The sequence below is a fragment of the Benincasa hispida genome, chromosome 1, assembly GCF_027475165.1.
Source record: "Benincasa hispida cultivar pf3 chromosome 1, pf3_genome.v1.1, whole genome shotgun sequence".
Lineage (NCBI taxonomy): Eukaryota > Viridiplantae > Streptophyta > Magnoliopsida > Cucurbitales > Cucurbitaceae > Benincasa > Benincasa hispida.
The window spans coordinates 44,144,193-44,199,459 of record NC_143478.1 but is presented as its reverse complement, the minus strand read 5'-3'; the positions used below and the strand labels follow the sequence as shown (position 1 = coordinate 44,199,459).

The following is a 55,267-nucleotide window of genomic DNA, read 5'->3' as shown; positions in this document are numbered from 1 at the left end:
TTCCATTCCAGTCTTAGTTTACGTTGATCTTAAATTTCTGTGAATAAATATTAAAAAAAAAAAAAGAACACCGCAATGTCTTATCAATTTGGTTTTAGGATAAGCATTGCAATGTTGATGAAACCATAAATAACATCCAGTATGCATTGCGATAGCGGGTGTATCTTGCGCTGATCGATACACTTTACGCCCGTCTTCCGAAAATGCATTGCATTGATGGATGAGTTGCGCGCGTATGTATACTGCACCCGTCCTCAGCAAAAACGCACTATGTCGATGGTAGTGTTGCGCTGGTAGAAATACTGTGCACCCATCCTCCAGAAATGTATTGCATTGAGGGGTGTGTTGTGCTAATGCATACGTTGTGCCCGTCCTCCGCAAATATGCATTTGCGGTAACGGATGCATTGCGTTAAACACTTAACATTGCACCGGTCCGATTAAATTAAATAAATAAATAAATGATAAAATATTCGCAGAGAGAGTAGTCGAATCGCGTTAGCTTCCGAGGGAACTATGACTTAGCAGACGAAAGGACGTCCTTCCTGCTAAATCATAATATGAGGGGCGCGGCGGCAGGCTTTTTGGAATACCGAAGCCTGCCATGCAGCGATTGCGTTTGGCCCATCAAGGCCCAACCTATAAATCACACCTTCTTCAACCGAAGAGCTCATTTTCATCTCTCGGGAAAGAAAAAGAAATCTCTTTACATAAATCCCTTCCGAGTTTCTTCCTAAAACCAAAAAATTTCCAACTTCTTTCACTTCACCAACAAAAATGGCAGGAAAATCTTCCCACTCATCTTCCCAACCATCGTCCCCTTCCTAAACCCCCATCACCGCACAGGAGGTGGCTTTCCTTGCTGCCAATCGCTGCTTTGCCGTCCAGCCTAAGCCTTCCCCAAGAATCGTCAGAAAACCTCGGCGAAAGACCTCTGTAGCCGAAAAACCACCCACCAACCGAGAGGGGTCGAGCACGGAGAGTGCCCCTGCCACCAGATCTGAGGTGGCACTCCCAGTACCTTTGACTGAAAGCGAACTGAAGCGAAGGGACGAAAATGAGGTATTTGGGAGTATTTTAAGTAATTTAGAAAGAGAGGGGGGTTTACCGGAAGCGGGAGTTGTGAACTAGCCCCTGCTGTCAGAGGAGGAGTTGGCGGAAGCTTCAAAGAGAATGGCCCTGGCCATTGCGGATCCTAAGAAGACTATTCCAACAGACTCTAATGAGGGACATCAGGGCTATTTTGGAGGTCGTAGAGGCGAAGAAGCAGTCGGGGACGGCCGAAGAGAATGAGAAGAGAAAAAGTAAAGAAAAACGGGTGGAAGGAGATGAAGCAGCCTGGCTAAAAAATGAGAAGAAAGAAAAGAAGAAGAGTGAAAGAAAACAACGCAGGCGAAAAGACAAGCGCCTGAAGATGGAGGAGAAAAGGAAGAGGGCGGAAAGTCCAGCTTTTGATGGAGAATCAACCACCATAAGGGTGGAAAAGGGGATGTCAACGCAAGTTAGAGCATCAGCGCAATCGCAAGTTTCATCACCACATACCAGATTGGTTGCGTCTGAAGATAGAAAATACCCTGACATCACCCCTCTTATGTGGCATCGCAAGGAGAATATGCCGCAAGGGTCCAAAAGTGACCCAAATTTCTTTCAACATATAGCAGAAGAGGAGGAGAAAAGAAAAAGAGAATTAGAGGAGAAGCAAGAAAATATGTCACGTGTGCGCCAGAAAATTCACGATGAGGAGGTCCGTCGTGACAACGCAAGAGCGGAGGAAGAAGAAAGAAGAAGACTCGAGGATGAGCAACGCATTTTGCTTGCCTCGGAGCAATTTGAAAGAGAAATGAAAGAAGAAGAAGAAGCAGAAAAGAAGAAGGAGGAGGGGAAGGAAAGATGCCTCAAAGAAAATGTGCAGCGCGTCAGAGAAAGTAAGAGAAAAGAAGTGGAGGAATGGAAAAGGGCAAAAGAAGAGCAACGCAAGGTAAGAAAATGCAAACAAAAACAAAAATCCCGTCTTGCATCTGCTCAAGAAAAGGGCAAAGCTAAAGTTGAGAGCATCGAACTTGCATCAACCAAGAGGCGCCCAGAAACCAAGAAAGAAAACGATGATCTAATGATGGAAATGGGCTTCTTCCCTGCGTCAACGCCACTACCAGATCTGATCACCAGTGTTGTGGTGGGACATGGGTGGGAAACTTTTTGTCAATGTCCATCCATCGTCATTCCCACGGTAGTGAGGGCCATCTATCACAGCCAGCTCCATGACATCGAAGATGCGGTGATCATTGAAGGGAGGGTAGTGTCGTTCAGTGCAAGGGACATCAATGAACTCTATAAGTTGAAGAACATCCCGGAAGCACCAGGTAACAAGTTCATTGATGATTCTGACAAAGAGCATATGGAAGATATGCTGAAGGTATTAACGCAACCGGGCACCCAGTGGTCAGTGTCATTAAAAGGCAAAAGAACCCTCGCCTCCAACAGGCTGCTCCCAGAAGCGCGACTTTAGGTTTATTTGGTGAAACGGCGACTCATCCCAATAACGCATGACAAAACAATTTCAAGGGATCGAGTTATGGCCACATACTGCATAGCGCGTGGCATTCCGATCGATGTAGGCCAGCTCATTGCGAAGCAAATTTAAGGTTTTGTTGGCCATGTGAGAGGTCAATACTTCTTCCCGTGGACAATTTCGAGCCTGTGCCTCTCTATAGGCAAAGGCATTGACGAAAAGCCCATGCCAAAAGTTCATGGCATCATCCACACGAAGATCCTGAGAATACTTCTCAAGGATTCACTGCATTGCCCCGAGCTTCCAACAAAAAGACCCCTCATTGATTTAAATGCGCCGCAACAACCAAAACCAAAGTAGCAGCGCCGTAATGATAAAGGAAAGGAAATCTTCCAAGACAGTTCGCTGCAGAAGCAAACCCCATTACCCTTAGACCCTTTGCTTTTAATCATTCGCCCACCAAGCCCTCCAAACGAATTGCTTTCCCCTCTTCTCGAATAATTCACAAACCTCCTCCTAGCTCCTAATTCCAACCCCGCATCTCCAGCAGCATCCCCCCACCATCCATCTCCACCTCACTTTTCACCCCCATCGTTGCATGTTGATGACCCACACGGTTTGGGAGTAGGCACTTTCGCTCAACCTCAAACCGATGCTGGTGAAACATCAACGACACAACCCACCACCGTATCCCTTGCTGCTGCCTTAGCCGATATGCGGGTCTTCTTATCTCAACAACTCAACATCTTCCGCCATGCATTAATGGAGTTGTAGGAGAGCAATGCAGAGTTGTAAGATAGCAATACAATGCTGTGACAGGCGATGGTCAATATTCAACGCAACATCTTTACCATTCGCTTGAACAAAAGACAGATGGAAGAGCACAACCATGAGTACTTCAATTTCTTAACGGCATATCTACATGGACTCATAGTGCCTCCACATCTACAGCAACCTCTACAATTTCAAGAAGCATCATAACGAGCTCCTCTGCAACATCCTCCTCATCAAGAGCCCCCGCCGCAACTCTAAATTTAGGGGTGTATCACCTTCTCCACAATTTTGCATTTTTTTTCTTTGCGGCCATTCAATTTTTTTTTTATAGAAAGTTATACCTTGTATTCTTTTGTACATACTTACAATTTTGTGTTGCGATATTTATAATTCTTTGTGTACTTAGACAAATTTTATACAACTGAGTAATCATTCTTTCCTTATGCGTTGGCCTCTTTATTTTTATCATCCTTTGTCAATTTATTGTAGTAATTCTTGTCTTTTCTTTTGCATTGTTTATTTGCACTGCCATGATTAGTAATATGCATACCCTTAGCAAAATTTCTTTATATATTGCAATTCATCGCAATAGCTCTACTTTATCTTCTCTATTACAAGACTCTGCTCAAACCTTCTTTTCAAAATTTTGACCAAGTGTTTTGTCTTTTCTGTCCAAAACAACACAATGAGGACCTTGCGCATCTCTAAATTTGGGGGTGGAAAAGGTCTGAGCAGATGCGATCATGCGGATGCGGTAATATTAGGTAAATGCATTCATCATCGTAAAAAAATAAATAAATAAATAAATAATTTAATAAAAAAAAAAAAAAAAACTTCGCTGTCAGCACAAGGGAAAATCCCAATCTGATAATAGTTAAGTCGTGAAAGGAACTTTCTCGTAGTTGGATGTTTGCATGACACCCATGGGAGCAAGCCAAAACGAAGGTAGGTTCCCAGGATCGACGCAATAAAAAAACAAAGAGGGAGAAAATAAGGATAAAAGAGACAACTCCTATGACCAGCAAAAGTAAAACTTGGCTGAGAATCAAGAGTTGAAGTTAAGATGACACCCGTGGGAGCAAGCCAAAACGAAAGGTGTAACCATGATCAACATTCTCTATACGATGACGCAAACCAGGCCACTGCATTAAAGGACACACTTCGTTGTTTTCGCAAGAAGGGTAAAACATTCTTCTCAAAACTAGAAGGGAACTTTGGGTAGAGGTTTGTCTTAGATAAGAATAAAGTAGAGCATGTGAAGAAATGTTAGAGGATGGAAGGAACTTGCGATGTTGAGAAAGTATGTAGAGGTGGAGCATGCGGAGTAGCCGATCGACACAAAGTTAGGATAGAAGTTGAGCTGAATTGCCTTAGTTGAGGATATGCTTGAGGACAAGCATATATCTAAATTTGGAAGTGTGATAACTTGTAGAAATACAAGTTATTTATTCCGTTTTATTAAGATTATGTGGCAAAATGAAATAAAAGTTACATCAATAGTATAAAAATTGGCTTAGAAATACGAAAATTACAAAGTATCGTGAACACACCCGCTAACCCCATTGCAATGGCAAAATGGAATGTCCAACTCTTTGTTTTGTGGGAAATAGGTCACCACATGCGATAATCTCTCGAGGAAAAAAATGTACAACGCATCCACATTGCATGCGGCAATCATTCAAGAACAAAAAGAACAGCACAATTGCAACGCATGTGACGATCGGTCATGGATTCAAGCGATCAACGCATTTCCACCGCATGCGGAAATCGATAGAAGATTAAAACAATTACACCGCATGCAATGATCGATCAAAGATGTGAAGAGTAACACATTCGCAGGGACTTCTGACAAGTGTACAGCTTTTCTATTCTGAAAAATTGATTGTGGAGCAGAGCAGACATTTCCACTATGCCATAGCAGAAATTATCAGATTTTCAAAGTGGGACCACTAATATAGAAGGAGCCAAGGTCTATAAATAGCTTCATCGAATTCAATGTTGAAGAGGTTGGTCTGAAGAGACAATCCAGAGAAAATCTGGAAGAATGACGAGACAAGACTGAAAGGTAAGTCTCCGAGCAAGAAATTATTTCCATTCTCGAAGAAGAAGCTCTGTGCGAGAGGTCACTTATACCTGGAAAGAAAGCCTAAGAGGGAAGCTTTCCACTCCATTTCTTCCACACATCGGCAAGCACAACGTCTTCGATCAGGATCTGTGTCAAAACATTGACACTCTTTCCGTATTTGTTCTTATTTTCCAATTCATCTACTGTGTTCATCTATCTTTAATCTTTCATTCACGATCTGTATCAACGCTGATCTTTATATTTAAATATCATTATTGTAATCATTGTCATTTCTCTATTCTTTTCCATATATTCATCATCCATTTTCTCCATCATGTGTAACTAATCCCCTGGGTAAAGGTGAAGGATTAAGCAAGTGAGTTAATCCTTGCTAAGGAAATCGGCTGAGTTTAGCTAAAGCATGCTCGACGACATCTTCACCTGTGAGAGCAGAAGTGAAGATGTTATTCCGCCTACCGAAAGAAGGTTGGAAGAATGAGTTAACTAAAGCGAGAAGTATTTCCAGAGATGGAAACAACCTTGCGTTCATCACGTTCATCCCTGTTTCACCATAGACATATGGGAACGCGGCCGATCACTGAAAGGTGTAAGCCAAGGGAATTAATTGTGTTCTCAACAAGAATTGACAAACTTGCGATGTCCTTTCCCTCAACCCATTTTCTTTCTGATTCATTCACAAGACTTGCCACCGCATTCATTAGATTCTTTTGCACAACTTCACAGCCAGTCCTCAACTTGTATCATTAATAGTTTAGTCATTTATTTGATCACCGCAATTTACTTTATCACACTTTATTGACCATCGCATTTTATTCTTTATCGCAATTTACTTTTCATCATAATTTACTTTTCTGCAAGCACCATTCATTATTCTTTATGTTAAACTGATCGAATATACCACATTAGTATCGCATTTAAACATAACAATCCCCGTGTTCGACCTCAGTTCACTTTGAGAAACTTGTGTTGGAATTATACTTGGTTCCAACGTAAGAAAACTTGTGACATGCACTACACGAATGCATACTATGAAGCATATCATCATCATCGCATACATTTAGAATGTAGTATCGCATATCTTTATCGCAAAGCAACTTGAGCGCATAAAGCCATCAACATCATTCATCGATGCATTTAAATTTTGTCTATCAAGTTTTTGGCGATAGATATAGATAAAGATACAAAACTTTTATTAACATTGCCTATTTGGGGTTGACATCTTATCTGTACAAATAAAAAAAAGACAAAACAATATTAAATCAATATTAAATATGTGTAAACAGAGAAAGAGAATGGGTAGATGCATAATTACTCATCATCGTCATCTAAATTAAATTATTCATCAGCACTTGAACTGTTATTGGGAGATAATTATTCTTCATCATCGTTTATGATGTCATCATCGCCATGTCGAATAATTGGTCATTCCACAACTGTAGGATCAACGTCAACTCTGCATGAAGTAACCTCCTCAATGGTTTCATCCACTCGAACTCCACCAACAATTTCTAGTAAATCTAGTTGTTCATTTTCAACATCATCCACTTCTGGTACATCCCATATTCGCTTATTTTGAAATTTTTGAACAACTTTCCAATTATTATCATATTTTTATTCATTAAGGTAAAATACTTGTTGTGCTTAGATAGCAAAGATGAAAGGCTCATCAGCATACCAAAAGCACGATGTATTGATCGATTTGTATCCTAAATCCACATGTGTCTTATTACTTTTATTGTTATCTGTGTCAACCCATTTACACTTGAACATAAAAACACATTTTATGTTCACATATTGAAAATCTAATATTTCGTCTACGACACCGTAGAAATTGTTATCCACACTTTCGTTCCCACTGATCTCCCCAACCCCCAAGACTCCACTATTTTGTGTAGGTCGAAGATTATCAAACTCTACAGTGTGAAATCATACCCTATTAACAATGCATCCATTATAAGAGCGCACCTCAGATGAAGGTCCCATTGCAAGTGAAAAGAAATCATCAGATAGATCTTCTCTCTCACGTCGTTGTAGAACCTGATAATTAATTATATGTTATATCAAGACTATAAAAAATGAATCACCCCTCAACACCAATACTATGTATACCTGAGATCTGAACCGATCGAAAAATTTGTGTTGATGTCTTATACATAAGTCAAAGGCGCTTTGAGCTTCACGATGAATTAACCTCAAGTGTTACCTAGAATTGATCATTAGAAAGTTAAATGAAAGAATTTTTCTTAGAACTTAGAAATTTATAAAGTTTGAAACGTACTTGCGATAATCTGTTATTTCTTTACAATTTTTGAGAATGTACCAATGTGCGATACGCTTTTCATCTGTCGATGGTGTCCATAAAGTTAATGCCCCTAATGGTCGTACCCTCTGCCTAAATAATTCAAATTCACCAAATATCTCATGATCGAGAATGTTATCATCATTTCGTTCATCTTTATTGAATCTCATTTCAATTCAACTTAGATATTGCAAACAAAAATTCCATGATTCATTCATTACATATTCCGCTATAGACCTCTCAGACATGCTTGTTCCGTACAAATTGTTTTAATGTTCGTAAATTTCTTTCAATAGGATACATCTAACTGTAACCAATAGGACCCATCACTTTGGTTTTATATGGTAGATGAATAGCAAGATGTACCATTACATCGAAGAAGGCAGGCGAGAATATTTTCTCGAACTTACAAAGTATGATTATGATGTCTGCTTGTAGTCTGTTCAAATCACTTACATGTATTGTTTTTGCACATAAGTCACGAAAGAATGCACACAATTCAACAATAGCAGTAAACACGTTCTTCTGTAGGTATGCTCGAATACCAATAGGGAGTAGTCTATGAAGCAACATATGACAGTCGTGTGTTTTCAGTCTTGATATATTTCCATCTTTGTCATTCATACATCGTGATATACTAGACATGAATCCATCAGCGAAATCCATTCATTATTAGTTAATGTGTACGCTACATGTGGTTTTACAAATCTGTTATCGAACTGTATCAAGTGTAAGTCCTTTCTTATCTTTAAATCTTGTAGGTCTAACCAAGTATTTCCTATATCCTTTATTTTTCCTTCATTATTTAACAATGTGCCTACCAAGTTGTCGCATATGTTTTTTTTTAATATGTATTAAATCCAATTTATGTCATAACAATGGTCTAGACCAATATGGAAGTTGGAAAAAAAATACTTTTCTTAGTCCAGTTTAGAATTCGTTTTCTTTTTTTTATCTTTCTTCGATAGATGTTTTCTAAGTAAAGGAAAGTTCAACATATTTATTTGTTGTAAGATATCTTCTCCAATCATTACGACTGAAGGAGGTCTACGTTCAACTTTTCCATCGTGTTGCCTACTACAACACCAACTATGATTCTCTAGAAGATAACATCGATGTCCCATAAATGATATTTTCCCTCTTTTACCGAAAGACGAATTATCTTCTTTGCATATGGGACAAGCTTGATAACCTTTTGTACTCCACCCAGATAAGTCACCGTACGTAGGGAAGTCATTAATAGTCCATAATAAGGTCGCATATAGTTGAAAAAACTCACTAGTAATAGAATCATAAGTTCGCACACCAATAGTTCACAATTCTTTCAAATCTTCAATCAACGGCTGCAAGTAAACATCAATTTCTTTTCCAGGAAATTTTGGACCAGGTATGAACAAAGACATGAAGAAATTTGTTTCCTTCATGCATTTCCAAGGGGCAAATTATAAGGAATTATCACCACAAGCCACATACTATACGAAGTACTCATATTTCCAAACGGGTTGAACCTATCGAAAGCTAATCCCAAACGAGCATATCAGGGATCTAAAATGAAATGAGGAAATTCACGATCAAAATGTTTCCACCCCTCTACATCAGTTGGATGTCGTAACACATCTTCCGTTTGAACTCGATTATTTTTATGTCATCTCATGTCGGAAGCACCTTCTTTTGATGCAAACAATCTCTTTAATATCAGTATCAATGGAAAATGACGCAATACCTTATGTGGAATTTTTTTACCCTTGTCATCATTAACTTTGTATTGAGACTCACCACGAACAGGGCATTGTTGCAAATCTACAAATTCTTTTCGGTACAATATACAATCATATTTTCATGCATGAAGAGACTCATAACCTAGGCCTAAATCATGCAATTTTCACTTAGCTTCATAAAAGGAAGTAGGTATAGCAGTGCCGGCTGGAAACGTTGCTTTTAACAATTCTGGCAACATGTCAAACAATTTGTTACTCCAGCCGTTGAGAACTTTGATATGCATCAACTTCACTAAAAAAGTTCAAGAACAAAAAATTTGAACAACCAGGGTTTAGTTCATTACGTGCTTCGGTCATTAAATCCTCGAATAAGTTCGTGGTATCTCTTTCTTAACCATTAGAGGATATTTCATTCTCAATCCCTTCTTCCTTTGTATCTTCGTTTTCAATTGGAATTAGTAGATCCTCTATAAGATTTAATATCTTATTTTCTTCAACAACATTACCCTCTATACTATTTACTTCAACATTGGGTATTGAATGAGTTGTATCACTTTCAAAACCTCTAAATAAGTCAACTGGCTCTCCATGATATACCCATTCACAGTATGAGGGAGATATTCCATATGTTAATAGATGTCGCTCCACAACATCTAATTTTTCCCACATTGAATTCATACAATTCTTGCATGGACATCTTATTTGTCCTGAATCATTAACAAGAAACTTCGCCACATCTAAAAATTGGGATACTTCTTCTCTATACTCCACTGATAACTTATTTCTAAGTTTGATCCATTCTTTATTAATCCTTAAAAATAAACATTTTCTGACCAACTTATAATCAAAAACAATAACCTATATTAAGATAATGAACAGTAAAAGATCAAATTGGGCTAGGTTTAATAGATGGTGGTTCATGAATAAAGAGAATGGGGAATAAAATCTGATCACATCATCTTTCCATTGAAGGTAAAATGTAGCCAAGCTTTACTTTTTTTTAAACAAACCTATGTCTTATAAAAAAAAATAATAAATAAATAAACTAAAAATTACATATTTATCAGTCTAAATTGAAATGTCCTTTTCATTAATAGTTAATAAATTTCAACAACCAAACTAAACAAAACTCATTAATTGACATCGAAACAAATCTCAAAAGATGCAATAAAGGTATTGTCCTTAGTCCTCAGTAACCTAAATCATAGATATAGCTCCAATCTAAAACAATAAACTCCAAATATTAAAAAAAAAAAAAAAAAAAACTCTAGATTTACATATCTGTTCATCATACATTTGAAAAAAAAAAACACTAGATCTGTGGATATTAGCCACAATATTATATATCAAAAAAAAAAAGAAAAAAAGCAAGAACACATTACCTATAGTCGACGACGTGAATGCAGATGAAAACGTGGACGATGACCGGACAAAAGATTGAAGGATGAAGGGCTGCTGGACGATTTTCACGCTACTGTGCTAGGGTTTAGAAGGGAAAAAAGGAAGAATTCGAAAGCAAATTTGAGGAAGAAGACGAAGGGTTGGGGATTTAAATGGAACTCCCGATGGGCATGGTGAGGCGTCGAGAGTTTTATTGAACTCTCGACTCCTACTTTTGAGGCGTCGGGAGTATGTCGAACTCCTGACGCCTACTTTTGAGATGTCAAGAGTTCTTATGAACTCCTGACGAGCCACATACCCCGTCCGGAGTTATTCCGCACTCCCAATGGCCTTCTTACTTCGTCAGGAGATGGTCTCTCTCCCGACGACCTATGTTCCGTCGATTGTTTTAGGCATCGGGAGAGTCCCTTTTTCTTGTAGTGTCATAACTAACAAACTTTTGTCATCTTTTACTAAGCACTTATCTTTAGAGAAACTTACTTGATATCCCTAATCACACAGTTGACTTGTGCTAATTAGGTTAGTAGTTGAGCCTTTAAGATGCATAACATCACAGAGAGTAGGAATACCAGATCTTAACAAATCTCCTTTACCCAACACTTTTCCTTTAGCTCCATCACCAAAGGTTACATGTCCAAAGCCACATGTCTTTAGATCAGACATGAAGGATTTTTCACCTGCCATGTGCCTCGAGCATCCACTGTCGAAGTACCAATCTTCTTGGTTTGAGATGTGTGATCAAGTAAAAGCCACATTGCAGGACATCCTCTCTTAAGATTTTTCATCTTTGAAACGCCACACAAATCTTCTAGAAGTAACTTTTATGTTATCATGACTCAAAGTCCCTGGACTTAAGGAAGAAAAATGTCTTAATGTCTTATATTCTTTTCTGCCAATATGATAAAAACAAAAGGGGTGAATGTGACCTGCCTTCCCACAATAATGACACACTCGTTTCTTCCGAGGCTTACTAATTTCAGCATGAGCCATAAATACAGTATCATCTAATTTTAGCTCAAACATGTGAGGATTTTGAGCAAGAACAAAGACAATCTTAGATGACAATCCTGTTCTATAACCAGACTTCCCATGTCTACTAAACCAACCCCTTTTCTGTCAGCAGCTTGCTTCCCTGTGTTGAGAATCTTGTTTAGATCATTGTACTCGAATTTAACATGCAAACAGATTTAGACATTGAATCCAGATGTTGTTGAGACAATTACAGTTCCTTCTTTAATTATGATATAGTGCTCAAAAGACGATGATTGTCTTCTAATAACTTTTGAATACAATCTTTTTACTGTTCCAGCGCAAGCAGATCTTCTTCCCATTTTTCATACACTTCGTCCATGGTAAAATTTCTTAGCTGAGGAACATTCTGACTCAATCCACAACACATTTTGTTTGCTTCTTCAATATCAGCACTAACTATCATGGACTCATCAATCAGGGTGCGAACCTCATACTCTCACTCATTATTAGTTTCGGATCATCATCTGACAAGGTTGATGAGTGATATTCTTGTAAAGAGCTATCTTATTAGTATTAATTCCCTCAATTATTCTTCAACTATTTGCTTAAAATGTCTATTTTGATAGGTAAATTTCAATCTCGACACAAACGAAGTTATTTTGAAGGATTTGGAGCTAATTCAAGCCAAACGACACCAAGGAATCACTTAAGAAGAAGATCCAAGACAAATTACCACTTTTCTCTTCAAGAGGAACAGTTCAACATACTTCAGCAATACTTGGAGCGTCACAGCACTGATCATAACACTAAGCCTAACCTAGCTCGACGCTTGAAGACAGAATGCACCCATTTGCTGCAAAATAGGCAACATCACAACGCTTCACCCGGAGTCGCAATGCTCTGGAGATTGACAGAATCGTTCGCGCACGCCTTGCGCAATCAAGCGCCAGCATAGCGTTAAGACGCTAGCCCAACGCTTCTTGAATTTTACGATTTAGCGTTGCAACACTAGCCTTGGCGTCGCGACGCTACACCTGCATATAGAAATTCGATCGTTTCATTTTCAACAAGGAGAAGCGAGAGAAAAATCATTTTTTGTTGATAGAGAAAGCTTAAATCAAAATTAGAGAGAAGATTTACTCAATTTTATGTTTGTGTAAGGTTTCTTGAAACTTTTACAATTCCCTGGTGAATTGCTTCATGGAATTCATCATGCTTTCAAGGATTCCTTCAAGACTTCTCATCTTTATGGCTAGGTAATTCTATTTCTTGGGAATTTTTAATTCTAGGTTTAATTCTTGAGTTTTTTTGTATATTTTCTTGAATTGTCTTCATTCTTGAATCTTCTTGGGCTGAATTTGAATAGAAATTAATAGAGGATAATTGACGCTTTGATTCTATTGAATTCTTGTATGTGATTCTTGCTTGGCACTATTGCATAATGGTGAGATAGGTTACAAAATAAGTTTTCTTGTGTTAATTAGGACTTTTTTCGAATTTAACTCTTAAAATTCTTAATTGGAACATTCATTCAATCATTCTTGAAACTTGCTCTAATGTGTTTCTTGAATGTCGTAATCATGATAACCCATGTCTTTAAAGCAATCTAAGAAAAAGAATATGATAAATGCTATATGAAAGTGTTTTTTACTTAGATTAGGGCTTATTGATGTGATTCATGTTAATTAGCTATATGGGTCTTTAGGGGTTTTTTCTTATTAAATTAAAGGGATGTTGAGTTTTCAAAATGGCCCAAGAACAATGATAGGATTAAACCTAGTACCAAGAATTCCCAAGAATCTTTTTCTATCACCTCTCTTCTAACAAAAAATAGTAAGTTTGTTTTACAATTTGCCTTTGTCTTCATTTTAGTTAGCTTTAGTTTTCTTTACACCCCCCCCCCCCCCTAATTACTATCTTTTTGAATTTAAAGTTTTTTTTTTTTGGCCAATTAATAGAGGTTTCCTTGGAATCGACCTCTTACTTCCACGTTAGCTACATGTTAGTTTTAGTAGTTATTAAAGCATTATAAATTTCATTTACTTGGGTAAGATAAAATTGATGACACCTATTTTGCATCGATCAAATTGGCACCGTTGCCGAGGAACCGTGCAATTGGCCTTTAAGAATCTTTGAATTCCTTCTGTTTAGAAAAAGTAATAAAATCAAAAAAAAAGTTATTTTGATTAAACTATCCTTTTGTGCATGACCCGTTCCTCTCGGAGTATGCTTTGTGATTTTGTTTAGATATCGACCATGAGAAGAGGAGACTATGAAAGAAGAGAAGAAGAAGAGAAGAAGGAGAATTTAAATAATTGAGTCAAGAAGATGAACCAGTACAAACAAACACTATAGGTGAAACAAGGGAGCAAGCATTAAGAGAGCTTGCCAAACCAGATTACACTCGAATACTGTTATGTATAGTATATCCAAAGACTACGGTACCTTTTGAGTTGAAATCTGGTTTAGTTCATTTTTTACCTACTTTTCGAGGTAATCTAGGTGAGGACCCATATAAACACATGAAATAATTTCATTTGGTATGTGATGGTATGCGCCCACCTAGGGTAATGCAAGATCAACATAATCTTAGGGTCTTTCCCTTCTCCTTGAAGGATGTGGCCAAGAATTGGTTATACAACTTGTCGACGGGATCGATTACCACGTGGAATGGTCTTAAGAAAAAGTTTTTAGAAAAATTTTTCCCTGAATCTAAGGCTAATAATATTAGAAAAGAAATATATGAAATAAAGCAATTGGTAGGAGAGTCCTTATATGAGTATTGGTAAAGGTATAAGCAACTTTGTGCTTCTTTTCCCCATCATCAAATTTCTAACCAATACCGTATCCAGTATTTCTATTTAGGATTATTTCCATCTAAGACGAGCAACATTGATGCGGCCGCCGGTGGAGCTCTAGCTGATAAAACTCCCACTGAAACTAGTGAGCTAATATTAACCATGGCAGAGAACTCACAAAATTTTGGATCAAGGACTCTCGAATATGATGTTGTTCAGGCTAAACAGGTTAATGAGTTGAAAACTCAAGTATCTAATCTAGTTTCCCTTTTTACTCAAGTTGCTCAAAGAGGACTTCCCCAAATTAAAACATGTAAAGCATGTGGTGTGGTTGGACATGCCTCCGAAGCTTGCCCACAAGGTCAACCTCAAGTGAATGCAATAGTAGGTTTCCAAAGGAAGTACGACCCCCAAGGGCAAACTTATAACCAAGGGTGGCGAGATCATCCAAATTTCAAATAGGGATCTCAAGGGCAATTCAGGAACCAGAATCAATCATCTTCAAGGTCATTACGTATGTCTCTCGAGGATGTAGTGAAATCCCTTACTGACTACTCTTTGAAATTTCAAAAAGAACTCCATAATTTGCAAAAGGACAACATACAGTTTCAACAAGAAACCAAAAACCTTCAACAAGACAAAAAAATCTTTTCAACAAGAGACTACATAAGGCTTCTCAAACTTGGGCACATAAATAATGCAACTTGCAACTTTGGTAAGCAAGCTTGAGAGTAAATCATCCGAAAAGCTCCCCATTCAACCGAAGCATGCAAGTGTAAGTGTAATCACTCTAAAAAGTGGTAAATCTCCTCATCCTCTCAAGATACAATCCCGGTTCAATCTCCTCCTAAGAAGCAAGAAAGGTAATGAAAAAATAAGAGAGCAAGGTAAGTGAGCCAAAAGAGACTCCTATTTTTCCCGGGGGTGATTACTCTCCTCCTAAAGTGGAGTCGTATGTACCTAAGGCACCATTCCCTAGTAGATTAGCAAGACCTAAGGTAGAAGATACCGGCCTAGAGCTTGTTAAGATGTTAAAAAAGGTACAAATTAACATCCCTTTTTCTTAATGTTATTCAACACATACCTAGGTACGCTAAATTTTTAAAAGATTTGTGTACTAAGAAAAGAAAAGGGAAGGAAGAGAAGAGAGTAACTGTCAGCAAGAATGTCTCTGCTTTGTTAAAAAAGGATATGCCCCAAAAATGTAGAGATCCAGGAATTTTTACTATGCCATGAAAAATAGGAGATAGAATTATCACTCATGCTATGCTAGATTTAGGTGCTTCAACAAACGTTATGCCTTTTCATGTTTACAATACCTTAAATTGAATGGCCTACAAAAAACGAATGTTTGCATACAACTAGCCGATAGGTCATACATACAACCTCTAGGCATAATAGAGGATGTTTTGTTGAGAGTTGGAGAACTAATCTTTTCCGTTGATTTTTACATTTTAAAAATGGATAAACCATACTCTACTGCTTTATCTAATATTTTACTTGGTAGACCCTTCATGAAAACTGCAAAAACTAGAATTGACGTAGACAAAGGGTCTCTATCAGTAGAATTTGATGGAGAGGTAAAATCCTTCAACATTTATGATGCCATGAAATTTCCAGAGGAATATTTGTCTCTTTGTTCCATAGATACTGTTGGATCAACACCAACACGCAGCAAAAGAAATCAGGATCCATAAGCATTCTAATTCATTAATTTTGGTTGAAAAGAAACATGCTAAAAACAGAGTATAAAGGATTTCATGAACATACCTTGGCCAAACCAACGAAATCTCTATTTCAAGCTGCAAAATCCTCTGAATCCTTGTGTAGACCACCACAAGATCTTCCCTACTATTCTCTTGGTGCTCTAGATTGAGTTGTGGGACTCAAAATAAGCTGGAATCAAAGAGAATATGGAGAAAATTCACTGAACAGAACCCATTGAAGAACACCTTCTTCATCCGAATTTTTCAGCAAAAATTCAGCCAGTTCTCATGCCTTTCTTCACTCCAATCTCTTCAATATATTGCAGACTATCATGCAAAGAGATGTGTTGCATGGGATGCAGCTCATGCTTAGAGTAAAGCAAAGGAGAAGTGGTGAGTTCTTTATAAGTTACTTAAAGATGAAAAAACTCATTTTTTCAAGTTTTATGATTTTTCAATTTCCAAAATCCAAAATTGATTTTAAAATAATATTTTATTTCTAAAATCAAAATTTATTAATTTCAAAAATTAATTTTCTAATAAAATTAATAAATATTTATTTAAACAATTTAAATAATTTTAATTAATTTAATATCTAATATTAAATTAATTTTTACACAAATTCATCTTCATATATTTGAATCATATTTAAATATATTTTCTCCAATTTCGTTTGATTCTAATTTGAACGTTTCAAATTAACTTACCACGCTACTCTAGAGCTATCCATTTACGAGCTAGTAGGGGGACCTCATGGACCTACAGATCATGGACTCCAACGATCCGAGATTAATCGACTAAACTCATTAGACTGATCTAACCCTCATTCGTTAACTAATGGATCACTCCACTAAAGCCCATAATTGAACTCCCCTCACTGTAAACATATTATGTTCACTCGATATAACCATGATTAGTAAGTTAACCCTTCACAGGTTGTTCGCAATAACGGTTGGGTCAAATCTCTGTTTTACCCCCGAAATTACCTCTTGTTTCTTAAGTCCCCACTGATCCCCTAATGAACAATTGTTTTTGTGATCCAATCACAAAACCGAGTTCCTCTCACACCAAATGAGAGGGCGGGATCCCTTGTTCAAGCCCTAGAATCATCACTTAAGGGAACAACTCTTTACTATCCCTAAAGCGGGTAGGAGTGAATTCCCTCTTGCACCCTATGTCCCCAGCTATCTATCAAGTCTTACCCTTGAAATGGCAATCATATTGAGCCAGCGCTGTTGAGCCAACTCTCACCTATGCAAATCTAAGGGCAATCTCGAATAAATAGGAGTTCATAGTTAGCTCATGATTAAGGTCAAGTTCTTTAGGTCATCGCTTTGAAATAGTCAGTCTTAAACAGTAACAGTGTTATAAAGTAAGAGTGACTCATTTCGTGGTCGATCTTGTACAAACTCTTTTGCACAAGGACACCCCCACTCCTCATGTCCAACATGAACGAATTAGGATCACTTCGTTTGTAGCACTTTACAACTCCTTGTAACAACTATAGAAGAGGTCGCATCCAATAATGCTACTAGAATAAGGTACTCAACCTTATCCATGTACTATAGATCATTTTGACTATTTACTCAAACCTGATCCACTTTTATGTCTCCACATAAAGTTCAAGTACTCATCCAATAGTGGAGGGACTTTTAGGTTTATTGGATTTCTATTCAAGCAATAGATCTATTCAATAACAGCTTTATTAAATTATCAGAATAAGCTCCATTATTTACATACCACAATTTTTAGGACATAAAACCCAACAAACTCCTAGTTAGACTAAAACTCCAGTGGTAACTTATACATCCGATATATAAGACTGAGTTTCTGAGTTTTATAGAGAAGTACAATAAACTAGAGCATCTCATATCCCTCTTTTACCATTCGGTATCTCTATACCCGATATTTCTCCATCTTGCCCTAGGCTATCTGGTATTCCTAGTCCTTCTAGGTAATTCTCAAGCACTTTAGCCGAGAGAATTATTGTAAACATTTTAGTATACAATAGGCTTTAGATAAAACTATAAGAGGATTGCATCTTAATCTCAATAATGGCCAGGAAGCACACTTTCCTCCCACTACATTGAGGTACTCTAAACTCTTTGAGCAAGATGCATCTGACCGGTCTCAACAACTCTTTATTAACAGTCAGATCTAGAAATCTTTAAACTTTCTATACTTTGACTAGCCATTTAGATATTTGAATATCTACAAATGGCATTTAACAATTAGATTCTCAACAGAGGTTGCTAGAACAAACATAATTTTGAAAAAGAACATTTCATTTAACACAAAAATATATATAATTTATTCTTTACAAGATTTAACAGTTAAAACCAAGTAGAAAATTCTCCCACTGGATGAGCTGAGCAAATGGTCCCAGTGTCAAGTTAGCCTGGTTACCTTTTCTCTGCTCTCTTCTCGAGAAGATATTGAGGGCAGTATCTCCTCCAGTGCCCTTCATCATTGAAATGGAAACATTTCCCTTTGTAGCACTATCCTTGCCTTTCAATCCAGTAGGCTTCTTCTTCCCTTTCCCTTTGCCTTTCTTCACAAGAATACTCTTACTCTTTGAAGAGGAAGCAACTTCAGGCTTAGGGGACATTCCTCACTTCTTGGTAATAGTAACATTTACTTTTGGCATCAGACCCTTTATTCTCAACATTATCTGGTAAGCCTATAGCTCATTTAGTAGAGTAGTCAAATTTTATTCATTAATGCATTCAAAATTGCAGAAAACTCTTCATAAGAGATTCTAGAATAAAACCAACTTGACTTCTCTTGTTCATGACAGCACCGTTTACTTCTGACATATGAAAGTAGACCATCATGTCCAAAACATGTTCACAAACATAGGTCCCCACTTTGATGCGACTGTTGTAAACGTACTTAATGGCATCCTTCACAGAGATTCCATAATCTCTTTGGCAGTACACAAATCCTCATGCTTCTTTTGTCAACACATCAGATAAGCTGACGAGGATATAAGCACAGGCTATATCATTAGCCTTGACCCATCTGTCATATACATTCTGAACATTTTGGTTTGTGTTAGAGCTAGGAATGGGAGGACAATCCTTAGTTAAGAAAACCGCAAATTGTCTATCACAAGTATCGTGTTCAAATTTGATTTCTATTTCACATAATTATCCCCAATAAATTTATCTATTGCCAACACTTGTATTAATGAACTTTTCATTCTGAAATTAAATATCCAATCAAGTTTTAGCAATTTTAATAATTTACCCAAGATTATTCTTTTCCAACGATAATACATCAAGACATTCTTGACTAAATACTACCTCCAAAATAACTCATATTCCGATAGTCATTTAGGTACTGCTTTTGGTCAGATATTATTAACACTTAATAATTCTATAAGTGTAGACCCGCCATTTTCGAATCTTATAGAACGGATGAATATTGCTCTGAAAATAGAAAACAATACTCAAGACGGAACATAAAACCCTATTCATGTTACTAAAGCCTGGGTTGTGCCGAATCCTATGTTACAACACTCCGTGGGGATAGCCGTCGTTAAACAACTAGCAAAGGGTTGTTTAAAGCTAACCAGCAGGCGCAACATAGGAATTTGGTTCAGACTAATGGAGCAGACCACAGGATATGTTGACACATTTCCTTCACCCACTTACTATGAACTACTTCCTCCGTCCACCTTGGTATTGACGCATACATCCGCTCTCCGTAGGGAGGTCACTCCCAGGGTGACACGAAGCGTCATATGAATCTCACGGTGTGAACTATGTGAAGACGTGGCAGTTGAAATCATACACTTGATTTCTGTACAAACAACTTCCCCTTATTCACCTAAGTCTAAATATAAACTAAAAAATACTCTCTATAGGTAGGTCACTCCTAGAATGACACAAAGTACCGCTTAAATCCATATTGTGAACTCTTAGGGATGCGAGAGCTAAGAATAAAATATCGTGTAGGTTATTAATCTCCCGCTGAAGTTTTCTAATAACTCTATAATATAGAAGTTATTCACTACCACTGAAGTGTTCTAACGTTTGGGTAACTTTGTACTTAGGTTCTTTTCCGGCTAATAAAAATAACCCTAAGTCTATGTGGTTTATCCATGTATAACTCTTATAAATGGACTTAAACCTACGATGTCTAGGTGATAAACCCTTTTATTACCTTACATCGCTCACGGATACTCATAAAACTGGTTACCAACGCTCAATTATTCAGCCATAATCCCCAATTAGGAGGTGTTCCATAGACCGTCAATATAAATACCCCCAACCTTCGACAAGATTATATACCGGTTGAGTTTGTAACCCTGATTTTACAAGTTTAACGACCTATTTTAACTAATTAAATCAAGTGGTTCACCTAAATGAGCATGCAGCTGTTCTTTGTTATGGATTTTAAATGTCTAACCGAATTTTATAACAGCTTATAAAACTTTAGACATACTAAACATCCACAACTTATAGGAATTCAATATCTAATATAATACTTATATTAAATACAAGAAACCCTAACATGCATACTATATATTATAACATACTTTCAATTCATGTTATATGCTTCCTATGGTGGGATTTTAAATCTAAATGCCATACTATATGTACATACAAGATTTATTTAATTATAATATATATCCAATATATAAATAATTAAACACGTACTGATATGGTTTTAGTTTTGGAAAAAACATGCAAACAAAAGCCTAAATTATTACAAAAACAGCTTCAACACCGCTCGAATCGCTCAAAAACCGCTTGAATCAGACCTGAACCGTCTGAATTGGACCAAACCTTAAAAGAACCGGTCGAACCGGCTAAACTTGCTCTCGCCCAAAATCTCGCTAAGTCAGATCGTTTAGCATTGATGACCATCGTCATGCATTTGGCTTGATCGTTTAGCAACCAACGCATATCGTTTAACAAAGCTACACGATCGTATAGTGTTCGCCTTCTATCGTATAGTGTTATCGTCTAGCACCGGAGGATGCTACACGATCACTTAGTATCAAACACTATCACATAGCTTCATCGTTTAGCACCGCGTCTTGATCGTTTAGCGCGGGCCCGAGGTAAGCGATCGCCTAGTGCTATTGCATAGAAATCGACGCATCACTCAACTATTGCTCATAGGTAAACAATCGTGTAAGCGATCGCTCAGCGCCATCGCATAGCTCTTCGCCGCATCACTTAGCTCCCGATCAAAGGTAAACGGTAAACGATCGTGTAAGCGATCGCTCAGTGCCATCGCATAGCTCTTCGCCACATCGCTTAGCTCCTGATTAAAGGTAAACGATCATGTAAGCAATCGCTCAGCGCCATCACATAGCTCTCCACCTCATCGCTTAGCTCCCACTCGAAGCTACATGATCGTGTAGTGCCATCGCATAGCAAAACAACGCATCATTTAGCTCCCGAGGTAGACGATCGTCTAGCGCACAATACCTAAACGATTAACGCCCGAAGTTAGACGGTCATTTAGCTTTTCCTTCATATCGTCTAAGGTATGAAGCTAAATGATCGTTTAGCTACTGAAGCTCAACGACGATATGAACAGAGGCTGATCGTCTGGAATCTGCAACTCGGCCCCTTCGCTTGTTTCTTCGAATTACAGCTTAATTTCAACTTTAATGACTCCAAATAAATTACAGACTCTTGGGAAGACATTAAAGCTCATCAAGAAAGAGCCAATTACAAATTTAAACGGGAAATTAAAGAGAAATTAAAGGCCAAAACTTAGAAAACCATATCATTACAGAAGTTTCATATTTTCATAAAAAACACCCACCAAACCAGAATTAACCCGAATTGAATGCTTATAAGATGCTCTGATACCAATTGTTGGATCAACACCAGCACACAGTGGAAGAAATCATAATCTATAAGCATTCTAATTCAGTAATTTTGGTTGAAAAGAGACATGCTAAAAACAGAGTATAAAGAGTTTCATGAACATACCTTGTCCGAACCAACAAAATCTCCATTTCCAGCTGCAAAATCCTCTGAATCCTTGTGTAGACCACCACAAGATCTTCCCTATTGTCCTCTTGGTGCTCTAGATTGAGTTGTGGGACTCGAAATAAGCTAGAATCAAAGGGAATATGGAGAAAATTCACTTAACAGAACCCATTGAAGAACACCTTCTTCATCCGAATTTTTCAGCAAAAATCAGTTGGTTCTCATGCCTTTCTTCACTCAAATCTCTTCAATATATTGCAGATTATCATGCAAAAAGATGTGCTGCATGCGATGCAGCTCATGCTTGGAGTTGAATATATTGCAGACTATCATGCAAAAGGAATAAGCTACTTGAAGATGACTTGAAAAAACCCATTTTTTCAAGATTTGTGATTTTTCAATTTCCAAAATCCAAAATTGATTTTAAAATAATATTTTATTTCTAAAATAAAAATTTATTAATTTTACAAATTAATTTCAAAAATTAATTTTCTAATAAAATTAATAAATATTTATTTAAACAATTTAAATAATTATAATTAATTTAATATCTAATATTAAATTAATTTTTACACAAATTCATCTTCATATATTTAAATCATATTTAAATATATTTTCTCCAATTCCATTTAATTCTAATTTGAATATTTCAAATTAACTTATCACGCTACTCTAGAGCTATCCATTTTCGAGCCAGTAAGGGGATCTCATGGACCTACAGATCATGGGCTCCAACGATCTGAGATTAATCGGCTAAACTCATTAGACCGATCTAACTCCCATTCGTTAACTAATGGGTCACTTCACTAAAGCCCATAGTTGAACTCCCCTCACTATAAATATATTATATACACTCGCTATAACCATGATTAGTAAGTTACCCTTCACAGGTTGTTCGCAATAACGGCTAGGTCAAATCTCTGTTTTACCCCCGAAATTACCTTTTGTTCCTTAAGTCCCCGCTGATCCCCTAATGAACAATTGTTTTTGTGATGCAATCACAAAACCGAGTCCCTCTTATACCAAATGAGAGGGCGGGATCTCTTGTTCAAGCCCTAGAATCAGCACTTAAGGGAACAACCTCTCTACTATCCCTAAAGCGAGTAGGAGTGAATTCCTTCTTGTACCCTGTGTCCCCAACTATCTATCCAATCTTACCCCTGAAATGGCAGTCATATTGAGTCGGCACTATTGAGCCAACCCTTACCTATGCAAATCTAAGGGCAATCCCGAATAAACAGGAGTTCATAGTTAGCTCAGGATTAAGGTCAAGTTACCTAGGTCGTCGCTTTAAAATAGTCAGTCTTAAATAGTAAACAGCGTTATAAAGTAAGAATGACTCATTTTGTGGTCCGGTCTTATACAAACTCTTTTACACAAGGACACCCCCACTCCGCATGTCTAACATGAACGAATTAGGATCACTTCGTTTGTAGCACTTTACAACTCTTTGTAACAACTAAAAAGCAGGTCGCATCCAATAGTGTTACCAGAATAAGGTACCCAACCTTATCCATATACTATAGATCATTTTGACTATTTACTCGAACCTAATCCACCTTTATGTCTCCACATAAAGTTCAAGTACTCATCCAATAGTCAAGGGACTTTTAGGTTTATTGGATTTCTATTCAAGCAATAGATCTATTCAATAACACCTTTATTGAATTATCAGAATAAGCTCCATTGTTTACATACCACGAGTTTTAGGACATAAAACCCAACAGATACATACGACGTGTTTGATGAATTGTTGTTTTCTATTTGATGAAAGTTTGGATTGTTTGGTTGCCCCCTCCATTGATCTTGATGATGATGACTCTTCGATTGAATCTTTCTTTACTTCTAATGATTTTGATTTGAATGATAATTTTTCTAATAATGATGTTGTGGAATCTCATGTACAAGAGATCGAGCTTAAGGCTCTCCCTTCTCACCTCAAGTATGTTTTCTTAGGAGAAGAAAAGGTCTTTCCTGTGATCATATCTAGAGAACTCACATCTTCTCAGGAATGCTCATTGGTATAAACATTGAAGGACCATAAGAAAGCAATTGATTGGACTTTAGATGATATCAAAGGGAAAAGCCCTTCCCTTTGCATGTACAGAATCGTTTAGAGGATGGAGCTAAGGCAACCGTTCAACCTCAAAGAAGACTAAATCCAACCATGAAAGAAATTGTTCACGAGGAAATCCTCAAACTACTTGAAGTCGGAATAATATACCCAGTCCCAAATAGCCAATGGGTAAGTCTGATACACGTGGTGTCGAAGAAAACTAGGATGACCATTGTGAAAGATGAAAAAGGTGAGATGATCCCAATGAGAATGAAAAACGGTTGGAGAATGTGTATATACTTTAGAAAACTCAACGAGGTAACAAAAAAAAAGATCCCTTACCTATACCTTTTATTAACCAAATGGTTGAACGGTTAACCGGAAAACCATATTTTTTGTTTTCTTAATGATTTTTCCATATTTTATCAAATACCAATAGCACGGGAAGATCAAGAAAATATTGCTTTTACTTGCACTTATGGTACATATGCATTTAAAATAATTTCATTTGGGTTATGTAACGCCCAGGTACGTTTCAACGATGCATGATGAGCATTTTCTCTGACTATGTAGAAAAGTGCATAGAAATTTTCATGGATGACTTCACTATGTATGGTAATTCTTTCAAAGATTGTTTGCACAATTTGAGTTTGATTTTGAAAAGATGCATAGAATCAAATTTGGTTTTGAATTATGAAAAATTTCACTTCATGGCTTCTCACGGAATAGTTTTAGGACAACTTGTATTTTCTAAAGGCATAGAAGTTGATAAAGGAAAAAAAAAATGTGATAGCTAACCTTCTCTATCCTAAAAACATTGGGGAAGTACACTCTTTTCTTGGTAGTGTAGGGTTCTACAAGAGGTTCACTAAGGACTTTTCAAAAATTGCTCTCCCTTTGTCAAGTCTGCTTAAAAAAGATGTCGTATTTAATTTCAATAAAGAGTGCAAGGAAGCCTTTGATGCACTCAAGGAGAAGTTGACATCAACTCCAATCCTTCAACCACCTCGATGGGACTTGCCATTTGAGATCATGTGCCATGCTAGCAACCTAGAAGTAGGGGTGGTATTAGGACAAAGAGTTAACAAGAAGTGCCATGTGATTTGTTTTGCATCTAGAACGCTCAATTCATCTTAAATCAATTCTTCAACAACAGAAAAAAGAATTTGTTTTTATAATTTTTTCTTTGGATAAATTTATATCTTACATTCTCGATTTTCCAATAATTTTTTACGCTGACCATGCTGCTCTTAGGTACCTCATGATGAAGAAAGAATCAAAGCCCAGACTTGTCAGATGGATCCTTCTTTTGCAAGAGTTCAACTTAACTATCAAAGATAGAAAAGGATCCGAGAATTCAATGGCCAACCATCTAAGTAGAATCATGCAATAAGAAGAGTTAATTCCAATTAGAGAAGACTTTCCTAATGAACACCTTTTCAAGGTAACTGCTTTCCTATCGTGGTACACTGACATGGTAAATTACCTTGTTATGAGCAAGTCTCCCTTTAACATGTCTTCATCTAGAAGGTCTAAACTAAAAAGTGACTCTAAATACTTTGTATGGGATCCTCCTTATCGGTGGAAATTTTGTTCAGGCCAAATCATTAAGAGATGTGTCCCTAATAAAGAATTTGAGTCTGTTTTGTCATTTTATCATGAATATGCATGTGGAGGTCATTTTAGTCCAAAACCAACTGCTAGAAAAATTTTAGATTTAGGACTATTATGGAATTCTCTTTTTGCCGATTCGTATGCTTATTGCAAGTCTTGTGAAAAGTGTCAAAAATTCGGATCTTTGTCTAAAAGAAATGAAATGCCTCTCAATTCTATTCTTGTTCGTGGAATATTTGACGTGTGGGGCTTAGATTTCATGGGTCCATTTCCTTCTTCATTTGGTTATTTGTACATTTTTCTTGGAGTAGATTATGTTTCCAAGTGGGTCGAGGCAATCCACACTAGAACAAATTATTCTTCTATTGTTTCAAAATTCCTAAAAATAACATCTTTTCTAGATTTGGAATTCCTAGGGTCATCATAAGTGATCAAGGAATGGATTTTTGCAATAAGACTATAGAGACATTATTGAGGAAATACAGAGTTCACCACCGTGTTGCAACCCCGTATCATCCTCAAACAAATGGCCAAGCAAAAATTTTAAATAGAAAAATGAAAAACATTTTAAAAAAGATTGTAAACCTGAAAAGAAAAGATCGGAGTTCTAAGCTTAATGATGCGCTTTGGGCTTACAGAATTTCTTTTAATACGTCTATAGGAACAACCCTGTACAAAATTGTATATGGAAAGGCATGCTATCTTCTAGTAGAGTTTGAATACAAGGCGTATTGAGCGGTTAAAAAATGTAATTTGAATCTAGCCCAAGCCAAAGAGAAAAGACTCCTAGAGTTACAACAATTGGAAGAATTAAGACAATATGGTTATGAAAATTCAAAAATTTATAAACAAAAAACCAAAATTTTTCATGACAAAGGCTTCATAAGAAAGAACTTCAAAATTGGACAAAAAATTTTGCTTTACAATTCTAGTTTACAATTAATACCTGGTAAACTCAAGTCCAAATAGCTAGGTCCTTTTGAAATTACTGATGTTTTCTCTTATGGCACAGTCAAAATAAAAAGTCTTGAAAAAGGAAAAATCTTCAAGGTGAACGGGCAGAGACTCAAAATTTATAATGAAGGGCATGTAAACCAAGTTCAATTAGACTTGTGTTTGACTAATCCCTCATATATATGACACCCCTCTTCACTAACATCGAGCAAACGATGTTGAAAATTTGCAAAGACAAGACAAGTTTTCTTCTTTCCTTTTTCATTTTTCTTTTCTCTTTCTTTCTTTCTTATTTTTGCATATTTTTTACTAATAAATAAAATAATTGATTCTTTTTCTTTCCTATGTAGGTTATCAAATAAAAAAAAAACAACAAAAGCAAGGAATTCTCTCTCAAGCAAATAAATGATTAACCACAAAAACCAGTGAAGTTTCTCTCTATATCCCTTCCTTTTTATTTCTTCAATTCATTTGCTTATTCTAAACATTGAAACAATGTTCCATCTTTAAGTTGGGATGGAAAACATTGCATGTTTTTTATATTATTTTTAGTATTCTTTGATTAGCTTTAAAAGATGAGTCTCACTGAAAATTTTTGCTTTATAATGATCTGTATAGAATCATAAATGTATGTCTGGAACCCTTGATTGTTAATTAGTTAGACTGATTACATAGATTTTGCAACCCTGATCTGACATATTTGAATAAATTTGAGGCTTTGATTCATTCTCATAGCGTAATTTTGATTCTTTGAAAAACATTACTATTGAATTCTTTATGCTCTAAAAGACCATTTTGCCTTGAACACAATAAATTCATGATTGAATCAATGCATGTTTTCACATTTAAGAATTTCATTCACTTTCTTCTATGCATCATTTGTTTTACACAATCTCTTGATTCTTATCGATGAAATTTTGATGACACACTCTTTCAAATAAGGATACAAACAAAATTTTGAACCTTTTAAAAATTTTCTTACAAAATTTTGAAACTCATCTTTCAAATGAAACTTTCTTTTCCTTTTAATTTCATAAAAAATCAAATATTTAGCTTTTTAGATTTATTTAAAATCTTAAAACTCTTAGAAACGTCATATCTACTTAATTTTTTTTTTTTTACCCCGATAGGACAACCTTTGGTCTTAGAAGGTATCTTTTTAGAGTAGCAAGTCTAGACAAAGAAGAATAAAAAGGGTCTTCTAAAAAAATGCTAGCATATATAAAAAATAATAATAAAGCAAATTTGCAGAGTTAACATAACAAAATTAACATAACCTTCACTAACATGTGTGTGTGCATGGATAGAGGTGAAAAGAACTACCTTCATCGTGTCTAGTCAGGGCCCACAAGAAAAGAATGATAGGTTCTTGACGGTGTGAGTGTGAAAGCTATCCCTAGGTAAAAGAAATGTCAATTACATTTTGTATGCATGAGTTTAAAAATGCACCCTTGTATTAGAACTGCCTCTCTCTAATGCAAGTTAGGTATATCCTCGATCAATAACCGGGCCAATGTAGGATGAAGATGAATTAAGAGTTGGATGTCTCTTTTTTATTAGTTTAGGCCTTTAAGTAAACTAAAACTTGGTAGTCTTTTCTTCTATGATTTTGCAAGAAAAAGACTTTTTCTTTTCAAAATAAGTTTCGACCTTTTGTTATCAAAACTTTAAATTTCTAAATGCTTGCTTATATCCTTACTTCCTTGATTGTTGAGAAAAGAGATGAGAATCAATTCATTGTGTAAGACAATTGAATGTATAGACCATTTGAATGTGAGGATGTAAATGTGCCAACTTGTATAATCGATTTGAATAAATGAATGAAACTTTGAATAAACAATAAACAATCCATATTTGCTGCATACTTCTATTTTTTACTTGTTCGGGATGACCAAGATCTAGGGGGTATTTTGATACATCCTGTAAAGAGTTAGTTATCTTATTAGTACTAATTCCCTCAATTATTCTTCAATTATTTGCTTATAATGTATATTTTGATAGGTAAATTCCAAATTCCAATCCTAACAAAAACAGAGTTATTTTGAAGGATTTGGAACTAATTCAACCTAAACGACACCAAAGAATCACTTATGAAGAAGATCCAAGACAAATTACCACTTTGCTTCTCAAGAGGAACAGTTCAACACACTTCAACAATACTCAGAATGTCACGACCAGCTCTTCACAACACTCAGCCTAACACTAGCTTGACGCTTGAAGACAGAATGCACCCATTTGCTGCAAAACAGGACAGCATCATAACATTTCACCCAGAGTCGCAATGCTCTAGAGATTGACGGAATCGTCTGCGAGCGCGCGCCTTGTGCAACCGAGTGTCAGCACAGCATCAAGACGTTAGTCGAATGCTTTTTGGCTTTTTTATGATTTAGCGTTTCAATGCTAGCCTTGGCGTTGCGACACTACACCTGCAAATATAAATTCATTTGTTTCATTTTTAGTAGGGAGGAACGAGAGAAAATTTATTTTTTGTTGATAGAGAAAGCTTAGATCGAAATTAGAGAGAAAATTTACTCAATTTTGTGTTTGTATGAGAGATTTCTTACAACTTTTACAATTCTCTAATGAATTGCTTCATGAAATTCATCATGCTTTCAAGGATTCCTTCAAAACTTCTCATCTTTATGGCTAGGTAATTCTATTTCTTGGGAATTTTTAATTCTAGGTATAATTCTTGAATTCTTTTTGTATATTTTCTTGAATTGTCTTCATTCTTGAATCTTCTTGGGCTGAATTTGAATAGAGATTAATGGAGGATAGTTGACGCTTTGATTCCATTGAATTCTTATATGTAATTCTTGCTTAGCACTATTGCATAATGGTGAGATAGGTTACAAAATTAAGTTTTCTTGTGTTAATTAGGACTTTTTCCGAATTTAACTCTTGAAATTCTTAATTGGAACATTCATTCAATCATTCTTGAAACTTACTCTAATGTGTTTCTTGAATTTCATAATCATGATAACCCATATCTTTAAAGCAATTTAAGAAAAGAATATAATAAATGCTATATGGAAGTGTTTTTTACTTAGATTAGGGCTTATTGATGTGATTCATGTTAATTAGCTATATGGGTCTTTAAGGGTTTTTCTTATTGGATTATGGGACGTTGAGTTTTCAAGAAATGGTTCAAGAACAATGATAGGATTAAACCTAGTAACAAGAATTCCCAAGAATTTTTTTCTATCAACTCTCTTCTAACAAAAATAGGAAGTTTGTTTTACAATTTTCCTTTTTGAATTCAAAGGGTTTTTTTTTTTTTTTTTGCCAATTAATAGAGGTTCCCTCAAGATCGACCTCCTACTTCCACTTTAATTACATGTTAGTTTTAGTAGTTGTTAGAGCATTATAAATTTCATTTGCTTGGGTAAGACACAATTAATGACACCTATTTTTCACCAACCACTAAGTGTCCTTTATTCTGTCTCTCACATAGTTAGGACAATCAGCTTGGAAGTGGCCAAAACCTTCACATTCTCTGCTTTTGAAGGTTCGATCCCTACCATTTTGATTACATTCAAACCCCGCTCACTTTCTTTCTTCACTCTAAAAGGTTTAAAGCTCTTGTGCATATTATGATTAATGTTGCCAGTATTGTCTTTGACATGAGGTGTATTGTACTGTCCAAGACGCTTATTCAATCTCTTTAATACTTTGTTGAATTGTTTTGTCAACAAAGCAAGTGAGTCAGCAAGGTTCTTTTCACCTTCTTTCTCTTTGTTTAAGATGTGGTCTTCATTCACATATGATTGCAAAACTAACCTTTTACCTTTCTTGTTCGTTTGTTCATCAAATGTCAATTCAAAAGTACGAAAAGACCCAAAAAGTTCATCAACTTTCATGGCAGCTATATCATGTGCTTCTTCAATGGCGATCACTTTCATGTCAAAACGTTTTGGCAGAGAGCGAAGAATCTTTCAAACTGATTTTTTTTTTTCTAACATTTTCTCACCAAGGGCAAAAGATTCGTTTACAATGTCTAGAATGCATACATTAAAATCAGCTATTGTTTCATCCTCCATCATTTTTAGAGATTCAAACTTCGAAGTTAGAATCTGCAGTCAAGACATTTTCACTTTGGATGTACCATTACTTACTTCTCTTAGGGTTATAGTTTAAGAATGATGGAAGATGAAACAATAGCCACACATACTCGATACTTAAGTAAGAATGAGTGTGGAAACTTTAGAATTTGAGATGGAGAATTACTTACTTCTCTATAATTATACAAACAATTTGACTTAGAATGAATTACGATTTTTGAATAGGATTAGGTTAAACGTTGAGTCACCTTGGTTAGGACATGCATTGAGCATGTCCCATTAGCCTCAACCTTGGCATGTAGTTTTAACTCAAGTTTTACCCTTTTTTGAATTTATTACTTTTGAACTTGGCCAAATATCAATTATGTCTTTTCATTCTAAAATTAGCTATAGGCCATAATTACAATTAACATATACAATAACTAAGACCCTATTTAGTAATCATTTCATTTTTTTGTTTTTAGTTTTTGAAAATTAAATCTATTTCCTCGTCATTTCTTACAATGATTTGATTCTTTTTTAAGTACAATGATTGAATTCTTAACTAAATTTCAAACACAAAAATAAGTTTTTAAAAGTTACTTTTTTTAGTTTTTAAATTTTGGCTTAGTTTTTTAAATCATTGATAAAAAATAGATAATACGAAAGAAAATTTAAATGTGGAAGCCGTGTCTATAGACTTAATTTTAGAAAAAACAAAAAAAATCAAATAATTATCAAACTAGACTTAAGTTAACATGTCGTGACCAAGTGATAGTTTGGACATACATAACCTCACATCAACTTTATTAGTTACCATATAATTGAATAATTCACCAGAGTTCAAGTGGAAAAAAACCAGATTATGACACATAAAAAATCTAACAGAGGATAGACATTTAATTTAAAAAAAAATGAATAAATGGGAAAATGACAGTTTCTCGATGTGTATTTATTTTAAACTAAAATATACATAAATACTTTTTTTTCAGGAAAAAAACAATATAAAAAAACATTTGAATTCCTGTACATGCTGATGTGGCGAAAAGAAAATAAAAAGATTTCATTTCAAATTGAAAAAATTGTCTAAGAAGAAATAAAAAGAGAGAGAAAAAAATTTGCCAAAGACGAGAGGCATTTTAGTAGCAGTAGGGACAATTGAAAAAGTTTGAAGGTCTGGTAAATTTGTTAAGCTCAAAATTCCATTTCCATGGAGCAACCCCCATTCATTTCTCAACGACGAGATGAACCGGAGTTCAGCCTCCGTGAATGGGCGGCGAAAGCCAAAATTAACCGCGACCCCGCCATTTCCCGGCGATTCTCTGGCTCTTACATCAGAAGCTTTCGAGAAGATGCGAGGTCGTTTCGATCAAACATCACTACCATCACTAGCACCGCCTCCTCTCCTGGATACCCTTTTGGAGGTTTTCTTTTTCTTTTTCGGAATTTTGATTCCAGCCATGGATTCTTCTGTTCCTTAACTTCTCTGGGTTTTTTTTTTTTTCAGATGAAATTGACCCAGCTACTTATTCCTTTACTAGTGCCATCAAGGGTGAGTTTACTTGAATTTGGGCTTTGCTTTGCCTACAAAGTGTTTGTGAAAATGAATTTGAGGGAATTGGTTTTTTTTTTTTTTTTTTTTGTGACTGGGTGCTGCTTCTTATGCAGCACTGCAAGCCAGGTCGCTCAACAGTTGGGAATGCTTTTCTCTTGATGGGTTTACTTTGAATTCGAAGTGGAACGAAGCCGAGAAGTATATATGTAATCCACTTTCTGGGGAAGTTCCCATGGAGTGTTTATCTGCAAAATCGCTTAGTGGGAGGTCGTTTAGGAACTTAGCAAACAGAATTGCGATATCTGCTCCTTTAGTTTACTCCAATCATTCACAACAAACTCAAACAAAGCCATGTTCTATTACACAAGTAGTTCAGAAACTCCCAATTCCAGGTTAAATCATCTGTCTTCTCCTTTACAATTTCGAGTTTATTCGAGTTGGGGGTTGGATGATTTTGAATTATCTGTTGTAATTTTCAGAGAAGAAAGTGGATGCCAATGCTATGACCAGAGATGTGGGAACTCAAAGCACACCACCAAACGTTGGTTCAAATAGTCCTAGTCCTGCTTCTACGCCTCCCATCGTGGAGAGAGCATTAAAGAGATGCGAACTAGAAGAAGACTCGCCCAATTCCAATTCTAAAATTACTCCCGAGACAGAGGTATGTACCTCAGTCCCAATCTGTCATAGCCTAAATCTTTTATTATATTAGTCTGATGCTTTTAGTTTGATTTCAAAGGCGTCTATATGGAAAGTCTGAAAGTCAAATGCAGAGCTAATTGGTAGTTGGGAATTGTTTAAATCACCCCTAGCCTAAGCCAATCCCCACAAAATCCAAAAATTTATGTGGATAGGTTCTGGTGAGTAGAATATTCTAAGTACTTATTTTTTAACACACTGCTAGGCTCAGAAATTAAAACCGCACCCAACAAGTTTGAATTATTGAATTCAGGGAGTTTACACGGTACTCTATAAACCATTATTAAGCCCACAAAAGCTGGATTTCGCGGTGATTGTACAGGAAAATTGATGTCGATTTGTTTCTATGAATTGGATATGATTCAGTTTTAATGAACAATTAAAACAACTTTGCTGGTGAACCCAACATATGATCCGCCTTTCTTCATAGCTTGAGGAGAAGAGCAGTTAATGCAAAATTTAAATGTCAACCTAAGCATCACAGAATAGAATCTAAGAAAAGAAAGAAACAAGTGGAGCATAAGTGAAGTTCAGCTTTCTCAGACACAAAAGCTTTTTCTTCAATCTATTTCTATCCCTCCCAAACAGCCCCACTAAGGATGAGGCAACCAAATCAGGATTGTCCCGATACATGTCATAAAACAGAGTACTATACCCATACAAGGTGGGGGACTGATTTTGTTAGCCACAAGTTGTTACAGTTTTGGTCCCTTTTTTATTTTTTCCCCCTCATATTGGCCTACTTTCCAGCTCATATAGTTGTGATTGTCTCTATATTGTAGAAACATATTTTTCTAGAAATTAAAGTGATAATATTCAGATGTCAGAAAACCCTGCCTTGATTCAATTCTTGGTATAGAGACAGTGTCTCAACCCATGAATTACTGCATAAATTTCAAATTTCCCACCTTGAACTCTGTATTTGTCTTTTTTCTATTCCTCCCTGTCTATTTCATTTCCTTTCCTTTTACCTTAGTGGAGCCCATCAAGATTTTCCTTTACATATATATCCCTTTGTTTTTCAACAAAAATCTCCTCTCTATATATATATTTTTTGAGATTCTCATTGAAAAGGCAGTTACAGCTCTTTTTTCCCCTTCTTTCTGAAAGTTGTGGCCTTGTATGTTCCCTTTCTAGTCGATTGAGCAACAATAATAGGTTGCTGAATCATTGCTTCTGTGTTTACTACTGAACAAATCACCAACAAAGAATCCTCAAGCATTAAAACCATCAAGAAATGGGCAGTGTTGAATTTGTTTTTTTCTGCTAAGATCAAGTGAAATTTATAGTTGAAACCTCCAACTGTCCGTGAACAAATTAGAGGTTAATAATCTATCATTTCTTCTGTAGTTCCCAAAATCTTATTACATAGACTTTAGAAAGCCTTTTATCTGGCACTGATATAAAGCAATGTCATCTAAATGCAGGTGATAAAAAGAGAAATGAAAGAGGAGAGAGCAAAAGAAGAAAAGGTAGATAGAGAACTAATAACAGAAGAAAAGTGCAAGCAAGGGGGATGCTTATCATGGATGAAGAAGAAGCAGAAAGAAGAACAAAGATCAAGAAGAAAGAGGTTCCTCTCTCATCTAAAACTAAAAGGGTGCTAAAAGAGAGAGATGAAATGGAGAAAGAACAAACATGGAAAATGAGGGAGGAAGGGAATAGAGAAGATAGCTCTGTAAGGAGAGATTTGGTTAATTAATGCAAAATGGAAGAGAAAGGGTAGATGGGAATATGGGATTGTATGAAGATGAGGGTTATCACAAGGGATAGTTCTGTGTTTGTGGTCCTATTTGTCTTTGCCTCTTAATCACTTCAATTTGTTCTTTGTGATGGTGAAAGAAGGCCAGCAGCTTAGGCTTCACGTGCATGCTTTTGTCTTTGTGTTCTGAATAGTAGGGTAAGGCTCTAAAGGGCTCCTCCTTTTGTTTTCAAGTTTTAAAATCTCTCTCTCATTGTTATTATTATTATTCGCCTTTGTTGTAAAAATTTTATACTGTATTTAACAAAAATCTTAGACCACCTAGTTCTCATTTTGATACTCTAGTTCATATGATTTTTGAATTTGATACTACATTGGTTACATGTGGTTTAGAATCCAAGTTTCTAGATACTACAAAATGGTTTTGCTAAATGGATTGCAAAAGTTGGATGGTGAGGAACTAAGATGAATGCATTTAAATTTAATTAGGTTAGAAAGTTAAATATAAAGTGAAGCTATATCGATTAGTTAAATTTAGGAAAAAGTTCAATTTTTTTATTGGGTGAGTAAATTTTAATTGGTCGTGTTGCAATTGATACGTTCTTAAAAATAAACTTATGAATTTTTACCAAAACAAACATAGTTCATTTGGTATGCAATGTGTTAGCGACCAAGAAGTTTGTGGTTTGAATCCTCCACCCCCTATTGTATTAAAAGAACTTTTAGATCATACAACATTCAACTAATTACAAAGTACACTAAAACATGTAAGAAAAAGTTTAGCTAAAGCGAGCATAACTCAACTTACATATAAATATGTTAGTAACTAAGAGTTCTTTGTTTTAAATCTCTCTACTCATATTATAATAAGAATTAATTAATTAATTAAAAAAAAAAGGCTGAATCTAATAACAAAAATACTAGAACGTAACTATAAAGTTATGCATATAAAAAAGGCCAAACTTATCACCAAAATACTCTGATTCAACTAATTAATAAACCTTTTATGGTACAGAAACTAGAACTTCAGCCTTTATAGAAGAAGTATATGTCAATAGTTATGTTCGGTTCATGTTTGGCAATTAAAAGAACCCATGCTTGCAAAGTAGTCTTATATAATTGTAAGGACACCAACTCATCTCAACTCTTTCTCGTTCTAATATTTTTAACAGCTTCACTCATTGATCACTGTCAAAGACTATTGCTGCCACACTTCGGAAACCAACCTCAACGACCACTTTCACATGGCCAACTTCGATGACCGACTCTAGGCTCCAACAAACCACCTCAAACGACCACCTTCGTGCAACCAACTTCAACTACCAATTTTGGGCTCCATCAACCACCTCTGACAACAAACTCTAGCGATCAGCTCCGACAACCACCTTCGTGTGACCAACTCCGAGTTTCAACAACCACCTTTGACTATAAACTCCAGCAAAAATCATCTTCGAAGATCAATTTCAACGACCACCTTTGCGCGACCAACTCCGGGCTCCAATAACCACCTCCACCGACAAACTCCGACGACCAACTTCAAAACCACCTTCGTGAAACTAACTTCAACCTCCAACTCATGGGTATGAGATGTCCTAGTTTATTGTATTTATATTTTTTTTTTCTCACACTCAACATTGTATATGTAATCCACTGAGTTTCAGTCCAAGTGGGAGTTTGTTAGGTTGTATGTCCTGAAACTCGTGGTTTGTAAACATTAAACATATTCTATTTGCAATAAAAATATTATTTATTCAGTAAAATTGTTATTAAATGTGTGAATTACACTTATTAAACCTAAATCCAATGTACTAGGAACCCCTAGCTATAGAATAATGAATACTTGAACTTACTTGGAGACATAAAAGTGGATCAAGTTCGAGTAGTAACCAAAACAGTCTATAGTATAGGGATAAGGCTAGGCACCTTATCTTGGAGACACTATCGATGCAGCCCACTTTGTAATTGTTTCAATAGTTGTAAAGTATTACAAACGATGTGATCTTGAATCGTTTATATGAAGACATGCGAGTAGAGGCGTTCTATGTAATGAGTTTACATAAAACTGAACCGCGAAATAGTCACTTTTACTTTATGACACCGTTTACTAATAAGACTGACTATTTTAAATCGATGACCTAGGTAACTCGATCTTAATCCTAAGCTAATTATGAACTCATATTTGTTCTGGATTATCCTTTAATTTGCATGAGTGAGAGTAGCTCAACATCGTTGACTCAATAAGCCTCCCATTTTAGGGATAAGACTAGGTAGATAGTTGGGGACATAATCCTGCAAGATGGAATTCACTCCTATTCGACTCTAGGGATGGTAGATAGGTTACTCTCTAAAGTTCTGACTCCGAGTCTTGAACAAGGAGTCCAACCCTCTCGTTGGCCCAAGAGGGACATGTTTTGTTGGTTAGACCACAAACCAATTATTCATTAGAGAATCAATAGGACTTAAGAAGCAAAGATGTAATTATAGGGGTAAAACAGTAGTTTTGACCCAACTGTAATTACGAACAACTTGTGAATGATCGATCTACTAATCATGGTTAAATCAAGTGGACAGAAATATATTTACAATGAGGAGAATGTAGCTACTGAGCTTTAATGGAGTGTTCTGGTAGTTAACGAATGTTGATTAATTGGATTAATGAGATTAGCCAGTTAATCTCTGATCGTTGGAGCTCATGATCTGCTAGCTCATATTGGACTAAACCTTGGAATAGTATATTCTAAGAATTTGAATTGTTCAAATTTGAATTAAGGGAATAAATGTTAATTATATACAATATAATTAAAAACATTTAATTATTGAATTAAACAAATTGGAGAGTTAGAAATACTTAAATGGGATTTAAATATTAAATACATGAATAGAGATTCATGTTTGGAATTGGTGTTTTATTAATTAAATTGTTTAATTAATTATTTAAAATTAATCATTTAAATTAATTTTATTTAAAATTAAAATTGAATTTAAGAAATTCATTATTTTAAAATCAATAATTCTTTTAATTGATTTTATGAAAATCAATTTTGAAATAATTTTATATTAAGTGGAAATTTCCCACAAAACCCACTTACTTAAAACAACTAATCTCCCACTATTGCATGCCTTTTTGAAGTGTCATTTTGAGGTTAAATCTCATTGCACGTAATTAGTCTATAATTAGTAGAATTTTGATGGAAAAAAGGGGTTAATGCATTTTTGTGAATTTGAAGAGATTGTCTCTCTTAGGTTCTCACCAAAATTCTCTTAAATTTCCTAAAATCTCTCACAAGTGTGGATGTCACAATCCGTTCCAAAGTCCAAAAATAATGGAAAAAACTTTTACGATAGTCCACTAACAGTTCGTGATCAAAATTCAAGGAGAGATTGTTGAAATTTTTTAGTTCTACAAAGGTTGTGCTTCTTAAACCCTAATTTCATATAATATGAACTTGCATGCTTATTATCTAATGTAGTTAAAATGTTTAAAATCCAAATTGCTTTTGCATATTAAATGTTAACACCTTCACCAACAACCACCTCCGACTACAAACTCCGGCTAAAATCACTTTCAATAAATCAACTTCGACGACCAACTCTGACGCCCAACTCTAGCTCCAACAACCATCTTTCACTACAAACTCCAACAAAAATCCTCTTTGATGATCAACTCTGATGACAACTACCCCTAGCAACCAATACCAACATTCACCTCAGGCAACCAACTCTGATGTAGACCACCTCTAACGATTAACTTTAACAACAACCACATTTGGCAGCCAACTCTAATGATCACTTCGTACAACTAACTCCAACCACCAACTTTGTTGTTCATCCTCAACAACTAACTCTATCGATCAACTTGACCAATAATATACTATTAAAAAAAAGCTTGGCTAGTGAAAGTGTGTTTAAATACAATTAGAATTATTAGTTTATAGTGTTTAATAGTCATCTTTTATAGTAATTTGATATTGACAATCCTATTTTTTATGTATGTTCAACTCATACGTTCCATGACTATTGAAATATGTTGTAGAGTTGTTGATTATATAAATAATAATATTTTGTCTACGCTAATAACAATATGTATATATAAAAAAAATTATAAATTATATTTTTATTTAATTGAGTTCACATATCAAATTAATGTTAAGAATTTGGAAAAGTATGTATGTAGTTGAATGGTGGAACAATAAGTTAAGCAAAAACAAAAATAACAAATAACAAAAAAAAAAAATCATAAAATGGAGATTTTTTTATGGAACATTTTTTCAGCAAGAATTAGCGTAAACGTTGATATTTGCTTTTAGATGATCCTCCAAATTTAGAGGAATTGAAACTGAAATTATTGAATAAATGTGGTGCCATTCTATTGGTTGCTAAGATGATTTGGTAGATTCAATTTTGAAAAAAAAAAAAAAATCTTATGGCAGATAAAAAATAAAGAGCAAGAAGAAGAAGAAGGCTATGATCAAATTCATTGAGAAAAATTATGAATGAAAAGTTTTGATTTTTCCTTGTTTCCCAATTTATTTAAACATATTCATGCAAGAAAAATGGTGGGATAATTGTTGTTTGTGACCCCAAAAAATAAATAAAAGAAAAATATTTAAAAAATAAAAGAAAAAATTATAATCCATATTTTATTCAAACAAATATGGGGTAGAATTAATTAACAAAAAATTTCAAAACAAAAATAATCATCATAAAAACAGATTATTTAGAATTTAAAAAATTGTAGAGTTCAAAAAAACTATACCATATACTCCTGACATATGAACTCAACTCATTACTTCAAATACAAATATAATGTACTTCACAGACATATAAACTTTAGAGTCTCAAACTTTATATCTCAACTTAGCATCCCAACCGACCTCTAATTAATTTTTTTAATACAACAACTATGAAGATGAGGTTTGAACCTCTTATTGTATATGTCAATGAGAGTTGAATCAAGCTCACTCGTAATGTCCTCAAGCTCACTCATAATGGGCTAAGGACATTATAAATGGACTATTTATGTATGGTTAAAATTTAAATTACAACACTTATTCAAGGTCGTAACTTAAGTTTGAGGTTAAAATTGACCTACTTAACCAAACATGTTTTTTCTTTTTTAGTACAATCAACAATTTAAACTTATGACATTAAGAGTTATAGTACATGCCAATAATTCGAATCGAACCCAATGAAAGTTCATTGTAATAAAGTGAACTATTCCATTGAATTTATTATAATCTAATGGGTTAACATACTATTTTTGTCTCCATATTTAGAAATTTGTTCAATTTTAGTTATGTACATTTCGTAATTCTTAAATTTAGTCTAATTTCTAGTTTGTTGTTGATTTAAAAAACTTTCATCGATTAGCATTTTACTATAAATTTTGAAAACATATTTACATATTATATTTTCTTACATGAAAACTATTATTATTGTTATATCAATTTCAGTCAAAAAAATAATTTTGAGAGACTAAAAGCCTGTTTGGAAAGACTTTAGAAAAACTTAAGAAAAAATGTTTTCGAAAAACTCATTTTCATCTAAACACTTCCGATAAAAACTCTTTAAAATAAAAACATAAATGTGTTTGGCAAATCTTTTTCAAAAATGTTTTTATGTAAAAGTTTGTTTGATTTGTTATATATACAAAAAAAAAAAAATGCATTTATTAATTTCATAAAAGAATTCTCTAGTAGCATTGGTAGCCGGAGTTGGTTGCCGATCGCCAGGGGTGGCCGGAGGTGCCCGTCGACGGTCATCGGAGGTGGTGCCAGAATTTTTCATACAAATTAAGTGGATTAACCCATTAAACATTTAAAATTCATTAATCTAAAAGTTAGTTTCAAGTATTTATCTTAAACCAACTTATTTTATAAACTCATTTTTTTTTTTCAAAATTCATTTTAGGTAGTTGTCAAACACATAAATTGTTCTCAAAACCACTTGTTTTTTTTATTTAATCACTTGAAAATGTATTTCAAACAAACTTTAAATTTGAGATTTATTGAAAATTCAGAGATTAAAATTGAACCGACCTAAAAATATTGGTACTAAAATAATATTTTAACCTTAACCTTAGTAATTTAATTTGGTAGCTCTAAAGAATTTGAATTTTCGATTTATTCCAAATTCATTCGAAAGCACCAAAAGTGTGAAGAAGATACCACCGCTGTCGGTTTGCAAGGTACACGTGATGGGCGTGATATGTTTACTTTTTAAAATATATATATATATATTTCTTTTAAAGGCTTCCCTCAATTTGGTATTCATTTTAATATATAAAATTCAAATGCAAGTTTTTATTTTTGTGCCAATTACAAAATATTTTATCAAATGTGTCAAATTTGATATTATTTTCACCAAATATGTTCATATGCATGACTCCCCTTTTATGGCTAATGTATCAAATTTTGGTATAAAATTTTAATTTCATCCAATTTTAGATAATCTAACCTAAAGAAATGTGTATGATTTTAGGGTGATTTTAGGGAGGTACAAATGAAAATGAAAATATTTTTTTTTTTCTTAAAGTTTTATGACAAAATAATATGAAAGGAAAGAAATTGTTTTAAATTTAAAATAATTCTCTTTAAAAATAAAATCACTCACGATTATATAAAACCACCTTCAAAGTGATTTATCGAGAATATATTACTCAAATCATTCTCAAATATGTCTTATATTAAAAAAAATAGTACAAAAGAAGATTAAAAGGAGGGATCTCTTTAGAATGACTTCATATATTAAAAAAAGATATAATTTCTACCCGCATACCAATAATTCGACTTGTAAAAAATCAAATATGAAACCTTCAAATTTGTCAAGAGTAGGTTGGACTCTTGAACTTCTAAGAGCAAATAGAAAATTTTGGGTTCAATATGATAAATTTGAAAGCTTGAAGTTAAAATTGATACTTTAAGGTTAAAATTGAACTTTTTTTTTTTTCTTTTAGTTAAAACATTTAGGTTTTTTATTATATTTTCTATAATTGATTTTAATCACAAGTATGATTGGTTGCACAACCTCAAGATGTGATTATACAAATTTTGAAGTTACTGTAAAGTAACTCTAAGTTACGGTAGAGATTGCATTGCAAGCGGGTATTTTTTTCTCGTATTAATTGTTTTCGTTTTTGTAATTTTGTAGCCCATTCGCTTGCTCGCATTGTTTTCGATTATTTTGGTGTCCTATCTTCTTCTTCTTCTGTTCAAGAAGTGTATGAAGTATGTTGAGCATCTTGTTTCCCACATTAGTTTTCCTCTATTCTCCATGGGAATTGTGTTGGTGCTGTTTTAAGTAGTTGTCCTCTCACTAACTTTTAGAAAACTAATTTTCAATGTTTCTTATAAAATTTTAACATCACTTTTATTTTCTTGAAGTGATTTTTATGTAACAGTTGAGTTCATGAGGGGTACATAAATGAACCAAGATCACATCCAAAAAAGAAAGATCTTGAGTATATAAGAGTATGGTTAAGAAAGACCTAAAAGAATTGAAAGTTACCCGACATGTTGCATCTTTCTTTTTTAGTGGCTCAATCATAAGAGCTTCAAAGATAAGTATACTTAATTTAGTGCAATTCTATGTTTTGGCCTGGGACATTACATTTTATTTGTTGCACAATAGATTAAACTACAAGTTTAGAGACAATTTTCCGTGTTGTAGGTTCTTGCTTCTTTAATAAGTCCTTAAGTCCTTAACTTTCGAAATTTTGTTTAATATTGGATCCGTCATCTATTATTGACAAAATTTAAGTTTAGATATGATTAGATGCATCATTCAGTTTTATGTATAATAAATCTATTAATCTTAAAAAGTAGTTGAATACTAATCTTAAAAAAGAGTTAATATGTTAGTGACTTATTAGACCCAAAAAATTTGGATCCTTTTATACATTTTAATCGTTTAGAGACCTATCCTATTGTATACAAAATTAGAAGTTTAGAGAACCATTGTAAAGTTCCTAAAATTCAAGAACAAGTCTTTAAAAAAGAAAATTAGGAACAACCTATTAAAGGCATATATGAAAGTTCATGTAGTCAACAAAACATTATATTTTTAAGGGGAAAACACATTTATTAATTGAAGATTTCAATCATAGTCGGTGGACTTTCATTAAAAGTTAATTAAGACCTCCTTTAATAAGCATTTGATTTTTTTTTTTTTTTTTGGTAAAAATGAAGCATATTTCCTTTTTATTTTTTATAATGATTTTTATAACAAGTTTTAAAACAATGACTATGTTTGGTAACCTTTTTTTTTTTAATTAAGCTTATAAACGCTCCTTTAACCTTTAAATTTCTTGATTTGTTATCCACTTTTTACCAATGTTTTCAAAAACCAAACAAAAAGTGAAAACTAAAAGTAGTTTTTAAAAACATATTTTTTATTTTTTTGAATTTAGTTAAGAATTAATTCAACTCTTGTACTTAAGAAAAAAATACAAATCATTGTAAGAAATTGAGAGAAAATAAATTTAATTTTCAAAAACCAAAAATAAAAATGAAATAACGAGGTCTACTTTTTTAGTTTTCAAAAATTAGTTTAGTTTTTTAAAATATTGATAGAAAATAGATAGTAAAGCAAGAAATGGAGAACTGGAATAAGTTTTATAGACTTAATCTTAAAAAACTAAGAGATCATTCTGTAACCATTTTTATTTTTTTATTTTTGTTTTGAAATTTATGTTGGATTTCTCCTAATTTTTACTCATGGTTTGCATATGTACTATATAAACATTTGAATTCTTAGTTAATTTTCAAAAACAAAAACAAAAACAAATTTTTTCAATTTAAAAAAGAAGATTTGATTTTGAAAACGCTCCTGAAATGTATAGAACAAAACCTAGAAAACAATGAAAGAAAGTGATTTTATAGACTTAATTTAAAAAAAAAAATTATCAAGCGAGCTTTAAATGGTTACCAAATCGAGTCTAAATTATATTTAAAAAAACCCCTAAATTTTGCTATTTGTTTAAAAAAATACTCATATTATTTCGAAAGTTGCAAAATTGTTTTTGACCTTTAATAAACATTTTAAAATTACCTTTGAAGTAGAAATCTGTTAATATACTATACGAAAATTAAAACCTGAAATGGTGTGTAGTCATTTGCAACGAAAATTTAGACGATAATATCGATGTCTCGTTCTAAGTTACCGTCACATCCATTCTAAGACTTAACACATTTAAAATCCTAAAAAATTTCTACTATAAGAGCAATTTAAAATATTTATGAAAGGTAAAAAATAATATTACAACTTTCAAAAGAATAGAATAATTTTTTTTAAGCAAATGACAAATTATTTTTGGAATGAATATGAAAATGGAGAGACGGAAATGATATTTTAAAAATACAAAAACTAAAATGAACCATATTTGAAAGTAAAGAACCAAAATAAGTATAAAGATGAAAATAAACCAAAATAGAAAATACATAGACTACTTAAACCTACCATTTACAATGCATGCAATTTTTATTTATTTTTTTTATTTATTATTATTTTTTTTTTTGGAGAGTATAAAAATTAGAATATGTGTAATTAAATAAATGAGATATTAATATTATGAAAATTGAAATTTAAGAAGGGAAAAAAGAGGGGAGTTGTTTTCGAACACATACAGACCCATTACTTTGGTTTGGACGGAAATCATTTTGCCAAACAGAACAGAAATGCGCGTTTGAAGGTAACATTACGTGAATTTCTTTCGATTGAACCTGCTTTCTTTTGCTTTGAATCTTTGCAAATCGATGTTATTGCAGCATTCAGCTGCTGATCTAATCGTTTATTGCATAATCATGTTTTGGAGTTGAATTTCGATTCACATGTTTATGTTCAAAATACTTCCATTAATTGTTTTTATAGTTGCTTGAATATGACTGACACGCACAAGGTGTTTGATGAATCTTCTGTTTTGGATTCGATGTCAATTCAGTATTTATGTGATCAATGCTAGAGAGAAAGAAGTTTAATTCTTAGAATTCAATGAATGTTCTGTTTGCAATCAATGGGCTTATTAACTGTCTGATGAAATGCCAGACAAAGATATAGTTACTTGGAGTGCACTAATCGCTTGCTACGAGCAGAATGAGATTTCTGAGTAGGTATAACATTGGTTGGAATGCATAAATCTAGAGTTGTGGTGGATGAGATTGTAGCAGTTAGTGCTCGAAATGTTTGTACAAATTTACTGATTATTAATGTGTGGGGAAATTGATTCATAATTTGGCTTCAAATTTGTAATTGATTCTTATATTAACCTTCGATTTTTCTCTTTGATTCATATCTATTAAAGAATAAGGAGATGTAATGGAGGAGGGGTGACTATTTGATGAAGCTCACTTTCTAGACCAAATATGTTTGAACTCTTTGATCTCTGGGTAATTAAAATGTGATTCAGTTGAAAATACCAAACCCTTATTTAGTTCTATGTCCTAAAAATTTGTTGTGTTTTGGACTTTTCTGATATCGGGATATGCCTGAAATGGCCATTCTTACTAGACTTCACCTTTTTGAAGAAATGCACATAAATGGCCTAAAGCCGAGTGAGACCATTTTAGCAAGTGTAGTATCTGTGTGTGCTTGGTTGGCTACTCTTGAACAGGGGAATTACTATATAAGAAGAGTTTTCTTACTCTTAATGTCATGCTAGGTACGTACCATCCTCATTGGCATGTATATAAATTGTGGATGTGTTAAAAGTTCTCTATATGTTATCATGGGATACTTTAGAAAGGAGTTTTGACTTGGAATTCTGTAATTCTTGGATTGGCCATGTAGGGGTTGGTAGAAAGGTACATTTTCTCATATTAGAAGATGTCAAATGATATAACATTTGTGGAGCAGTTGGCTTGTCTATGATTTATGATCACAAGATAAAATCCAATATCAAGCAATATGCATGCATGATTGATCTTTTAGGACCTGTTCGTAAGCTTCAAGAAGCAGAGGAAACTTCTCAACCATATTCTCTGTTGCTCTCAATGTCGGTACACTTGTGGCAATGAGAAAATGATGATAGTGAAATTGGAAGAACAGTGGGAAGGAAGTCGATTGAGCTTCAACCTAACCATGATGGGATGATGTGCTTGAGATTAGGGGCATGATGAAAAATTTTCATGAATTATTTGCATGAGATAATACACACCCTAACATGGATGCAATTTAAGTCTTCTTAGATCAATTGGCTATGAAGTTAAAGTTGGAAGGTTAATCACCAGACACAAATGAAGTGTTACTGGATGTCAATGAAGAAGAGAAGGAAATCACTTTGTTTAGACATAAGGAAAAGCTAGTTATTGCATTTGGGGTTATTATTTTAGTCCAGCAATAGCAATCAGAACAGTGAAAACACCCTTTGAACATGCAATGACTGTCACACAATGCAAAATTTATCTCCTAGGCTTTTTGCCATCAAATTGTATTGAGGGATCAACATTGTTGTCATCACTTTAAAGGAGTTTTGTTCATGCAAGAATTATTGGTAACTGATATGATAACTGAATAACTTAGTTCTAAGAGTTTATTATGGTAGCAGAGCACTTTAGACAGAACCAAGGCATTATTTATCAAACTTCTTGTCCTTATACCCCTTCAATAAAATGGTGCTGCAGAGTAAAGACATCGTCATCTAACTGAAATGGCCATCACTTTACTATCTCATGCTTCCTTACCTCTAAAATTTTGATACCATGCCTTTTCCACTGCTACTACTTACCTAATAAATAGACCTCCTTCTTCCAAATTGAATAATATATCTCCGTATGAAAAACTTTTCAACTCTTCTTCTTACATTAATCACCTAAAAACCTTTGGTTAATCTTGTTATCCTCTCCTCAAACCTTACCAATGACCATAAACTTCAACCCAAAACTTCTCAATTTGTCTTCCTTGGAGATACCCAAACAACCAAAGGTTATGTTTCTTACAATCCTGAGACTGACAAACTCATTACAATGAGACATGTCATTGTTTATGAAGATACATTTCCTTTTGTCAGCAAAACTATCAATTCCAAGACTTCCATTACTTCTACTGTTGAAAATAATTCTTCCAAGTCTTCAAATTCTATTTTACCTCTTCTTGCCATGGCTGGTGAGTTTACTGCCTCACAAAGACAGGGGACTTGGGATTTAGTTCCCTTACCAACTGGCAAAAATATTACTGGAAATAAATGGGTGTTTCGTGTTAAACGCAATCTAGATGGATCCATTACCAGATACCTTTGCAATTCATCTTTTGAGGTTAATAAAATTCCTCAAAGTTAATCTCATTTCACATACCCTTCAGAAAAAGTGGTATTAGAACTGATCAGGTGTGGTGGCTGTCCGGGAAGAATTGTTAGGAGTCCATGTTGATGGCAATGGATAGGGAGCTAGTGTATTGATAATTGATATTGATGGAGAAATTGAGCATTGTCGCAACTAAAAGATTATCTCACTTGTTAAGAATGCCATTTTTTTTTTTTTTTTTTGTGCGAAGGTGGAAGTTGCTCTCTGAAGGCATCATAATAATAAGGTAATGGTATGTACTGATTGCATTGTGGTAAAATCATAAGAAAGACTTTGCTATTTATGCCTTTAAATTTTTGTTTGCTGTTAGATGTTCTCTTCCCGCCTCACTTTAAATAATCACATTGCTAATTGGAATTTATTTTCGTATAAGTTCTATCTCACCAATAAATCTCGTTAGAAAATTAGAGTTGATAAGAGAGGAAAGTTTGGAAATTGAAGCTTCATTTCCATTATACTAAAATCAATATATTTACAAAGAAGAATGTAGATAGAGAAAGAGAGAGCAAGAAAACTCTCATGGAAAAACTATGTAATGAGTTCGTAATCAAACTTAAAGGGATTGTTCTAAACCAGGGTTCCGACAAGCTCGTCCTCTAACAGAGATTGAAAATCCTCGACATTGTATTCAAACCCATCTGGCTCAATCAACAACTCCGATATGTCGAGTTCCTCTGTTTCGAAAGGACTGAATGATGGTGTGTTAATGCTTGAAATTGCAGATGCTTCCTCAATCAAGTGATCGTTATTGGCCTCCATGAGCTTCTCGACATTGTATTCAAGCCCATTTGTCCCAATCAACAACTCTGATATGCCGAGTTCCTCTGTTTCGAAAGGACTGAATGATGGTGTGTTAATGCCTGAAATTCTAGATGCTTCCTCAATCAAGTGATCATTATTGGCCTCCACGAACTCCTCGACATTGTATTCAAGCCCATTTGGCCCAATTAACAACTCCGATATGTCGAGTTCCTCTGTTTCAAAAGGACTGAATGATGGTGTGTCAATGCTTAAAATTCCGGATGTTTCCTCAATCAAGTGACCGTTATCGGTCTCCATGAACTCCTCGACATTGTATTCAAGCCCATTTGTCCCAATCAACCACTCCGTTATGTCTAATTCAGGGGTTTCCTTTGTTTCAGAAGGAAGGAATGATGGTGTGTCAATACTCGAAAATCCAGATACTTCCTCAATCAAGTGATCATAATCAGCCTCCATAAACTGAATCATGCCGTCTACAACTCCAATTTTGGAATCCAGAGAAGCCAACAACTCCTCCAATTGATGTTCAGATAGAGAATCGAGGTGGCGATCCTTGAATTTGTCAACGTTGTGACGAAGCTTAGACGTCTCTGTTGCGATTTTGTTCATACGATGAGAGAAAAATTGGTGGAGATTATAAGAGTTGCGGGATAGTTTGGGGAAAGAATGAGATTTATATGAACGGATCATAGAGTGGATTTGATCGTGATTGGGAGGCCAAGTTTCGAAGTGGGTTGATGGGTCACAGTCAGAAGCGATGAAAACGCAGGTTTGAACATCGCAAAGGGTGGAAAGCTCGTAGGCCTTCTTCATTAGGCTTTTCTTCCTCTTTACAAAGGTTGTTCTCCGAGATTTGAGGTTGGGAATCAGTTTAAGGTTCAATGTTCCTCTGCCCATTGTTCTTCAATCTCACGAAACCACAAACAGAGTAAAACAGAGAGAAACGAGAGAAATAGATTGAACCAAATGGAATGGGTCTGCGTTCGCCAGTCACCAATTGGAATGGGTCTGCAATTTCCGGTCATCTTCTTACCGTTTATGTTACGCGCCGGTCATCTTCCTATACCCTTCCGATCACCCTCTTACCGGTTAATTGCGCGTCGGTCTTCTTTAACGGTTAAATTTCCGTCCGTCGTCTTCTTGCCGTTTATTTGCGCGCCAGGCATTCTTTAATTTCCCGCCGGTCAACTGTTGACCGTTTTTGAATATTATGTTAAATAGATTTTTTGGGGGGGATTATAATTTACATTGTTTTTTTTTTCCTCTGTTTCTTCTGGGTTTTCTTTTTCCCCCTTTTTGGTTCTATTTTGGAATTTGATAAAAATCATTCCAAGATTGTTATGAAGAAATCATGAGATTGTGATTGCCTTTGATTTTGAAATCCATTATTATCTATTCCTTCTTCCCTTCCATATGTAATATTTTGGTAATTTTGGCTCTGTCCCTCCTTTTCCATTTCAAATACTCTTTAAAAAAAAATTGTCCACAAACTCGTCCAAATTCAGGTCAGTTGAATCGGTTTGCACACAATATATGATTTGACCTTGACACGTTTTCGATTTTCACCACTAGCGATTGGTGATTGTGTTTTTTCTTTTTCTTTTTTTCCACGCACTCTGCTACTACCAACGGTGTCTTTTGATTACATATTCCTCCAAATTTCGTTCAACCAATATCGTCTAAAACTTATAATTTGAGTTAACTAAACTCTTAAATTTCATAAACTAGTCAATTTAAACCCCTTAATTGCAATTATCTTTGAAACTAACTATGCATTAATTCTCAAACGTGTATAGACTTCTTCAAATATTAATCTTACAAAATGGATGTTTAAAGTAATTGCATGAACAATTCTCAAATGAAATTTTGACCGAGAATCTAAATTGATTCATTTATAGAAACTTGGGGATTTCATTAATTATAAGTTTCATACGAAGTTAACTTAAACGGATGCAATGGAGGTTGTAAATTGATACACATACAAAAGTTTAGAGCCTATATTGATACAACTATTCGTTTAGGAATTAAATGGATACCATCCCTAAAGTTTAGTAGTGCAAATTGATATTTTTCCTTTTCTTAATTATATAAAAAGTTTAGGAATATAATTAATTTTTTTAGTACAATATAGATTACAAAATTGAAACACGACTTCTTAGTCACTAACAAAGTACCAATGACTATACTCGTTTTGGCTATAAAATTAAGATTGGTCCAAATAGATAAAATGTTTAAGTTTCGATTGTTTTCAAACTTTAAGTTTGTTCTATCTATATGAATAAGCTTTCATAATTTTTGTTATAGTCTTCAAACTTTTAAACTTTTTTTTCCGTTACTTTTCTACTTAATTGACTTTGGCCAATCTTGTCCCCAGTTTGTTGGTCATGAAATCATGTCATCAAAATTAAGTCATTGTAAAAATTTAAAATACAAGTAACAAATAGTTAATTTGAAAGCTTAGGGAGTTAAATAAAGACTAAGAAGATAAATGACCAATTTTAATTTTACGTCTTGAAAAATAGCAAAAGAATTCTATTATTATAAAAATGTCACAATTGTTGTAAAATTAAGGAACACAATTAGAGCACAACGGATATGGAGAAAATAATATAATATAATTTTATGGAATAATAGAAATAGAAAATATGATTTTATGGAAATAGGAAATATATGAAATTTTCTTTTTATTCTCACCAATATACATAATTTTGAGATCCACCAAATGTCATTATTTATAGACAAAGTGGCAAGTATGATGTGGACTTACATGAACACCAAACATGAATTATTACAAGGCACGTGAACAATATGAAAAATGAAAAATGACACGTGGCTTTTAGGACACTAAGCATTGGACATCTATTTTTACGATATTTATAATACTCCCCTTAGATGCTCATATATATATATATGAAATATGTCTCGTTAAAACGTTACTAGAAAAAACCAAATGGAAAAAAATCCCAGCAAAATAAAAAAATAAAAAAAAAAGTATATATTCTAATATTTTGCATCAATTTTTCAAAAGTTGTGGTTGGTAATGCATTTGTAAATAAAAAAGCTTCGGTGAAATATGTTTTATGTATAATATTGTTGTTAGATTTTTATTAGAAGACAAGCCACACGTTTCACGAATGTGCTGAGTCATTGACCTTAGCCATATTACATTATCGACTAGCCTCGTTAAGGTTGGCAACGAGAACGGGGCGGGGTGGGGCATCCCCGTCCCCAACCCCGTGGGGAAATTCTCCCCCATCCCTACCCCCACCCCCACCGACGGGGGTGGGGATTTTCCGTCGAAGAAACGGGGTCCCGCGGGCCCCATTCCCCGTTTTCTCGTGGGGATTCCCCATTTTTTTAATTAAAATTTGATTTAAAATTTAATTTTATTTAAAATTTGATTAGTCCACAAAAAATCCATTAAATAAGTTTATCAAATTCCTCATTTTTTTAATTCAAGTGATTTTATTTAAAATTTGACTAGTCCACAAAAAATAAACAAAAAACAATAGACTAATCTATGAAATAAACACAATTGACAATTTAAAAGCTAACAAATCCATTAAATAAGTTTACACCTTAAAATTCAATAAAGTTTGAATAAAGAAGTCAATTAAAGGCAAACGTCTTATACATTCAAATAAGTTTACAACTTAAAATTCAATAAAGCTCGTCTTTCTTTCTTCAACAATGACTTCACATTCAAATCTTTCTCCTTTCTTGGCATCATCCCATCCTTAGTTGTGAGTATTATTCATTACATTTAAAATGTAATTAACAAATAATGTCAAAAAAAAAGCTAAACCACAAAATAATTTCTTTTCTCGTGCTAGTAACTTATATTGTCAAATATTTGTAATAAAAGAAAATATTTATTAAAATATTAAATGCTAAAAAGAGGTAAAACAAAAATAAACAAACTAGCATGTCAAAACTTCATTTGCAATCAAATTTTGAGCTCACATCAAAGCCTCTTCGAATGAAGTTTGTTACGATGTGAGCTTACAATTCAAAAGCTGCTTCTAATTCATATTATTAGAATTTGATACAAATAAGTCATAATCATTAAAATCATCAAATTCTATATTTTGTGAGGTTCCATCTAAATTTTTAGAGTGGTAATCATCACCTTCACCTTCATGCTTTAGCTGATATTCCGTTTCCAAATCTGAACAAATTTTTTTAATCATTTCCACTTCAAGAAAAAAACTATCCCCGTAAATTCTAAGGAAGTAAAACTCAATCAACTTCAATTTGTAACGTGTATCTAAAACTGCAGCTATTATCCCATGAATTTTCTTCCAATACTTATCAAACTTTGAAATCATATTTGAAGCCATGTCTCTTATCTCTTAAATGCCAGAATTCGTCCGCTCAGAAATAGCCAATTTCAATTTACAAATTTTTGGAGAAAAGAGATTAGCAGTAGGATATTTGGATCAGAAAATATTTCAGTCATGTGATGAAATATTTTCAGTTTCTCACATATCTCTTTTACTAATACTCAATCTTGATCCAAAGGCAAACACTCCTTGTACTTTAATGCAGTGGCTAACATAAAATATGCAAAATTCCACCTAGTACAACAATCAAGACTCAACATCTGACCATCATAAACATTCAACTGTCGAGTTGTTTCCTCAAATCTCATCTCCTATCACTATCAACCCATCTTTCACAATTAAGTTCAGAATATGAGCACAACACCGCATATGAAATAAACTCTCATCCAATATTAAGTTTCCACACAAACTATCAACAAGCATATTAACCATGAAGTCATTTGTACTACAATTATCTTTAGTTACAGATGACAATTTTCAATCAAATGCCAGTCTAAAAGACATTCTATTATTTCTTCATAAAGCATCTCAGAAGTGTGTGGAGAAGGGGCATATATAAACTTGATTATTTTGTTTTGCAAAACAGTGACAGCCATATAACCTTTTGTTTAGTGGTTGAAAGTCCACATGTCCATTGTAAGGACAATTTTTCCTTTGATCTCATTCAACAATGTCATGATTTTCAACTTTTCAGTCTCATAAATTTTCAAAATATCTTTCTTTATTGTGTTTATTGACACCATCTTAAACAATGGTTGGATGATATTACAAAATTTCCTAAAACATTCGTGCTCAACTATTATGAGAGGATATATTCATGTTTTATTATCATCCTATCTAATGTTTTTTTTGCAGCTTTCCTAATCAAAGTTATATAAACTCAATGTATTGTTATTCTCTCTATTAGGATTCAATAGGGATTTTCGTATGTCCTTTTGTTCTTTTTATGGGCATATCTTAATATGGTCATGCAAATGTTTGTTTCCATTTTTACTATCACCCCTAATTTTCATTTGCAATAATTACAAATCGTCTTGTCTACTTCATCTATTTATTCAATTATCATCATTCGAAGAGTATGGAGTTAAATTTGGGGCCAGAATTTGGGGTTGAATCTGAAATTGGACTTGGAGAATCTTTATTAGTAAAAGGTGATGAAGACATTGTTTTCAACCTGCCAAAGATTTAATTTAAAAACCCTCTTTAGACTTGGACTTAAATTTCAAAGCATTTAAACATATTCAAAGCATTCAAACAATATCTTAGAATTAAAATTCAAACGGCAAAAGCATTCCATTAGAATTATGGAGATACTTTTCAAACATATTAAACCCCAAAATTCAAAGCATTAAAACATATTTTTCAAACATATTCAAACCTAAAATTCAAAATATTCAAACATACACAAACATACTTTTCAAATGGCAAAGGAATTTTTACCGGCAACAGATCTCCGATGGTAGCGGCTTGAAGCCTTGAACGGATAGATCTCGCCTCTCAAAACAACACAAAGTCTTCTTCACTTCAAATGAAAAACAAAACAATCAAAATATATACTTCTATTTTTTAAATGGACGGTCTTAAAAGTAGACTCATGTATTACCTTGAACGGACAGTCTTGTTAGATATTACTAATTACGTCTAGTTCTTAAGCTTTTCCAAAGCGAACTCAAATGGCTCACACAACACCTAGACACGGCCAGTCCACAGTCGCCTTCAGTCTTCACCCAAATGCTTGGTCTTCCTTCACTCAACACCCAGACACGGCCAGTCGGCAGTCGCCTTCAGTCTTCACCCAAACGCTCGGTCTTCCTTCACGCTCACCCAGACGGCTAGACGCAACACCCAGACGGCCAGACGCTTGGTCTTCCCTCACGCTCACCCAGATGGCCAGACGCAACAACCAGATGGCCGGCCAGACCCTTCGGAGTTTGGCTTCAGTCCAGTCGCTTCGCCCTTCACCCACAGACGCACCAGACGCTCGGTTCACAGACGCACGGTAGGCAACAACCAGACCCAGATGGCCAGACGCAACAACTAGACGGCCGACCGACCAGACGCTCAGCTCACGAACTCACAGATGCACGGCAGGCAGACGACACGGTAGTCGGTGCTCGTACTCGATAGGTAAGGAGGGTAGGCGCTGGCGGCTGGCGGTAGGGCACTTCTGAGTCTCTAACTTCGGTCTTCGGCAGAACAGAGAGGAAGGTGGAGAGGGAAACTTTTTGGTGTAGTGGGCTTTTTAATTTAGGGTTGAATAGTGTTTAGTTTAGGGATTTTTTTAGTTTTTAAGTTTGGGCCATTGGTTGAATAATAAAGAGTAAACATATATATAATTATAAATATACCAATTTTTTTATATATTAAAAATATAAATATAACAATCGGGGTCGGGGTCGGGGTGGGGATACCGTCCCTGTTCCCGTCATGTCTTCGGATGGAACCCTGAATATTTTCCCCGGTTTGTCCCCATCCTCGACCCGAACGGGTCAGAACCCCACGGGGATCTGCTCCGCGGGTTTTTTTGCCGACCTTAATCCTCGTGAATTGTAAGAATTTCAGCATGATTTGAGGAAATAGGCGTTATGGTCTGTTTCACCAATAGTCATGATATAGCAGTTCCTTCACATGTAAACAGATAATATGTTTAAGATATTGTTTTGTGTGGATCAGATATATATCCAGAATCTGCATAACCAACTAAATCAAAATTTGATTTATTTAAATAAAAAAAACTCATATCGATTGTTCCCAAAGATAACAGAGTATATGCTTAATTTCGTTAGAATATCTTTTTGTGAGAGAATTAACTCTAACTAGCTAATAATTTTATTGAAAATGCAATATCTGGTCTTATATTATTAGCAAGATACATAAGTACACCAATTGCACTAAGATATGGTACTTTCGGACCATGAAGTTCTTCGTTATCATCTTAAGAGTGAAATATATCTTTCTTCACATCTAGTGAATGAACTTCCATTGGAATGTTCAATGGATATGCTTTATCCATATATTTTTTTTTTCAAA

The 55,267-nt window shown here is 34.5% G+C and overlaps 2 protein-coding genes and 1 long non-coding RNA gene across 4 annotated transcripts; 1 reads left to right on the top strand and 2 right to left on the bottom strand.

The window, feature by feature from the left end:
- Nucleotides 1-31,914: 31,914 nt before the first annotated feature.
- Nucleotides 31,915-35,159, top strand: LOC120069317 (uncharacterized). Its single transcript, XM_039021050.2, has 5 exons — nt 31,915-32,307; nt 32,391-32,435; nt 32,552-32,830; nt 32,918-33,099; nt 34,565-35,159. The coding sequence occupies exons 1-5, from the start codon at nt 32,094-32,096 to the stop codon at nt 34,742-34,744; spliced, it is 900 nt and encodes a 299-aa protein (XP_038876978.1). The 5' UTR covers nt 31,915-32,093; the 3' UTR covers nt 34,745-35,159.
- A 9,271-nt stretch (nt 35,160-44,430) lies between these two features.
- On the bottom strand, nt 44,431-49,291 carry LOC120077352 (agamous-like MADS-box protein AGL90). The gene has a single exon (XM_090310445.1). The coding sequence runs from the start codon at nt 48,789-48,791 to the stop codon at nt 47,700-47,702; it is 1,092 nt and encodes a 363-aa protein (XP_090166571.1). The 5' UTR covers nt 48,792-49,291; the 3' UTR covers nt 44,431-47,699.
- Nucleotides 49,292-51,806: 2,515 nt separating this feature from the next.
- Nucleotides 51,807-54,774, bottom strand: LOC120069463 (uncharacterized). Of its 2 annotated transcripts, XR_005479545.2 has the most exons (3): nt 53,841-54,774; nt 53,678-53,759; nt 51,807-52,062 (listed from the first exon to the last, which is right to left on the bottom strand). It is a non-coding gene; the product is annotated as an uncharacterized LOC120069463 (long non-coding RNA). The 2 variants fall into 2 exon arrangements; XR_005479544.2 differs by lacking the exon at nt 51,807-52,062 and having other exon boundaries at nt 53,476-53,759.
- Nucleotides 54,775-55,267: the final 493 nt, after the last annotated feature.

Excerpts from the sequence above, each read along its gene's own strand:
- LOC120077352 (XM_090310445.1), bottom strand. The coding sequence starts at position 48,791 with ATGGGCAGAGGAACATTGAACCTTAAACTGATTCCCAACCTCAAATCT.
- LOC120069317 (XM_039021050.2), top strand. The coding sequence starts at position 32,094 with ATGGAGCAACCCCCATTCATTTCTCAACGACGAGATGAACCGGAGTTC. Across the intron at positions 32,831-32,917 it reads TCAGAAACTCCCAATTCCAG|AGAAGAAAGTGGATGCCAAT; the intron begins GTTAAATCATCT and ends TGTAATTTTCAG. Across the intron at positions 33,100-34,564 it reads AAATTACTCCCGAGACAGAG|GTGATAAAAAGAGAAATGAA; the intron begins GTATGTACCTCA and ends ATCTAAATGCAG.